The sequence below is a fragment of the Crinia signifera genome, chromosome 5 (assembly GCF_055691185.1).
Source record: "Crinia signifera chromosome 5, ASM5569118v1, whole genome shotgun sequence".
Classification (NCBI taxonomy): Eukaryota; Metazoa; Chordata; class Amphibia; order Anura; family Myobatrachidae; genus Crinia; species Crinia signifera.
The window spans coordinates 223,094,545-223,164,057 of record NC_139221.1 but is presented as its reverse complement, the minus strand read 5'-3'; the positions used below and the strand labels follow the sequence as shown (position 1 = coordinate 223,164,057).

At 34.3% G+C, this 69,513-nt stretch overlaps 15 pseudogenes; all 15 read left to right on the top strand.

Moving 5' to 3' along the window:
* The first annotated feature begins 1,069 nt into the window (after positions 1-1,069).
* LOC146006167 (U2 spliceosomal RNA) lies at positions 1,070-1,205 on the top strand (annotated as a pseudogene).
* An 8,237-nt stretch (positions 1,206-9,442) lies between these two features.
* LOC146006190 (U2 spliceosomal RNA) lies at positions 9,443-9,578 on the top strand (annotated as a pseudogene).
* Positions 9,579-12,920: 3,342 nt separating this feature from the next.
* On the top strand, positions 12,921-13,056 carry LOC146006165 (U2 spliceosomal RNA; annotated as a pseudogene).
* Positions 13,057-17,281: 4,225 nt separating this feature from the next.
* LOC146006164 (U2 spliceosomal RNA) lies at positions 17,282-17,417 on the top strand (annotated as a pseudogene).
* A 3,120-nt stretch (positions 17,418-20,537) lies between these two features.
* LOC146006193 (U2 spliceosomal RNA) lies at positions 20,538-20,673 on the top strand (annotated as a pseudogene).
* Positions 20,674-24,898: 4,225 nt separating this feature from the next.
* Positions 24,899-25,034, top strand: LOC146005879 (U2 spliceosomal RNA; annotated as a pseudogene).
* Positions 25,035-31,415: 6,381 nt separating this feature from the next.
* On the top strand, positions 31,416-31,551 carry LOC146006138 (U2 spliceosomal RNA; annotated as a pseudogene).
* Positions 31,552-34,671: 3,120 nt separating this feature from the next.
* Positions 34,672-34,807, top strand: LOC146006192 (U2 spliceosomal RNA; annotated as a pseudogene).
* Positions 34,808-39,022: 4,215 nt separating this feature from the next.
* On the top strand, positions 39,023-39,158 carry LOC146005878 (U2 spliceosomal RNA; annotated as a pseudogene).
* Positions 39,159-45,539: 6,381 nt separating this feature from the next.
* On the top strand, positions 45,540-45,675 carry LOC146006137 (U2 spliceosomal RNA; annotated as a pseudogene).
* Positions 45,676-48,775: 3,100 nt separating this feature from the next.
* Positions 48,776-48,911, top strand: LOC146006163 (U2 spliceosomal RNA; annotated as a pseudogene).
* A 3,315-nt stretch (positions 48,912-52,226) lies between these two features.
* On the top strand, positions 52,227-52,362 carry LOC146006162 (U2 spliceosomal RNA; annotated as a pseudogene).
* Positions 52,363-57,418: 5,056 nt separating this feature from the next.
* LOC146006161 (U2 spliceosomal RNA) lies at positions 57,419-57,554 on the top strand (annotated as a pseudogene).
* Positions 57,555-60,674: 3,120 nt separating this feature from the next.
* Positions 60,675-60,810, top strand: LOC146006160 (U2 spliceosomal RNA; annotated as a pseudogene).
* A 5,968-nt stretch (positions 60,811-66,778) lies between these two features.
* LOC146006191 (U2 spliceosomal RNA) lies at positions 66,779-66,914 on the top strand (annotated as a pseudogene).
* Positions 66,915-69,513: the final 2,599 nt, after the last annotated feature.

Genomic DNA, 69,513 nt, shown 5'->3' with positions numbered 1-69,513 from the left:
TATGTTATTTTGTGTTGCTTTATGTATTTTTATGCAGTTTATGTAGTTTTATGTTGCTTATGTGACTTTATGTGGTGTTATTTAGGTCATTTTGCTTTCATTGAAATTACTATAATTTATGTTCATTTATGTTAATTTATGATAATTTATGATAATTTATGCGGTTAAAGACTTTTATGTTGTTTATGTTGTGTTATGGTTTTTGTGTTGATTTATGTTTTTTATGCAGGTTATGTATTTTTTTGTTGCTAATGTTGTTTTATTTTGCTTTATGTGGTGTTATGTTGGTCCTTTTGCTTTCATTAAACTTCCTACAATTTATGTTAATTTATGTTAATGTATGTTAATTTATGTAAATTTACGATAATTTATGTGGTTTCAGATTTTTATGTTGTTTGTGTTGCTTTATGTTATTTTGTGTTGCTTTATGTATTTTTATGCAGTTTATGTAGTTTTATGTTGCTTATGTGACTTTATGTGGTGTTATTTAGGTCATTTTGCTTTCATTGAAATTACTATAATTTATGTTAATTTATGATCATTTATGATAATTTATGATAATTTATGCGGTTGCATATTTTTATGTGGTTTATGTTGTGTTATGGTTTTTGTGTTGCTTTATGTTTTTTATGCAGGTTATGTAGTTTTATGTTGCTAATGTTGTTTTATGTTGCTTTATGTGGTGTTATGTTGCTCCTTTTGCTTTCATTAAACTTACTACAATTTATGTTAATTTATGTTAATTTATGTTAATGTATGTTCATTTATGTTAATTTCTGACAATTTATGATAATTTATTATAATTTATGCGGTTTCAGATTTTTATGTTGTTTGTGTTACTGTATGTTTTTTTGGCCCTTATTCAGATCTGATCACAGTACAAATTTGTTCTCAAAATGGGAAAAACCATGTGCACAGCAGGTGGGGCAGATGTAACTTGTAAAGAGAGAGTTAGATTTGTGTGAGTTATTTTGTTTCTGTGCAGGATAAATACTGGCTGCATTATGTTTACACTGCAATTTAGATTTCAGTTTCAACACACCCCACCCAAATGTAACTCTCTCTGCACATGTTATCTCAGCCTTTTGGCTAAGATCAAGTGTAGTATCTGTTCTAATCAGTGGGTATGGACTGGCCTCTGGCAGAGAATAGAGAAAGGCTGGACTGAGTAGCTGCTCTGATGGGCGGAGGGTGTGGGACCCCTCTTTTTTGCCTGGGAGTGGTGAAAAGTCTGGCTGAGTACCTTCACCTCTGCCTTTGGTAGGAGGTGTTGTTTCCTTAAATCCACTGGTAAGAGGGGGGAGAAACACTAAGCCTAGTAGTTTGACTCTCTTGACGGGGTTCGTAGCCCCGGAAGGATGAGCTAGCGAAAGGCTCAGTCTAGTATCCATTCCCAAGGAGCGGAGAAAGGCTGGGACTGAGTAGATGGCTCCTGTTCTAGAGGTTCGTAGCCTCTGATGGGGAGACCGCGAAAGGCCCAGCTTGGGATCGGAGAAACACTGAGACTGAGTAGATTGCTCTTCTGAGGGGGGTGCAGCCCCTAAGGGAGTCTTTCGAAAAGCCCAGTGGAGTACCCATTCCCATGCCAGGGGCTGGAAAGTGCCCTATGATGGGAGCAGAGAAAGACTTGGTCGGACGCTGATCGGTCGGCTGCTTGGAGTCCGAGGCTGCACTGTGCCCCCTGGGAAACTCGGGGGTGCCGAACATGCACGGGTGATCCCAAAATCACCATGCACTAGTATGGCACTAGCACTGCGAACTTCCCTCTAGGTTAGTGCTTCACGTCCTTACCTCGTCATTTTGGATGGGGTAGGACAATTTTTCACACCCCCACCCCGGCCTTCTGGCTGGGGTCCTCTTTATTATTTATTTCTCTTCTTCTCACGTTCATGCACTTTTCACATTTTCTGTTTTCTGTAGTTTGTTACGTTTTTTTGGGTTGTGTGGTCGACCCTTACGGGCCTTCCATTTCCCCAACGTGCCAAAGCTCTCACCTTTTGGGGAGAGCTGCGGTCCCCCCGAGGCCGACCCTGAGCCGCAAGGTGGAAGGAAGTCCACTGAGGGTCTCTCCAAACCTTCGGGTGCGGAGGACCCACCGTCCTAACCCTTCCGGGGGTTGAGGAAAGAGGTTCTCTCTAAGCTTCGGTGAAGAGGACCCACCGTTCCCTATTTTCCCCTCTTCGGCCTTATGGTTGAGAGGGGTTAAGGAAAAAACGGGGCCCGTCTCCTTCGGGAGATAAGCCCATTCGATAGCACGGCCCCCTTTGCACATGTTTAGGCACAGCACTGGTGGTAGGGAGCACACCTCGGTCTCCTGAGTTTCTTCAAACTCATCTGCCCCACATGCAGTGCATATGGTTTTGCCTATTTTGAGAACAAATTTGTACTGCGATAATATCTGAATAAGGGCCTTTGTGTTGCTTTATGTTTTTTATGCAGGTTATGTATTTTTATGTTGCTAATGTTGTTTTATGTTGCTTTCTGTGGTGTTATTTTGGTCATTTTGCTTTCATTGAAGTTACTATTATGTATGTTAATTTATGATAATATATGTTAATTTATGATAATTTATGCGGTTTCAGATTTTTATGTTGTTTGTTTTGCTTTATGTTATTTTGTGTTGCTTCAAGTTTTTTTATGCAGTTTATGTAGTTTTAGGTTGTTTATGTTGCTTATGTTGCTTTATGTGGTGTTATGTTGGTCCTTTTGCTTTCAGAAAAATTACTACAATTTATGTTAATGTATGTTAATTTGTGTTAATTTATGTAAATTTATGATCATCTATGCGGTTTCCGATTTTTATGTTGTTTGTGTTGCTTTATGTTATTTTGTGTAGCTTCATGTGTTTTTATGCAGTTTATGTAGTTTTATGTTGCTTATGTGGCTTTATGTGGTGTTATTTAGGTCCTTTTGCTTTCAGAAAACTAGTACAATCTATGTTAATCTATGTTAATCTATGTTAATGTATGTAAATTTATGTAAATTTATGTAAAATTATGTAAATTTGTGATAATTAATGCGGTTTCAGATTTTTATGTTGTTTGTGTTGCTTTATGTTATTTTGTGTTGCTTCATGTATTTTTATGCAGTTTACGTAGTTTTATGTTGCTTATGTGACTTTATGTGGTGTTATTTAGGTCATTTTGCTTTAATTGAAATTACTATAATTTATGTTAATTTATGTTAATTTATGTTAATTTATGATAATTTGTGATAATTTATTCGGTTGCAGATTTTTATGTTGTTTATGTTGTGTTATGGTTTTTGTGTTGATTTATGTTTTTTTATGCAGGTTATGTAGTTTTATGTTGCTAATGTTGTTTTATTTTGCTTTATGTGGTGTTATGTTGGTCCTTTTGCTTTCATTAAACTTCCTACAATTTTTGTTAATTTATGTTAATGTATGTTAATTTACGTAAATTTATGATAATTTATGTGGTTTCAGATTTTTATGTTGTTTGTGTTGCTTTATGTTATTTTGTGTTGCTTCATGTATTTTTATGCAGTTTACGTAGTTTTATGTTGCTTATGTGACTTTATGTGGTGTTATTTAGGTCATTTTGCTTTAATTGAAATTACTATAATTTATGTTAATTTATGTTAATTTATGTTAATTTATGTTAATTTATGATAATTTGTGATAATTTATTCGGTAACAGATTTTTATGTTGTTTATGTTGTGTTATGGTTTTTGTGTTGATTTATGTTTTTTTTATGCAGGTTATGTAGTTTTATGTTGCTAATGTTGTTTTATTTTGCTTTATGTGGTGTTATGTTGGTCCTTTTGCTTTCATTAAACTTCCTACAATTTTTGTTAATTTATGTTAATGTATGTTAATTTACGTAAATTTATGATAATTTATGTGGTTTCAGATTTTTATGTTGTTTGTGTTGCTTTATGTTATTTTGTGTTGCTTCATGTATTTTTATACAGTTTACGTAGTTTTATGTTGCTTATGTGACTTTATGTGGTGTTATTTAGGTCATTTTGCTTTCATTGAAATTACTATAATTTATGTTAATTTATGTTAATTTATGATAATTTATGATAATTTATGCGGTTGCAGATTTTTATGTTGTTTATGTTTTGTTATGGTTTTTGTGTTGATTTATGTTTTTTTATGCAGGTTATGTAGTTTTATGTTGCTAATGTTGTTTTATTTTGCTTTATGTGGTGTTATGTTGGTCCTTTGGCTTTCATTAAACTTCCTACAATTTATGTTAATTTATGTTAATGTATGTTAATTTATGTAAATTTATGATAATTTATGTGGTTTCAGATTTTTATGTTGTTTGTGTTGCTTTATGTTATTTTGTGTTGCTTTATGTATTTTTATGCAGTTTATGTAGTTTTATGTTGCTTATGTGACTTTATGTGGTGTTATTTAGGTCATTTTGCTTTTATTGAAATTACTATAATTTATGTTCATTTATGTTAATTTATGATAATTTATGATAATTTATGCGGTTAAAGACTTTTATGTTGTTTATGTTGTGTTATGGTTTTTGTGTTGATTTATGTTTTTTTTATGCAGGTTATGTAGTTTTATGTTGCTAATGTTGTTTTATTTTGCTTTATGTGGTGTTATGTTGGTCCTTTTGCTTTCATTAAACTTCCTACAATTTTTGTTAATTTATGTTAATGTATGTTAATTTACGTAAATTTATGATAATGTATGTGGTTTCAGATTTTTATGTTGTTTGTGTTGCTTTATGTTATTTTGTGTTGCTTCATGTATTTTTATACAGTTTATGTAGTTTTATGTTGCTTATGTGACTTTATGTGGTGTTATTTAGGTCATTTTGCTTTCATTGAAATTACTATAATTTATGTTAATTTATGTTAATTTATGATAATTTATGATAATTTATGCGGTTGCAAATTTTTATGTTGTTTATGTTTTGTTATGGTTTTTGTGTTGATTTATGTTTTTTTTATGCAGGTTATGTAGTTTTATGTTGCTAATGTTGTTTTATTTTGCTTTATGTGGTGTTATGTTGGTCCTTTGGCTTTCATTAAACTTCCTACAATTTATGTTAATTTATGTTAATGTATGTTAATTTATGTAAATTTATGATAATTTATGTGGTTTCATATTTTTATGTTGTTTGTGTTGCTTTATGTTATTTTGTGTTGCTTTATGTATTTTTATGCAGTTTATGTAGTTTTATGTTGCTTATGTGACTTTATGTGGTGTTATTTAGGTCATTTTGCTTTCATTGAAATTACTATAATTTATGTTCATTTATGTTAATTTATGATAATTTATGATAATTTATGCGGTTAAAGACTTTTATGTTGTTTATGTTGTGTTATGGTTTTTGTGTTGATTTATGTTTTTTATGCAGGTTATGTATTTTTTTGTTGCTAATGTTGTTTTATTTTGCTTTATGTGGTGTTATGTTGGTCCTTTTGCTTTCATTAAACTTCCTACGATTTATGTTAATGTATGTTAATTTATGTAAATTTATGTTAATTTATGTTAATTTATGATAATTTATGTGGTTTCAGATTTTTATGTTGTTTGTGTTGCTTTATGTTATTTTGTGTTGTTTCATGTATTTTTATACAGTTTACGTAGTTTTATGTTGCTTATGTGACTTTATGTGGTGTTATTTAGGTCATTTTGCTTTCATTGAAATTACTATAATTTATGTTAATTTATGTTAATGTATGATAATTTATGATAATTTATGCGGTTGCAGATTTTTATGTTGTTTATGTTTTGTTATGGTTTTTGTGTTGATTTATGTTTTTTTATGCAGGTTATGTAGTTTTGTGTTGCTAATGTTGTTTTATTTTGCTTTATGTGGTGTTATGTTGGTCCTTTGGCTTTCATTAAACTTCCTACAATTTATGTTAATTTATGTTAATGTATGTTAATTTATGTAAATTTATGATAATTTATGTGGTTTCAGATTTTTATGTTGTTTGTGTTGCTTTATGTTATTTTGTGTTGCTTTATGTATTTTTATGCAGTTTATGTAGTTTTATGTTGCTTATGTGACTTTATGTGGTGTTATTAAGGTCATTTTGCTTTCATTGAAATTACTATGCACGTGTTTAGGCACAGCACTGGTGGTAGGGAGCACACCTCAGGCTCCTGAGTTTCTTCAAACTCATCTGCCCCACATGCAGTGCATATGGTTTTGCCTATTTTGAGAACAAATTTGTACTGCGATAATATCCGAATAAGGGCCTTTGTGTTGCTTTATGTTTTTTTATGCAGGTTATGTAGTTTTATGTTGCTAATGTTGTTTTATTTTGCTTTATGTGGTGTTATGTTGGTCCTTTTGCTTTCATTAAACTTCCTACAATTTCTGTTAATTTATGTTAATGTATGTTAATTTATGTAAATTTATGCTAATTTATGCGGTTTCAGATTTTTATGTTGTTTGTGTTGCTTTATGTTATTTTGTGTTGCTTCATGTATTTTTATGCAGTTTATGTAGTTTTATGTTGCTTATGTGACTTTATGTGGTGTTATTAAGGTCATTTTGCTTTCATTGAAATTACTATGCACGTGTTTAGGCACAGCACTGGTGGTAGGGAGCACACCTTGGGCTCCTGAGTTTCTTCAAACTCATCTGCCCCACATGCAGTGCATATGGTTTTGCCTATTTTGAGAACAAATTTGTACTGCGATAATATCCGAATAAGGGCCTTTGTGTTGCTTTATGTTTTTTTATGCAGGTTATGTAGTTTTATGTTGCTAATGTTGTTTTATTTTGCTTTATGTGGTGTTATGTTGGTCCTTTTGCTTTCATTAAACTTCCTACAATTTCTGTTAATTTATGTTAATGTATGTTAATTTATGTAAATTTATGATAATGTATGTGGTTTCAGATTTTTATGTTGTTTGTGTTGCTTTATGTTATTTTGTGTTGCTTTATATATTTGTATGCAGTTTATGTAGTTTTATGTTGCTTATGTGACTTTATGTGGTGTTATTTAGGTCATTTTGCTTTCATTGAAATTACTATAATTTATGTTAATTTATGTTAATGTATGATAATTTATGATAATTTATGCGGTTGCAGATTTTTATGTTGTTTATGTTTTGTTATGGTTTTTGTGTTGATTTATGTTTTTTTATGCAGGTTATGTAGTTTTATGTTGCTAATGTTGTTTTATTTTGCTTTATGTGGTGTTATGTTGGTTCTTTTGCTTTCATTAAACTTCCTACAATTTATGTTAATTTATGTTAATGTATGTTAATTTATGTAAATTTATGCTAATTTATGTGGTTTCAGATTTTTATGTTGTTTGTGTTGCTTTATGTTATTTTGTGTTGCTTCATGTATTTGTATGCAGTTTATGTAGTTTTATGTTGCTTATGTGACTTTATGTGGTGTTATTAAGGTCATTTTGCTTTCATTGAAATTACTATGCACGTGTTTAGGCACAGCACTGGTGGTAGGGAGCACACCTCGGGCTCCTGAGTTTCTTCAAACTCATCTGCCCCACATGCAGTGCATATGGTTTTGCCTATTTTGAGAACAAATTTGTACTGCGATAATATCCGAATAAGGGCCTTTGTGTTGCTTTATGTTTTTTTATGCAGGTTATGTAGTTTTATGTTGCTAATGTTGTTTTATTTTGCTTTATGTGGTGTTATGTTGGTCCTTTTGCTTTCATTAAACTTCCTACAATTTATGTTCATTTATGTTAATGTATGTTAATTTATGTAAATTTATGATAATTTATGTGGTTTCAGATTTTTATGTTGTTTGTGTTGCTTTATGTTATTTTGTGTTGCTTTATGTATTTGTATGCAGTTTATGTAGTTTTATGTTGCTTATGTGACTTTATGTGGTATTATTTAGGTCATTTTGCATTCATTGAAATTACTATAATTTATGTTCATTTATGTTAATTTATGATAATTTATGATAATTTATGCGGTTGCAGATTTTTATGTTGTTTATGTTTTGTTATGGTTTTTGTGTTGATTTATGTTTTTTTTATGCAGGTTATGTAGTTTTATGTTGCTAATGTTGTTTTATTTTGCTTTATGTGGTGTTATGTTGGTTCTTTTGCTTTCATTAAACTTCCTACAATTTATGTTAATTTATGTTAATGTATGTTAATTTATGTAAATTTATGCTAATTTATGTGGTTTCAAATTTTTATGTTGTTTGTGTTGCTTTATGTTATTTTGTGTTGCTTCATGTATTTGTATGCAGTTTATGTAGTTTTATGTTGCTTATGTGACTTTATGTGGTGTTATTAAGGTCATTTTGCTTTCATTGAAATTACTATGCACGTGTTTAGGCACAGCACTGGTGGTAGGGAGCACACCTCGGGCTCCTGAGTTTCTTCAAACTCATCTGCCCCACATGCAGTGCATATGGTTTTGCCTATTTTGAGAACAAATTTGTACTGCGATAATATCCGAATAAGGGCCTTTGTGTTGCTTTATGTTTTTTTATGCAGGTTATGTAGTTTTATGTTGCTAATGTTGTTTTATTTTGCTTTATGTGGTGTTATGTTGGTCCTTTTGCTTTCATTAAACTTCCTACAATTTCTGTTAATTTATGTTAATGTATGTTAATTTATGTAAATTTATGATAATGTATGTGGTTTCAGATTTTTATGTTGCTTATGTGGCTTTATGTGGTGTTATTTAGGTCCTTTTGCTTTCAGAAAACTACTACAATCTATGTTAATCTATGTTAATCTATGTTAATGTATGTAAATTTATGTAAATTTATGTAAAATTATGTAAATTTGTGATAATTAATGCGGTTTCAGATTTTTATGTTGTTTGTGTTGCTTTATGTTATTTTGTGTTGCTTTATATATTTTTATGCAGTTTATGTAGTTTTATGTTGCTTATGTGACTTTATGTGGTGTTATTTAGGTCATTTTGCTTTCATTGAAATTACTATAATTTATGTTAATTTATGATAATTTATGATAATTTATGATAATTTATGATAATTTATGCGGTTGCATATTTTTATGTAGTTTATGTTGTGTTATGGTTTTTGTGTTGCTTTATGTTTTTTATGCAGGTTATGTAGTTTTATGTTACTAATGTTGTTTTATGTTGCTTTATGTGGTGTTATGTTGGTCCTTTTGCTTTCATTAAACTTACTACAATTTATGTTAATTTATGTTAATGTATGTTCATTTATGTTAATTTATGACAATTTATGATAATTTATTATAATTTATGCGGTTTCATATTTTTATGTTGTTTGTGTTACTGTATGTTTTTTTGGCCCTTATTCAGATCTGATCACAGTACAAATTTGTTCTCAAAATGGGAAAAACCATGTGCACAGCAGGTGGGGCAGATGTAACTTGTAAAGAGAGAGTTAGATTTGTGTGAGTTATTTTGTTTCTGTGCAGGATAAATACTGGCTGCATTATGTTTACACTGCAATTTAGATTTCAGTTTCAACACACCCCACCCAAATGTAACTCTCTCTGCACATGTTATCTTAGCCTTTTGGCTAAGATCAAGTGTAGTATCTGTTCTAATCAGTGGGTATGGACTGGCCTCTGGCAGAGAATAGAGAAAGGCTGGACTGAGTAGCTGCTCTGATGGGCGGAGGGTGTGGGACCCCTCTTTTTTGCCTGGGAGTGGTGAAAAGTCTGGCTGAGTACCTTCACCTCTGCCTTTGGTAGGAGGTGTTGTTTCCTTAAATCCACTGGTAAGAGGGGGGAGAAACACTAAGCCTAGTAGTTTGACTCTCTTGACGGGGTTCGTAGCCCCGGAAGGATGAGCCAGCGAAAGGCTCAGTCTAGTATCCATTCCCAAGGAGCGGAGAAAGGCTGGGACTGAGTAGATGGCTCCTGTTCTAGAGGTTCGTAGCCTCTGATGGGGAGACCGCGAAAGGCCCAGCTTGGGATCGGAGAAACACTGAGACTGACTAGATTGCTCTTCTGAGGGGGGTGCAGCCCCTAAGGGAGTCTTTCGAAAAGCCCAGTGGAGTACCCATTCCCATGCCAGGGGCTGGAAAGTGCCCTATGATGGGAGCAGAGAAAGACTTGGTCGGACGCTGATCGGACGGCTGCTTGGAGTCCGAGGCTGCACTGTGCCCCCTGGGAAACTCGGGGGTGCCGAACATGCACGGGTGATCCCAAAATCACCATGCACTAGTATGGCACTAGCACTGCGCACTTCCCTCTAGGTTAGTGCTTCACGTCCTTACCTCGTCATTTTGGATGGGGTAGGACAATTTTTCATACCCCCACCCCGGCCCTCTGGCTGGGGTCCTCTTTATTATTTATTTCTCTTCTTCTCACGTTCATGCACTTTTCACGTTTTCTGTTTTCTGTAGTTTGTTACGTTTTTTTGGGTTGTGTGGTCGACCCTTACGGGCCTTCCATTTCCCCAACGTGCCAAAGCTCTCGCCTTTTGGGGAGAGCTGCGGTCCCCCCGAGGCCGACCCTGAGCCGCAAGGTGGAAGGAAGTCCACTGAGGGTCTCTCCAAACCTTCGGGTGCGGAGGACCCACCGTCCTAACCCTTCCGGGGGTTGAGGAAAGAGGTTCTCTCTAAGCTTCGGTAAAGAGGACCCACTGTTCCCTATTTTCCCCTCTTCGGCCTTATGGTTGAGAGGGGTTAAGGGAAAAACGGGGCCCGTCTCCTTCGGGAGATAAGCCCATTCGATAGCATGGCCCCCTTTGCACATGTTTAGGCACAGCACTGGTGGTAGGGAGCACACCTCGGTCTCCTGAGTTTCTTCAAACTCATCTGCCCCACATGCAGTGCATATGGTTTTGCCTATTTTGAGAACAAATTTGTACTGCGATAATATCTGAATAAGGGCCTTTGTGTTGCTTTATGTTTTTTATGCAGGTTATGTATTTTTATGTTGCTAATGTTGTTTTATGTTGCTTTCTGTGGTGTTATTTTGGTCATTTTGCTTTCATTGAAGTTACTATTATGTATGTTAATTTATGATAATATATGTTAATTTATGATAATTTATGCGGTTTCAGATTTTTATGTTGTTTGTTTTGCTTTATGTTATTTTGTGTTGCTTCAAGTTTTTTTATGCAGTTTATGTAGTTTTAGGTTGTTTATGTTGCTTATGTTGCTTTATGTGGTGTTATGTTGGTCCTTTTGCTTTCAGAAAAATGACTACAATTTATGTTAATGTATGTTAATTTGTGTTAATTTATGTAAATTTATGATCATCTATGCGGTTTCCGATTTTTATGTTGTTTGTGTTGCTTTATGTTATTTTGTGTAGCTTCATGTGTTTTTATGCAGTTTATGTAGTTTTATGTTGCTTATGTGGCTTTATGTGGTGTTATTTAGGTCCTTTTGCTTTCAGAAAACTACTACAATCTATGTTAATCTATGTTAATCTATGTTAATGTATGTAAATTTATGTAAATTTATGTAAAATTATGTAAATTTGTGATAATTAATGCGGTTTCAGATTTTTATGTTGTTTGTGTTGCTTTATGTTATTTTGTGTTGCTTCATGTATTTTTATGCAGTTTACGTAGTTTTATGTTGCTTATGTGACTTTATGTGGTGTTATTTAGGTCATTTTGCTTTAATCGAAATTACTATAATTTATGTTAATTTATGTTAATTTATGTTAATTTATGTTAATTTATGATAATTTGTTATAATTAATTCGGTTGCAGATTTTTATGTTGTTTATGTTGTGTTATGGTTTTTGTGTTGATTTATGTTTTTTATGCAGGTTATGTAGTTTTATGTTGCTAATGTTGTTTTATTTTGCTTTATGTGGTGTTATGTTGGTCCTTTTGCTTTCATTAAACTTCCTACAATTTTTGTTAATTTATGTTAATGTATGTTAATTTACGTAAATTTATGATAATTTATGTGGTTTCAGATTTTTATGTTGTTTGTGTTGCTTTATGTTATTTTGTGTTGCTTCATGTATTTTTATACAGTTTACGTAGTTTTATGTTGCTTATGTGACTTTATGTGGTGTTATTTAGGTCATTTTGCTTTCATTGAAATTACTATAATTTATGTTAATTTATGTTAATTTATGTTAATTTATGTTAATTTATGATAATTTATGATAATTTATGCGGTTGCAGATTTTTATGTTGTTTATGTTTTGTTATGGTTTTTGTGTTGATTTATGTTTTTTTTATGCAGGTTATGTAGTTTTATGTTGCTAATGTTGTTTTATTTTGCTTTATGTGGTGTTATGTTGGTCCTTTGGCTTTCATTAAACTTCCTTCAATTTATGTTAATTTATGTTAATGTATGTTAATTTATGTAAATTTATGATAATTTATGTGGTTTCAGATTTTTATGTTGTTTGTGTTGCTTTATGTTATTTTGTGTTGCTTTATGTATTTTTATGCAGTTTATGTAGTTTTATGTTGCTTATGTGACTTTATGTGGTGTTATTTAGGTCATTTTGCTTTCATTGAAATTACTATAATTTATGTTAATTTATGATAATTTATGATAATTTATGATAATTTATGCGGTTGCATATTTTTATGTGGTTTATGTTGTGTTATGGTTTTTGTGTTGCTTTATGTTTTTTATGCAGGTTATGTAGATTTATGTTGCTAATGTTGTTTTATGTTGCTTTATGTGGTGTTATGTTGGTCCTTTTGCTTTCATTAAACAAACTACAATGTATGTTAATTTATGTTAATTTATGTTAATTTATGTTAATTTATGACAATTTATTATAATTTATGCGGTTTCAGATTTTTATGTTGTTTGTGTTACTGTATTTTTTTTGGCCCTTATTCAGATCTGATCACAGTACAAATTTGTTCTCAAAATGGGAAAACCATGTGCACAGCAGGTGGGGCAGATGTAACTTGTAAAGAGAGAGTTAGATTTGTGTGAGTTATTTTGTTTCTGTGCAGGATAAATACTGGCTGCATTATGTGTACACTGCAATTTAGATTTCAGTTTCAACACACCCCACCCAAATGTAACTCTCTCTGCACATGTTATCTCAGCCTTTTGGCTAAGATCAAGTGTAGTATCTGTTCTAATCAGTGGGTATGGACTGGCCTCTGGCAGAGAATAGAGAAAGGCTGGACTGAGTAGCTGCTCTGATGGGCGGAGGGTGTGGGACCCCTCTTTTTTGCCTGGGAGTGGTGAAAAGTCTGGCTGAGTACCTTCACCTCTGCCTTTGGTAGGAGGTGTTGTTTCCTTAAATCCACTGGTAAGAGGGGGGAGAAACACTAAGCCTAGTAGTTTGACTCTCTTGACGGGGTTCGTAGCCCCGGAAGGATGAGCCAGCGAAAGGCTCAGTCTAGTATCCATTCCCAAGGAGCGGAGAAAGGCTGGGACTGAGTAGATGGCTCCTGTTCTAGAGGTTCGTAGCCTCTGATGGGGAGACCGCGAAAGGCCCAGCTTGGGATCGGAGAAACACTGAGACTGACTAGATTGCTCTTCTGAGGGGGGTGCAGCCCCTAAGGGAGTCTTTCGAAAAGCCCAGTGGAGTACCCATTCCCATGCCAGGGGCTGGAAAGTGCCCTATGATGGGAGCAGAGAAAGACTTGGTCGGACCTTGATCGGTCGGCTGCTTGGAGTCCGAGGCTGCACTGTGCCCCCTGGGAAACTCGGGGGTGCCGAACATGCACGGGTGATCCCAAAATCACCATGCACTAGTATGGCACTAGCACTGCGCACTTCCCTCTAGGTTAGTGCTTCACGTCCTTACCTCGTCATTTTGGATGGGGTAGGACAATTTTTCACACCCCCACCCCGGCCCTCTGGCTGGGGTCCTCTTTATTATTTATTTCTCTTCTTCTCACGTTCATGCACTTTTCACGTTTTCTGTTTTCTGTAGTTTGTTACGTTTTTTTGGGTTGTGTGGTCGACCCTTACGGGCCTTCCATTTCCCCAACGTGCCAAAGCTCTCGCCTTTTGGGGAGAGCTGCGGTCCCCCCGAGGCCGACCCTGAGCCGCAAGGTGGAAGGAAGTCCACTGAGGGTCTCTCCAAACCTTCGGGTGCGGAGGACCCACCGTCCTAACCCTTCCGGGGGTTGAGGAAAGAGGTTCTCTCTAAGCTTCGGTGAAGAGGACCCACCGTTCCCTATTTTCCCCTCTTCGGCCTTATGGTTGAGAGGGGTTAAGGGAAAAACGGGGCCCGTCTCCTTCGGGAGATAAGCCCATTCGATAGCACGGCCCCCTTTGCACATGTTTAGGCACAACACTGGTGGTAGGGAGCACACCTCGGTCTCCTGAGTTTCTTCAAACTCATCTGCCCCACATGCAGTGCATATGGTTTTGCCTATTTTGAGAACAAATTTGTACTGCGATAATATCTGAATAAGGGCCTTTGTGTTGCTTTATGTTTTTTATGCAGGTTATGTATTTTTATGTTGCTAATGTTGTTTTATGTTGCTTTCTGTGGTGTTATTTTGGTCATTTTGCTTTCATTGAAGTTACTATTATGTATGTTAATTTATGATAATATATGTTAATTTATGATAATTTATGCGGTTTCAGATTTTTATGTTGTTTGTTTTGCTTTATGTTATTTTGTGTTGCTTCAAGTTTTTTTATGCAGTTTATGTAGTTTTAGGTTGTTTATGTTGCTTATGTTGCTTTATGTGGTGTTATGTTGGTCCTTTTGCTTTCAGAAAAATGACTACAATTTATGTTAATGTATGTTAATTTGTGTTAATTTATGTAAATTTATGATCATCTATGCGGTTTCCGATTTTTATGTTGTTTGTGTTGCTTTATGTTATTTTGTGTAGCTTCATGTGTTTTTATGCAGTTTATGTAGTTTTATGTTGCTTATGTGGCTTTATGTGGTGTTATTTAGGTCCTTTTGCTTTCAGAAAACTACTACAATCTATGTTAATCTATGTTAATCTATGTTAATGTATGTAAATTTATGTAAATTTATGTAAAATTATGTAAATTTGTGATAATTAATGCGGTTTCAGATTTTTATGTTGTTTGTGTTGCTTTATGTTATTTTGTGTTGCTTCATGTATTTTTATGCAGTTTACGTAGTTTTATGTTGCTTATGTGACTTTATGTGGTGTTATTTAGGTCATTTTGCTTTAATCGAAATTACTATAATTTATGTTAATTTATGTTAATTTATGTTAATTTATGTTAATTTATGATAATTTGTGATAATTAATTCGGTTGCAGATTTTTATGTTGTTTATGTTGTGTTATGGTTTTTGTGTTGATTTATGTTTTTTATGCAGGTTATGTAGTTTTATGTTGCTAATGTTGTTTTATTTTGCTTTATGTGGTGTTATGTTGGTCCTTTTGCTTTCATTAAACTTCCTACAATTTTTGTTAATTTATGTTAATGTATGTTAATTTACGTAAATTTATGATAATTTATGTGGTTTCAGATTTTTATGTTGTTTGTGTTGCTTTATGTTATTTTGTGTTGCTTCATGTATTTTTATACAGTTTACGTAGTTTTATGTTGCTTATGTGACTTTATGTGGTGTTATTTAGGTCATTTTGCTTTCATTGAAATTACTATAATTTATGTTAATTTATGTTAATTTATGATAATTTATGATAATTTATGCGGTTGCAGATTTTTATGTTGTTTATGTTTTGTTATGGTTTTTGTGTTGATTTATGTTTTTTTATGCAGGTTATGTAGTTTTATGTTGCTAATGTTGTTTTATTTTGCTTTATGTGGTGTTATGTTGGTCCTTTGGCTTTCATTAAACTTCCTTCAATTTATGTTAATTTATGTTAATGTATGTTAATTTATGTAAATTTATGATAATTTATGTGGTTTCAGATTTTTATGTTGTTTGTGTTGCTTTATGTTATTTTGTGTTGCTTTATATATTTTTATGCAGTTTATGTAGTTTTATGTTGCTTATGTGACTTTATTTGGTGTTATTTAGGTCATTTTGCTTTCATTGAAATTACTATAATTTATGTTCATGTATGTTAATTTATGATAATTTATGATAATTTATGCGGTTGCAGATTTTTATGTTGTTTATGTTTTGTTATGGTTTTTGTGTTGATTTATGTTTTTTTTATGCAGGTTATGTAGTTTTATGTTGCTAATGTTGTTTTATTTTGCTTTATGTGGTGTTATGTTGGTCCTTTTGCTTTCATTAAACTTCCTACAATTTCTGTTAATTTATGTTAATGTATGTTAATTTATGTAAATTTATGCTAATTTATGCGGTTTCAGATTTTTATGTTGTTTGTGTTGCTTTATGTTATTTTGTGTTGCTTTATGTATTTTTATGCAGTTTATGTAGTTTTATGTTGCTTATGTGACTTTATGTGGTGTTATTAAGGTCATTTTGCTTTCATTGAAATTACTATGCACGTGTTTAGGCACAGCACTGGTGGTAGGGAGCACACCTCGGGCTCCTGAGTTTCTTCAAACTCATCTGCCCCACATGCAGTGCATATGGTTTTGCCTATTTTGAGAACAAATTTGTACTGCGATAATATCCGAATAAGGGCCTTTGTGTTGCTTTATGTTTTTTTATGCAGGTTATGTAGTTTTATGTTGCTAATGTTGTTTTATTTTGCTTTATGTGGTGTTATGTTGGTCCTTTTGCTTTCATTAAACTTCCTACAATTTCTGTTAATTTATGTTAATGTATGTTAATTTATGTAAATTTATGATAATGTATGTGGTTTCAGATTTTTATGTTGTTTGTGTTGCTTTATGTTATTTTGTGTTGCTTCATGTATTTTTATACAGTTTATGTAGTTTTATGTTGCTTATGTGACTTTATGTGGTGTTATTTAGGTCATTTTGCTTTCATTGAAATTACTATAATTTATGTTAATTTATGATAATTTATGATAATTTATGATAATTTATGATAATTTATGCGGTTGCATATTTTTATGTGGTTTATGTTGTGTTATGGTTTTTGTGTTGCTTTATGTTTTTTATGCAGGTTATGTAGTTTTATGTTGCTAATGTTGTTTTATGTTGCTTTATGTGGTGTTATGTTGCTCCTTTTGCTTTCATTAAACTTACTACAATTTATGTTAATTTATGTTAATTTATGTTAATGTATGTTCATTTATGTTAATTTCTGACAATTTATGATAATTTATTATAATTTATGCGGTTTCAGATTTTTATGTTGTTTGTGTTACTGTATGTTTTTTTGGCCCTTATTCAGATCTGATCACAGTACAAATTTGTTCTCAAAATGGGAAAAACCATGTGCACAGCAGGTGGGGCAGATGTAACTTGTAAAGAGAGAGTTAGATTTGTGTGAGTTATTTTGTTTCTGTGCAGGATAAATACTGGCTGCATTATGTGTACACTGCAATTTAGATTTCAGTTTCAACACACCCCACCCAAATGTAACTCTCTCTGCACATGTTATCTCAGCCTTTTGGCTAAGATCAAGTGTAGTATCTGTTCTAATCAGTGGGTATGGACTGGCCTCTGGCAGAGAATAGAGAAAGGCTGGACTGAGTAGCTGCTCTGATGGGCGGAGGGTGTGGGACCCCTCTTTTTTGCCTGGGAGTGGTGAAAAGTCTGGCTGAGTACCTTCACCTCTGCCTTTGGTAGGAGGTGTTGTTTCCTTAAATCCACTGGTAAGAGGGGGGAGAAACACTAAGCCTAGTAGTTTGACTCTCTTGACGGGGTTCGTAGCCCCGGAAGGATGAGCCAGCGAAAGGCTCAGTCTAGTATCCATTCCCAAGGAGCGGAGAAAGGCTGGGACTGAGTAGATGGCTCCTGTTCTAGAGGTTCGTAGCCTCTGATGGGGAGACCGCGAAAGGCCCAGCTTGGGATCGGAGAAACACTGAGACTGACTAGATTGCTCTTCTGAGGGGGGTGCAGCCCCTAAGGGAGTCTTTCGAAAAGCCCAGTGGAGTACCCATTCCCATGCCAGGGGCTGGAAAGTGCCCTATGATGGGAGCAGAGAAAGACTTGGTCGGACGCTGATCGGTCGGCTGCTTGGAGTCCGAGGCTGCACTGTGCCCCCTGGGAAACTCGGGGGTGCCGAACATGCACGGGTGATCCCAAAATCACCATGCACTAGTATGGCACTAGCACTGCGCACTTCCCTCTAGGTTAGTGCTTCACGTCCTTACCTCGTCATTTTGGATGGGGTAGGACAATTTTTCACACCCCCACCCCGGCCCTCTGGCTGGGGTCCTCTTTATTATTTATTTCTCTTCTTCTCACGTTCATGCACTTTTCACGTTTTCTGTTTTCTGTAGTTTGTTACGTTTTTTTGGGTTGTGTGGTCGACCCTTACGGGCCTTCCATTTCCCCAACGTGCCAAAGCTCTCGCCTTTTGGGGAGAGCTGCGGTCCCCCCGAGGCCGACCCTGAGCCGCAAGGTGGAAGGAAGTCCACTGAGGGTCTCTCCAAACCTTCGGGTGCGGAGGACCCACCGTCCTAACCCTTCCGGGGGTTGAGGAAAGAGGTTCTCTCTAAGCTTCGGTGAAGAGGACCCACCGTTCCCTATTTTCCCCTCTTCGGCCTTATGGTTGAGAGGGGTTAAGGGAAAAACGGGGCCCGTCTCCTTCGGGAGATAAGCCCATTCGATAGCACGGCCCCCTTTGCACATGTTTAGGCACAACACTGGTGGTAGGGAGCACACCTCGGTCTCCTGAGTTTCTTCAAACTCATCTGCCCCACATGCAGTGCATATGGTTTTGCCTATTTTGAGAACAAATTTGTACTGCGATAATATCTGAATAAGGGCCTTTGTGTTGCTTTATGTTTTTTATGCAGGTTATGTATTTTTATGTTGCTAATGTTGTTTTATGTTGCTTTCTGTGGTGTTATTTTGGTCATTTTGCTTTCATTGAAGTTACTATTATGTATGTTAATTTATGATAATATATGTTAATTTATGATAATTTATGCGGTTTCAGATTTTTATGTTGTTTGGGTTGCTTTATGTTATTTTGTGTTGCTTCAAGTTTTTTTATGCAGTTTATGTAGTTTTAGGTTGTTTATGTTGCTTATGTTGCTTTATGTGGTGTTATGTTGGTCCTTTTGCTTTCAGAAAAATTACTACAATTTATGTTAATGTATGTTAATTTGTGTTAATTTATGTAAATTTATGATCATCTATGTGGTTTCCGATTTTTATGTTGTTTGTGTTGCTTTATGTTATTTTGTGTAGCTTCATGTGTTTTTATGCAGTTTATGTAGTTTTATGTTGCTTATGTGGCTTTATGTGGTGTTATTTAGGTCCTTTTGCTTTCAGAAAACTACTACAATCTATGTTAATCTATGTTAATCTATGTTAATGTGTGTAAATTTATGTAAATTTATGTAAAATTATGTAAATTTGTGATAATTAATGCGGTTTCAGATTTTTATGTTGTTTGTGTTGCTTTATGTTATTTTGTGTTGCTTCATGTATTTGTATGCAGTTTACGTAGTTTTATGTTGCTTATGTGACTTTATGTGGTGTTATTTAGGTCATTTTGCTTTCATTGAAATTACTATAATTTATGTTAATTTATGTTAATTTATGAAAATGTATGATAATTTATGATAATTTATGCAGTTAAAGACTTTTATGTTGTTTATGTTGTGTTATGGTTTTTGTGTTGATTTATGTTTTTTATGCAGGTTATGTAGTTTTATGTTGCTAATGTTGTTTTATTTTGCTTTATGTGGTGTTATGTTGGTCCTTTTGCTTTCATTAAACTTCCTACAATTTATGTTAATGTATGTTAATTTATGTAAATTTATGATACTTTATGTGGTTTCAGATTTTTATGTTGTTTGTGTTGCTTTATGTTATTTTGTGTTGCTTTATGTATTTTTATGCAGTTTATGTAGTTTTATGTTGCTTATGTGACTTTATGTGGTGTTATTTAGGTCATTTTGCTTTCATTGAAATTACTATAATTTATGTTAATTTATGGTAATTTATGATAATTTATGATAATTTATGATAATTTATGTGGTTTCAGATTTTTATGTTGTTTGTGTTGCTTTATGTTATTTTGTGTTGCTTCATGTATTTTTATACAGTTTACGTAGTTTTATGTTGCTTATGTGACTTTATGTGGTGTTATTTAGGTCATTTTGCTTTCATTGAAATTACTATAATTTATGTTAATTTATGATAATTTATGATAATTTATGATAATTTATGCGGTTGCAGATTTTTATGTGGTTTATGTTGTGTTATGGTTTTTGTGTTGCTTTATGTTTTTTATGCAGGTTATGTAGTTTTATGTTGCTAATGTTGTTTTATGTTGCTTTATGTGGTGTTATGTTGGTCCTTTTGCTTTCATTAAACTTACTACAATTTATGTTAATTTATGTTAATTTATGTTAATGTATGTTCATTTATGTTAATTTATGACAATTTATGATAATTTATTATAATTTATGCGGTTTCAGATTTTTATGTTGTTTGTGTTACTGTATGTTTTTTTGGCCCTTATTCAGATCTGATCACAGTACAAATTTGTTCTCAAAATGGGAAAAACCATGTGCACAGCAGGTGGGGCAGATGTAACTTGTAAAGAGAGAGTTAGATTTGTGTGAGTTATTTTGTTTCTGTGCAGGATAAATACTGGCTGCATTATGTTTACACTGCAATTTAGATTTCAGTTTCAACACACCCCACCCAAATGTAACTCTCTCTGCACATGTTATCTTAGCCTTTTGGCTAAGATCAAGTGTAGTATCTGTTCTAATCAGTGGGTATGGACTGGCCTCTGGCAGAGAATAGAGAAAGGCTGGACTGAGTAGCTGCTCTGATGGGCGGAGGGTGTGGGACCCCTCTTTTTTGCCTGGGAGTGGTGAAAAGTCTGGCTGAGTACCTTCACCTCTGCCTTTGGTAGGAGGTGTTGTTTCCTTAAATCCACTGGTAAGAGGGGGGAGAAACACTAAGCCTAGTAGTTTGACTCTCTTGACGGGGTTCGTAGCCCCGGAAGGATGAGCCAGCGAAAGGCTCAGTCTAGTATCCATTCCCAAGGAGCGGAGAAAGGCTGGGACTGAGTAGATGGCTCCTGTTCTAGAGGTTCGTAGCCTCTGATGGGGAGACCGCAAAAGGCCCAGCTTGGGATCGGAGAAACACTGAGACTGACTAGATTGCTCTTCTGAGGGGGGTGCAGCCCCTAAGGGAGTCTTTCGAAAAGCCCAGTGGAGTACCCATTCCCATGCCAGGGGCTGGAAAGTGCCCTATGATGGGAGCAGAGAAAGACTTGGTCGGACGCTGATCGGTCGGCTGCTTGGAGTCCGAGGCTGCACTGTGCCCCCTGGGAAACTCGGGGGTGCCGAACATGCACGGGTGATCCCAAAATCACCATGCACTAGTATGGCACTAGCACTGCGCACTTCCCTCTAGGTTAGTGCTTCACGTCCTTACCTCGTCATTTTGGATGGGGTAGGACAATTTTTCACACCCCCACCCCGGCCCTCTGGCTGGGGTCCTCTTTATTATTTATTTCTCTTCTTCTCACGTTCATGCACTTTTCACGTTTTCTGTTTTCTGTAGTTTGTTACGTTTTTTTGGGTTGTGTGGTCGACCCTTACGGGCCTTCCATTTCCCCAACGTGCCAAAGCTCTCGCCTTTTGGGGAGAGCTGCGGTCCCCCCGAGGCCGACCCTGAGCCGCAAGGTGGAAGGAAGTCCACTGAGGGTCTCTCCAAACCTTCGGGTGCGGAGGACCCACCGTCCTAACCCTTCCGGGGGTTGAGGAAAGAGGTTCTCTCTAAGCTTCGGTGAAGAGGACCCACCGTTCCCTATTTTCCCCTCTTCGGCCTTATGGTTGAGAGGGGTTAAGGGAAAAACGGGGCCCGTCTCCTTCGGGAGATAAGCCCATTCGATAGCACGGCCCCCTTTGCACATGTTTAGGCACAACACTGGTGGTAGGGAGCACACCTCGGTCTCCTGAGTTTCTTCAAACTCATCTGCCCCACATGCAGTGCATATGGTTTTGCCTATTTTGAGAACAAATTTGTACTGCGATAATATCTGAATAAGGGCCTTTGTGTTGCTTTATGTTTTTTATGCAGGTTATGTATTTTTATGTTGCTAATGTTGTTTTATGTTGCTTTCTGTGGTGTTATTTTGGTCATTTTGCTTTCATTGAAGTTACTATTATGTATGTTAATTTATGATAATATATGTTAATTTATGATAATTTATGCGGTTTCAGATTTTTATGTTGTTTGTTTTGCTTTATGTTATTTTGTGTTGCTTCAAGTTTTTTTATGCAGTTTATGTAGTTTTAGGTTGTTTATGTTGCTTATGTTGCTTTATGTGGTGTTATGTTGGTCCTTTTGCTTTCAGAAAAATGACTACAATTTATGTTAATGTATGTTAATTTGTGTTAATTTATGTAAATTTATGATCATCTATGCGGTTTCCGATTTTTATGTTGTTTGTGTTGCTTTATGTTATTTTGTGTAGCTTCATGTGTTTTTATGCAGTTTATGTAGTTTTATGTTGCTTATGTGGCTTTATGTGGTGTTATTTAGGTCCTTTTGCTTTCAGAAAACTACTACAATCTATGTTAATCTATGTTAATCTATGTTAATGTATGTAAATTTATGTAAATTTATGTAAAATTATGTAAATTTGTGATAATTAATGCGGTTTCAGATTTTTATGTTGTTTGTGTTGCTTTATGTTATTTTGTGTTGCTTCATGTATTTTTATGCAGTTTACGTAGTTTTATGTTGCTTATGTGACTTTATGTGGTGTTATTTAGGTCATTTTGCTTTAATCGAAATTACTATAATTTATGTTAATTTATGTTAATTTATGTTAATTTATGTTAATTTATGATAATTTGTGATAATTAATTCGGTTGCAGATTTTTATGTTGTTTATGTTGTGTTATGGTTTTTGTGTTGATTTATGTTTTTTATGCAGGTTATGTAGTTTTATGTTGCTAATGTTGTTTTATTTTGCTTTATGTGGTGTTATGTTGGTCCTTTTGCTTTCATTAAACTTCCTACAATTTTTGTTAATTTATGTTAATGTATGTTAATTTACGTAAATTTATGATAATTTATGTGGTTTCAGATTTTTATGTTGTTTGTGTTGCTTTATGTTATTTTGTGTTGCTTCATGTATTTTTATACAGTTTACGTAGTTTTATGTTGCTTATGTGACTTTATGTGGTGTTATTTAGGTCATTTTGCTTTCATTGAAATTACTATAATTTATGTTAATTTATGTTAATTTATGTTAATTTATGATAATTTATGATAATTTATGCGGTTGCAGATTTTTATGTTGTTTATGTTTTGTTATGGTTTTTGTGTTGATTTATGTTTTTTTATGCAGGTTATGTAGTTTTATGTTGCTAATGTTGTTTTATTTTGCTTTATGTGGTGTTATGTTGGTCCTTTGGCTTTCATTAAACTTCCTTCAATTTATGTTAATTTATGTTAATGTATGTTAATTTATGTAAATTTATGATAATTTATGTGGTTTCAGATTTTTATGTTGTTTGTGTTGCTTTATGTTATTTTGTGTTGCTTTATATATTTTTATGCAGTTTATGTAGTTTTATGTTGCTTATGTGACTTTATGTGGTGTTATTTAGGTCATTTTGCTTTCATTGAAATTACTATAATTTATGTTCATGTATGTTAATTTATGATAATTTATGATAATTTATGCGGTTGCAGATTTTTATGTTGTTTATGTTTTGTTATGGTTTTTGTGTTGATTTATGTTTTTTTTATGCAGGTTATGTAGTTTTATGTTGCTAATGTTGTTTTATTTTGCTTTATGTGGTGTTATGTTGGTCCTTTTGCTTTCATTAAACTTCCTACAATTTCTGTTAATTTATGTTAATGTATGTTAATTTATGTAAATTTATGCTAATTTATGCGGTTTCAGATTTTTATGTTGTTTGTGTTGCTTTATGTTATTTTGTGTTGCTTCATGTATTTTTATGCAGTTTATGTAGTTTTATGTTGCTTATGTGACTTTATGTGGTGTTATTAAGGTCATTTTGCTTTCATTGAAATTACTATGCACGTGTTTAGGCACAGCACTGGTGGTAGGGAGCACACCTCGGGCTCCTGAGTTTCTTCAAACTCATCTGCCCCACATGCAGTGCATATGGTTTTGCCTATTTTGAGAACAAATTTGTACTGCGATAATATCCGAATAAGGGCCTTTGTGTTGCTTTATGTTTTTTTATGCAGGTTATGTAGTTTTATGTTGCTAATGTTGTTTTATTTTGCTTTATGTGGTGTTATGTTGGTCCTTTTGCTTTCATTAAACTTCCTACAATTTCTGTTAATTTATGTTAATGTATGTTAATTTATGTAAATTTATGATAATGTATGTGGTTTCAGATTTTTATGTTGTTTGTGTTGCTTTATGTTATTTTGTGTTGCTTCATGTATTTTTATACAGTTTATGTAGTTTTATGTTGCTTATGTGACTTTATGTGGTGTTATTTAGGTCATTTTGCTTTCATTGAAATTACTATAATTTATGTTAATTTATGATAATTTATGATAATTTATGATAATTTATGCGGTTGCATATTTTTATGTGGTTTATGTTGTGTTATGGTTTTTGTGTTGCTTTATGTTTTTTATGCAGGTTATGTAGTTTTATGTTGCTAATGTTGTTTTATGTTGCTTTATGTGGTGTTATGTTGCTCCTTTTGCTTTCATTAAACTTACTACAATTTATGTTAATTTATGTTAATTTATGTTAATGTATGTTCATTTATGTTAATTTCTGACAATTTATGATAATTTATTATAATTTATGCGGTTTCAGATTTTTATGTTGTTTGTGTTACTGTATGTTTTTTTGGCCCTTATTCAGATCTGATCACAGTACAAATTTGTTCTCAAAATGGGAAAAACCATGTGCACAGCAGGTGGGGCAGATGTAACTTGTAAAGAGAGAGTTAGATTTGTGTGAGTTATTTTGTTTCTGTGCAGGATAAATACTGGCTGCATTATGTTTACACTGCAATTTAGATTTCAGTTTCAACACACCCCACCCAAATGTAACTCTCTCTGCACATGTTATCTCAGCCTTTTGGCTAAGATCAAGTGTAGTATCTGTTATAATCAGTGGGTATGGACTGGCCTCTGGCAGAGAATAGAGAAAGGCTGGACTGAGTAGCTGCTCTGATGGGCGGAGGGTGTGGGACCCCTCTTTTTTGCCTGGGAGTGGTGAAAAGTCTGGCTGAGTACCTTCACCTCTGCCTTTGGTAGGAGGTGTTGTTTCCTTAAATCCACTGGTAAGAGGGGGGAGAAACACTAAGCCTAGTAGTTTGACTCTCTTGACGGGGTTCGTAGCCCCGGAAGGATGAGCTAGCGAAAGGCTCAGTCTAGTATCCATTCCCAAGGAGCGGAGAAAGGCTGGGACTGAGTAGATGGCTCCTGTTCTAGAGGTTCGTAGCCTCTGATGGGGAGACCGCGAAAGGCCCAGCTTGGGATCGGAGAAACACTGAGACTGAGTAGATTGCTCTTCTGAGGGGGGTGCAGCCCCTAAGGGAGTCTTTCGAAAAGCCCAGTGGAGTACCCATTCCCATGCCAGGGGCTGGAAAGTGCCCTATGATGGGAGCAGAGAAAGACTTGGTCGGACGCTGATCGGTCGGCTGCTTGGAGTCCGAGGCTGCACTGTGCCCCCTGGGAAACTCGGGGGTGCCGAACATGCACGGGTGATCCCAAAATCACCATGCACTAGTATGGCACTAGCACTGCGCACTTCCCTCTAGGTTAGTGCTTCACGTCCTTACCTCGTCATTTTGGATGGGGTAGGACAATTTTTCACACCCCCACCCCGGCCCTCTGGCTGGGGTCCTCTTTATTATTTATTTCTCTTCTTCTCACGTTCATGCACTTTTCACGTTTTCTGTTTTCTGTAGTTTGTTACGTTTTTTTGGGTTGTGTGGTCGACCCTTACGGGCCTTCCATTTCCCCAACGTGCCAAAGCTCTCACCTTTTGGGGAGAGCTGCGGTCCCCCCGAGGCCGACCCTGAGCCGCAAGGTGGAAGGAAGTCCACTGAGGGTCTCTCCAAACCTTCGGGTGCGGAGGACCCACCGTCCTAACCCTTCCGGGGGTTGAGGAAAGAGGTTCTCTCTAAGCTTCGGTGAAGAGGACCCACCGTTCCCTATTTTCCCCTCTTCGGCCTTATGGTTGAGAGGGGTTAAGGAAAAAACGGGGCCCGTCTCCTTCGGGAGATAAGCCCATTCGATAGCACGGCCCCCTTTGCACATGTTTAGGCACAGCACTGGTGGTAGGGAGCACACCTCGGTCTCCTGAGTTTCTTCAAACTCATCTGCCCCACATGCAGTGCATATGGTTTTGCCTATTTTGAGAACAAATTTGTACTGCGATAATATCTGAATAAGGGCCTTTGTGTTGCTTTATGTTTTTTATGCAGGTTATGTATTTTTATGTTGCTAATGTTGTTTTATGTTGCTTTCTGTGGTGTTATTTTGGTCATTTTGCTTTCATTGAAGTTACTATTATGTATGTTAATTTATGATAATATATGTTAATTTATGATAATTTATGCGGTTTCAGATTTTTATGTTGTTTGTTTTGCTTTATGTTATTTTGTGTTGCTTCAAGTTTTTTTATGCAGTTTATGTAGTTTTAGGTTGTTTATGTTGCTTATGTTGCTTTATGTGGTGTTATGTTGGTCCTTTTGCTTTCAGAAAAATTACTACAATTTATGTTAATGTATGTTAATTTGTGTTAATTTATGTAAATTTATGATCATCTATGCGGTTTCCGATTTTTATGTTGTTTGTGTTGCTTTATGTTATTTTGTGTAGCTTCATGTGTTTTTATGCAGTTTATGTAGTTTTATGTTGCTTATGTGGCTTTATGTGGTGTTATTTAGGTCCTTTTGCTTTCAGAAAACTACTACAATCTATGTTAATCTATGTTAATCTATGTTAATGTATGTAAATTTATGTAAATTTATGTAAAATTATGTAAATTTGTGATAATTAATGCGGTTTCAGATTTTTATGTTGTTTGTGTTGCTTTATGTTATTTTGTGTTGCTTCATGTATTTTTATGCAGTTTACGTAGTTTTATGTTGCTTATGTGACTTTATGTGGTGTTATTTAGGTCATTTTGCTTTAATTGAAATTACTATAATTTATGTTAATTTATGTTAATTTATGTTAATTTATGATAATTTGTGATAATTTATTCGGTTGCAGATTTTTATGTTGTTTATGTTGTGTTATGGTTTTTGTGTTGATTTATGTTTTTTTATGCAGGTTATGTAGTTTTATGTTGCTAATGTTGTTTTATTTTGCTTTATGTGGTGTTATGTTGGTCCTTTTGCTTTCATTAAACTTCCTACAATTTTTGTTAATTTATGTTAATGTATGTTAATTTACGTAAATTTATGATAATTTATGTGGTTTCAGATTTTTATGTTGTTTGTGTTGCTTTATGTTATTTTGTGTTGCTTCATGTATTTTTATACAGTTTACGTAGTTTTATGTTGCTTATGTGACTTTATGTGGTGTTATTTAGGTCATTTTGCTTTCATTGAAATTACTATAATTTATGTTAATTTATGTTAATTTATGATAATTTATGATAATTTATGATAATTTATGCGGTTGCAGATTTTTATGTTGTTTATGTTTTGTTATGGTTTTTGTGTTGATTTATGTTTTTTTATGCAGGTTATGTAGTTTTATGTTGCTAATGTTGTTTTATTTTGCTTTATGTGGTGTTATGTTGGTCCTTTGGCTTTCATTAAACTTCCTACAATTTATGTTAATTTATGTTAATGTATGTTAATTTATGTAAATTTATGATAATTTATGTGGTTTCAGATTTTTATGTTGTTTGTGTTGCTTTATGTTATTTTGTGTTGCTTTATGTATTTTTATGCAGTTTATGTAGTTTTATGTTGCTTATGTGACTTTATGTGGTGTTATTTAGGTCATTTTGCTTTCATTGAAATTACTATAATTTATGTTCATTTATGTTAATTTATGATAATTTATGATAATTTATGCGGTTAAAGACTTTTATGTTGTTTATGTTGTGTTATGGTTTTTGTGTTGATTTATGTTTTTTATGCAGGTTATGTAGTTTTATGTTGCTAATGTTGTTTTATTTTGCTTTATGTGGTGTTATGTTGGTCCTTTTGCTTTCATTAAACTTCCTACAATTTATGTTAATGTATGTTAATTTATGTAAATTTATGTTAATTTATGATAATTTATGTGGTTTCAGATTTTTATGTTGTTTGTGTTGCTTTATGTTATTTTGTGTTGCTTCAAGTTTTTTTATGCAGTTTATGTAGTTTTAGGTTGTTTATGTTGCTTATGTTGCTTTATGTGGTGTTATGTTGGTCCTTTTGCTTTCAGAAAAATTACTACAATTTATGTTAATGTATGTTAATTTGTGTTAATTTATGTAAATTTATGATCATCTATGCGGTTTCCGATTTTTATGTTGTTTGTGTTGCTTTATGTTATTTTGTGTAGCTTCATGTGTTTTTATGCAGTTTATGTAGTTTTATGTTGCTTATGTGGCTTTATGTGGTGTTATTTAGGTCCTTTTGCTTTCAGAAAACTACTACAATCTATGTTAATCTATGTTAATCTATGTTAATGTATGTAAATTTATGTAAATTTATGTAAAATTATGTAAATTTGTGATAATTAATGCGGTTTCAGATTTTTATGTTGTTTGTGTTGCTTTATGTTATTTTGTGTTGCTTCATGTATTTTTATGCAGTTTACGTAGTTTTATGTTGCTTATGTGACTTTATGTGGTGTTATTTAGGTCATTTTGCTTTCATTGAAATTACTATAATTTATGTTACTTTATGTTAATTTATGTTAATTTATGAAAATTTATGATAATTTATGATAATTTATGCGGTTAAAGACTTTTATGTTGTTTATGTTGTGTTATGGTTTTTGTGTTGATTTATGTTTTTTATGCAGGTTATGTAGTTTTATGTTGCTAATGTTGTTTTATTTTGCTTCATGTGGTGTTATGTTGGTCCTTTTGCTTTCATTAAACTTCCTACAATTTATGTTAATGTATGTTAATTTATGTAAATTTATGATACTTTATGTGGTTTCAGATTTTTATGTTGTTTGTGTTGCTTTATGTTATTTTGTGTTGCTTCATGTATTTTTATACAGTTTACGTAGTTTTATGTTGCTTATGTGACTTTATGTGGTGTTATTTAGGTCATTTTGCTTTCATTGAAATTACTATAATTTATGTTAATTTATGTTAATTTATGTTAATTTATGATAATTTATGATAATTTATGCGGTTGCAGATTTTTATGTGGTTTATGTTGTGTTATGGTTTTTGTGTTGCTTTATGTTTTTTATGCAGGTTATGTAGTTTTATGTTGCTAATGTTGTTTTATTTTGCTTTATGTGGTGTTATGTTGGTCCTTTTGCTTTCATTAAACTTCCTACAATTTCTGTTAATTTATGTTAATATATGTTAATTTATGTAAATGTATGCTAATTTATGCGGTTTCAGATTTTTATGTTGTTTGTGTTGCTTTATGTTATTTTGTGTTGCTTCATGTATTTTTATGCAGTTTATGTAGTTTTATGTTGCTTATGTGACTTTATGTGGTGTTATTAAGGTCATTTTGCTTTCATTGAAATTACTATGCACGTGTTTAGGCACAGCACTGGTGGTAGGGAGCACACCTTGGGCTCCTGAGTTTCTTCAAACTCATCTGCCCCACATGCAGTGCATATGGTTTTGCCTATTTTGAGAACAAATTTGTACTGCGATAATATCCGAATAAGGGCCTTTGTGTTGCTTTATGTTTTTTTATGCAGGTTATGTAGTTTTATGTTGCTAATGTTGTTTTATTTTGCTTTATGTGGTGTTATGTTGGTCCTTTTGCTTTCATTAAACTTCCTACAATTTCTGTTAATTTATGTTAATGTATGTTAATTTATGTAAATTTATGATAATGTATGTGGTTTCAGATTTTTATGTTGTTTGTGTTGCTTTATGTTATTTTGTGTTGCTTTATGTATTTTTATGCAGTTTATGTAGTTTTATGTTGCTTATGTGACTTTATGTGGTGTTATTTAGGTCATTTTGCTTTCATTGAAATTACTATAATTTATGTTCATTTATGTTAATTTATGATAATTTATGATAATTTATGCGGTTGCAGATTTTTATGTTGTTTATGTTTTGTTATGGTTTTTGTGTTGATTTATGTTTTTTTATGCAGGTTATGTAGTTTTATGTTGCTAATGTTGTTTTATTTTGCTTTATGTGGTGTTATGTTGGTCCTTTTGCTTTCATTAAACTTCCTACAATTTCTGTTAATTTATGTTAATATATGTTAATTTATGTTAATATATGTTAATTTATGTAAATGTATGCTAATTTATGCGGTTTCAGATTTTTATGTTGTTTGTGTTGCTTTATGTTATTTTGTGTTGCTTCATGTATTTTTATGCAGTTTATGTAGTTTTATGTTGCTTATGTGACTTTATGTGGTGTTATTAAGGTCATTTTGCTTTCATTGAAATTACTATGCACGTGTTTAGGCACAGCACTGGTGGTAGGGAGCACACCTCGGGCTCCTGAGTTTCTTCAAACTCATCTGCCCCACATGCAGTGCATATGGTTTTGCCTATTTTGAGAACAAATTTGTACTGCGATAATATCCGAATAAGGGCCTTTGTGTTGCTTTATGTTTTTTTATGCAGGTTATGTAGTTTTATGTTGCTAATGTTGTTTTATTTTGCTTTATGTGGTGTTATGTTGGTCCTTTTGCTTTCATTAAACTTCCTACAATTTCTGTTAATTTATGTTAATGTATGTTAATTTATGTAAATTTATGATAATGTATGTGGTTTCAGATTTTTATGTTGTTTGTGTTGCTTTATGTTATTTTGTGTTGCTTTATATATTTGTATGCAGTTTATGTAGTTTTATGTTGCTTATGTGACTTTATGTGGTGTTATTTAGGTCATTTTGCTTTCATTGAAATTACTATAATTTATGTTAATTTATGATAATTTATGATAATTTATGATAATTTATGATAATTTATGCGGTTGCATATTTTTATGTGGTTTATGTTGTGTTATGGTTTTTGTGTTGCTTTATGTTTTTTATGCAGGTTATGTAGATTTATGTTGCTAATGTTGTTTTATGTTGCTTTATGTGGTGTTATGTTGGTCCTTTTGCTTTCATTAAACTTACTACAATTTATGTTAATTTGTGTTAATTTATGTTAATTTATGTTAATTTATGACAATTTATGACAATTTATGACAATTTATGCGGTTTCAGATTTTTATGTTGTTTGTGTTACTGTATTTTTTTTGGCCCTTATTCAGATCTGATCACAGTACAAATTTGTTCTCAAAATGGGAAAACCATGTGCACAGCAGGTGGGGCAGATGTAACTTGTAAAGAGAGAGTTAGATTTGTGTGAGTTATTTTGTTTCTGTGCAGGATAAATACTGGCTGCATTATGTGTACACTGCAATTTAGATTTCAGTTTCAACACACCCCACCCAAATGTAACTCTCTCTGCACATGTTATCTCAGCCTTTTGGCTAAGATCAAGTGTAGTATCTGTTCTAATCAGTGGGTATGGACTGGCCTCTGGCAGAGAATAGAGAAAGGCTGGACTGAGTAGCTGCTCTGATGGGCGGAGGGTGTGGGACCCCTCTTTTTTGCCTGGGAGTGGTGAAAAGTCTGGCTGAGTACCTTCACCTCTGCCTTTGGTAGGAGGTGTTGTTTCCTTAAATCCACTGGTAAGAGGGGGGAGAAACACTAAGCCTAGTAGTTTGACTCTCTTGACGGGGTTCGTAGCCCCGGAAGGATGAGCCAGCGAAAGGCTCAGTCTAGTATCCATTCCCAAGGAGCGGAGAAAGGCTGGGACTGAGTAGATGGCTCCTGTTCTAGAGGTTCGTAGCCTCTGATGGGGAGACCGCGAAAGGCCCAGCTTGGGATCGGAGAAACACTGAGACTGACTAGATTGCTCTTCTGAGGGGGGTGCAGCCCCTAAGGGAGTCTTTCGAAAAGCCCAGTGGAGTACCCATTCCCATGCCAGGGGCTGGAAAGTGCCCTATGATGGGAGCAGAGAAAGACTTGGTCGGACGCTGATCGGTCGGCTGCTTGGAGTCCAAGGCTGCACTGTGCCCCCTGGGAAACTCGGGGGTGCCGAACATGCACGGGTGATCCCAAAATCACCATGCACTAGTATGGCACTAGCACTGCGCACTTCCCTCTAGGTTAGTGCTTCACGTCCTTACCTCGTCATTTTGGATGGGGTAGGACAATTTTTCACACCCCCACCCCGGCCCTCTGGCTGGGGTCCTCTTTATTATTTATTTCTCTTCTTCTCACGTTCATGCACTTTTCACGTTTTCTGTTTTCTGTAGTTTGTTACGTTTTTTTGGGTTGTGTGGTCGACCCTTACGGGCCTTCCATTTCCCCAATGTGCCAAAGCTCTCGCCTTTTGGGGAGAGCTGCGGTCCCCCCGAGGCCGACCCTGAGCCGCAAGGTGGAAGGAAGTCCACTGAGGGTCTCTCCAAACCTTCGGGTGCGGAGGACCCACCGTCCTAACTCTTCCGGGGGTTGAGGAAAGAGGTTCTCTCTAAGCTTCGGTGAAGAGGACCCACCGTTCCCTATTTTCCCCTCTTCGGCCTTATGGTTGAGAGGGGTTAAGGGAAAAACGGGGCCCGTCTCCTTCGGGAGATAAGCCCATTCGATAGCACGGCCCCCTTTGCACATGTTTAGGCACAACACTGGTGGTAGGGAGCACACCTCGGTCTCCTGAGTTTCTTCAAACTCATCTGCCCCACATGCAGTGCATATGGTTTTGCCTATTTTGAGAACAAATTTGTACTGCGATAATATCTGAATAAGGGCCTTTGTGTTGCTTTATGTTTTTTATGCAGGTTATGTATTTTTATGTTGCTAATGTTGTTTTATGTTGCTTTCTGTGGTGTTATTTTGGTCATTTTGCTTTCATTGAAGTTACTATTATGTATGTTAATTTATGATAATATATGTTAATTTATGATAATTTATGCGGTTTCAGATTTTTATGTTGTTTGGGTTGCTTTATGTTATTTTGTGTTGCTTCAAGTTTTTTTATGCAGTTTATGTAGTTTTAGGTTGTTTATGTTGCTTATGTTGCTTTATGTGGTGTTATGTTGGTCCTTTTGCTTTCAGAAAAATTACTACAATTTATGTTAATGTATGTTAATTTGTGTTAATTTATGTAAATTTATGATCATCTATGTGGTTTCCGATTTTTATGTTGTTTGTGTTGCTTTATGTTATTTTGTGTAGCTTCATGTGTTTTTATGCAGTTTATGTAGTTTTATGTTGCTTATGTGGCTTTATGTGGTGTTATTTAGGTCCTTTTGCTTTCAGAAAACTACTACAATCTATGTTAATCTATGTTAATCTATGTTAATGTGTGTAAATTTATGTAAATTTATGTAAAATTATGTAAATTTGTGATAATTAATGCGGTTTCAGATTTTTATGTTGTTTGTGTTGCTTTATGTTATTTTGTGTTGCTTCATGTATTTTTATGCAGTTTACGTAGTTTTATGTTGCTTATGTGACTTTATGTGGTGTTATTTAGGTCATTTTGCTTTCATTGAAATTACTATAATTTATGTTAATTTATGTTAATTTATGAAAATGTATGATAATTTATGATAATTTATGCAGTTAAAGACTTTTATGTTGTTTATGTTGTGTTATGGTTTTTGTGTTGATTTATGTTTTTTATGCAGGTTATGTAGTTTTATGTTGCTAATGTTGTTTTATTTTGCTTTATGTGGTGTTATGTTGGTCCTTTTGCTTTCATTAAACTTCCTACAATTTATGTTAATGTATGTTAATTTATGTAAATTTATGATACTTTATGTGGTTTCAGATTTTTATGTTGTTTGTGTTGCTTTATGTTATTTTGTGTTGCTTTATGTATTTTTATGCAGTTTATGTAGTTTTATGTTGCTTATGTGACTTTATGTGGTGTTATTTAGGTCATTTTGCTTTCATTGAAATTACTATAATTTATGTTAATTTATGGTAATTTATGATAATTTATGATAATTTATGATAATTTATGTGGTTTCAGATTTTTATGTTGTTTGTGTTGCTTTATGTTATTTTGTGTTGCTTCATGTATTTTTATACAGTTTACGTAGTTTTATGTTGCTTATGTGACTTTATGTGGTGTTATTTAGGTCATTTTGCTTTCATTGAAATTACTATAATTTATGTTAATTTATGATAATTTATGATAATTTATGATAATTTATGCGGTTGCAGATTTTTATGTGGTTTATGTTGTGTTATGGTTTTTGTGTTGCTTTATGTTTTTTATGCAGGTTATGTAGTTTTATGTTGCTAATGTTGTTTTATGTTGCTTTATGTGGTGTTATGTTGGTCCTTTTGCTTTCATTAAACTTACTACAATTTATGTTAATTTATGTTAATTTATGTTAATGTATGTTCATTTATGTTAATTTATGACAATTTATGATAATTTATTATAATTTATGCGGTTTCAGATTTTTATGTTGTTTGTGTTACTGTATGTTTTTTTGGCCCTTATTCAGATCTGATCACAGTACAAATTTGTTCTCAAAATGGGAAAAACCATGTGCACAGCAGGTGGGGCAGATGTAACTTGTAAAGAGAGAGTTAGATTTGTGTGAGTTATTTTGTTTCTGTGCAGGATAAATACTGGCTGCATTATGTTTACACTGCAATTTAGATTTCAGTTTCAACACACCCCACCCAAATGTAACTCTCTCTGCACATGTTATCTTAGCCTTTTGGCTAAGATCAAGTGTAGTATCTGTTCTAATCAGTGGGTATGGACTGGCCTCTGGCAGAGAATAGAGAAAGGCTGGACTGAGTAGCTGCTCTGATGGGCGGAGGGTGTGGGACCCCTCTTTTTTGCCTGGGAGTGGTGAAAAGTCTGGCTGAGTACCTTCACCTCTGCCTTTGGTAGGAGGTGTTGTTTCCTTAAATCCACTGGTAAGAGGGGGGAGAAACACTAAGCCTAGTAGTTTGACTCTCTTGACGGGGTTCGTAGCCCCGGAAGGATGAGCCAGCGAAAGGCTCAGTCTAGTATCCATTCCCAAGGAGCGGAGAAAGGCTGGGACTGAGTAGATGGCTCCTGTTCTAGAGGTTCGTAGCCTCTGATGGGGAGACCGCAAAAGGCCCAGCTTGGGATCGGAGAAACACTGAGACTGACTAGATTGCTCTTCTGAGGGGGGTGCAGCCCCTAAGGGAGTCTTTCGAAAAGCCCAGTGGAGTACCCATTCCCATGCCAGGGGCTGGAAAGTGCCCTATGATGGGAGCAGAGAAAGACTTGGTCGGACGCTGATCGGTCGGCTGCTTGGAGTCCGAGGCTGCACTGTGCCCCCTGGGAAACTCGGGGGTGCCGAACATGCACGGGTGATCCCAAAATCACCATGCACTAGTATGGCACTAGCACTGCGCACTTCCCTCTAGGTTAGTGCTTCACGTCCTTACCTCGTCATTTTGGATGGGGTAGGACAATTTTTCACACCCCCACCCCGGCCCTCTGGCTGGGGTCCTCTTTATTATTTATTTCTCTTCTTCTCACGTTCATGCACTTTTCACGTTTTCTGTTTTCTGTAGTTTGTTACGTTTTTTTGGGTTGTGTGGTCGACCCTTACGGGCCTTCCATTTCCCCAACGTGCCAAAGCTCTCGCCTTTTGGGGAGAGCTGCGGTCCCCCCGAGGCCGACCCTGAGCCGCAAGGTGGAAGGAAGTCCACTGAGGGTCTCTCCAAACCTTCGGGTGCGGAGGACCCACCGTCCTAACCCTTCCGGGGGTTGAGGAAAGAGGTTCTCTCTAAGCTTCGGTGAAGAGGACCCACCGTTCCCTATTTTCCCCTCTTCGGCCTTATGGTTGAGAGGGGTTAAGGGAAAAACGGGGCCCGTCTCCTTCGGGAGATAAGCCCATTCGATAGCACGGCCCCCTTTGCACATGTTTAGGCACAACACTGGTGGTAGGGAGCACACCTCGGTCTCCTGAGTTTCTTCAAACTCATCTGCCCCACATGCAGTGCATATGGTTTTGCCTATTTTGAGAACAAATTTGTACTGCGATAATATCTGAATAAGGGCCTTTGTGTTGCTTTATGTTTTTTATGCAGGTTATGTATTTTTATGTTGCTAATGTTGTTTTATGTTGCTTTCTGTGGTGTTATTTTGGTCATTTTGCTTTCATTGAAGTTACTATTATGTATGTTAATTTATGATAATATATGTTAATTTATGATAATTTATGCGGTTTCAGATTTTTATGTTGTTTGTTTTGCTTTATGTTATTTTGTGTTGCTTCAAGTTTTTTTATGCAGTTTATGTAGTTTTAGGTTGTTTATGTTGCTTATGTTGCTTTATGTGGTGTTATGTTGGTCCTTTTGCTTTCAGAAAAATGACTACAATTTATGTTAATGTATGTTAATTTGTGTTAATTTATGTAAATTTATGATCATCTATGCGGTTTCCGATTTTTATGTTGTTTGTGTTGCTTTATGTTATTTTGTGTAGCTTCATGTGTTTTTATGCAGTTTATGTAGTTTTATGTTGCTTATGTGGCTTTATGTGGTGTTATTTAGGTCCTTTTGCTTTCAGAAAACTACTACAATCTATGTTAATCTATGTTAATCTATGTTAATGTATGTAAATTTATGTAAATTTATGTAAAATTATGTAAATTTGTGATAATTAATGCGGTTTCAGATTTTTATGTTGTTTGTGTTGCTTTATGTTATTTTGTGTTGCTTCATGTATTTTTATGCAGTTTACGTAGTTTTATGTTGCTTATGTGACTTTATGTGGTGTTATTTAGGTCATTTTGCTTTAATCGAAATTACTATAATTTATGTTAATTTATGTTAATTTATGTTAATTTATGTTAATTTATGATAATTTGTGATAATTAATTCGGTTGCAGATTTTTATGTTGTTTATGTTGTGTTATGGTTTTTGTGTTGATTTATGTTTTTTATGCAGGTTATGTAGTTTTATGTTGCTAATGTTGTTTTATTTTGCTTTATGTGGTGTTATGTTGGTCCTTTTGCTTTCATTAAACTTCCTACAATTTTTGTTAATTTATGTTAATGTATGTTAATTTACGTAAATTTATGATAATTTATGTGGTTTCAGATTTTTATGTTGTTTGTGTTGCTTTATGTTATTTTGTGTTGCTTCATGTATTTTTATACAGTTTACGTAGTTTTATGTTGCTTATGTGACTTTATGTGGTGTTATTTAGGTCATTTTGCTTTCATTGAAATTACTATAATTTATGTTAATTTATGTTAATTTATGATAATTTATGATAATTTATGCGGTTGCAGATTTTTATGTTGTTTATGTTTTGTTATGGTTTTTGTGTTGATTTATGTTTTTTTATGCAGGTTATGTAGTTTTATGTTGCTAATGTTGTTTTATTTTGCTTTATGTGGTGTTATGTTGGTCCTTTGGCTTTCATTAAACTTCCTTCAATTTATGTTAATTTATGTTAATGTATGTTAATTTATGTAAATTTATGATAATTTATGTGGTTTCAGATTTTTATGTTGTTTGTGTTGCTTTATGTTATTTTGTGTTGCTTTATATATTTTTATGCAGTTTATGTAGTTTTATGTTGCTTATGTGACTTTATGTGGTGTTATTTAGGTCATTTTGCTTTCATTGAAATTACTATAATTTATGTTCATGTATGTTAATTTATGATAATTTATGATAATTTATGCGGTTGCAGATTTTTATGTTGTTTATGTTTTGTTATGGTTTTTGTGTTGATTTATGTTTTTTTTATGCAGGTTATGTAGTTTTATGTTGCTAATGTTGTTTTATTTTGCTTTATGTGGTGTTATGTTGGTCCTTTTGCTTTCATTAAACTTCCTACAATTTCTGTTAATTTATGTTAATGTATGTTAATTTATGTAAATTTATGCTAATTTATGCGGTTTCAGATTTTTATGTTGTTTGTGTTGCTTTATGTTATTTTGTGTTGCTTCATGTATTTTTATGCAGTTTATGTAGTTTTATGTTGCTTATGTGACTTTATGTGGTGTTATTAAGGTCATTTTGCTTTCATTGAAATTACTATGCACGTGTTTAGGCACAGCACTGGTGGTAGGGAGCACACCTCGGGCTCCTGAGTTTCTTCAAACTCATCTGCCCCACATGCAGTGCATATGGTTTTGCCTATTTTGAGAACAAATTTGTACTGCGATAATATCCGAATAAGGGCCTTTGTGTTGCTTTATGTTTTTTTATGCAGGTTATGTAGTTTTATGTTGCTAATGTTGTTTTATTTTGCTTTATGTGGTGTTATGTTGGTCCTTTTGCTTTCATTAAACTTCCTACAATTTCTGTTAATTTATGTTAATGTATGTTAATTTATGTAAATTTATGATAATGTATGTGGTTTCAGATTTTTATGTTGTTTGTGTTGCTTTATGTTATTTTGTGTTGCTTCATGTATTTTTATACAGTTTATGTAGTTTTATGTTGCTTATGTGACTTTATGTGGTGTTATTTAGGTCATTTTGCTTTCATTGAAATTACTATAATTTATGTTAATTTATGATAATTTATGATAATTTATGATAATTTATGCGGTTGCATATTTTTATGTGGTTTATGTTGTGTTATGGTTTTTGTGTTGCTTTATGTTTTTTATGCAGGTTATGTAGTTTTATGTTGCTAATGTTGTTTTATGTTGCTTTATGTGGTGTTATGTTGCTCCTTTTGCTTTCATTAAACTTACTACAATTTATGTTAATTTATGTTAATTTATGTTAATGTATGTTCATTTATGTTAATTTCTGACAATTTATGATAATTTATTATAATTTATGCGGTTTCAGATTTTTATGTTGTTTGTGTTACTGTATGTTTTTTTGGCCCTTATTCAGATCTGATCACAGTACAAATTTGTTCTCAAAATGGGAAAAACCATGTGCACAGCAGGTGGGGCAGATGTAACTTGTAAAGAGAGAGTTAGATTTGTGTGAGTTATTTTGTTTCTGTGCAGGATAAATACTGGCTGCATTATGTTTACACTGCAATTTAGATTTCAGTTTCAACACACCCCACCCAAATGTAACTCTCTCTGCACATGTTATCTCAGCCTTTTGGCTAAGATCAAGTGTAGTATCTGTTATAATCAGTGGGTATGGACTGGCCTCTGGCAGAGAATAGAGAAAGGCTGGACTGAGTAGCTGCTCTGATGGGCGGAGGGTGTGGGACCCCTCTTTTTTGCCTGGGAGTGGTGAAAAGTCTGGCTGAGTACCTTCACCTCTGCCTTTGGTAGGAGGTGTTGTTTCCTTAAATCCACTGGTAAGAGGGGGGAGAAACACTAAGCCTAGTAGTTTGACTCTCTTGACGGGGTTCGTAGCCCCGGAAGGATGAGCTAGCGAAAGGCTCAGTCTAGTATCCATTCCCAAGGAGCGGAGAAAGGCTGGGACTGAGTAGATGGCTCCTGTTCTAGAGGTTCGTAGCCTCTGATGGGGAGACCGCGAAAGGCCCAGCTTGGGATCGGAGAAACACTGAGACTGAGTAGATTGCTCTTCTGAGGGGGGTGCAGCCCCTAAGGGAGTCTTTCGAAAAGCCCAGTGGAGTACCCATTCCCATGCCAGGGGCTGGAAAGTGCCCTATGATGGGAGCAGAGAAAGACTTGGTCGGACGCTGATCGGTCGGCTGCTTGGAGTCCGAGGCTGCACTGTGCCCCCTGGGAAACTCGGGGGTGCCGAACATGCACGGGTGATCCCAAAATCACCATGCACTAGTATGGCACTAGCACTGCGCACTTCCCTCTAGGTTAGTGCTTCACGTCCTTACCTCGTCATTTTGGATGGGGTAGGACAATTTTTCACACCCCCACCCCGGCCCTCTGGCTGGGGTCCTCTTTATTATTTATTTCTCTTCTTCTCACGTTCATGCACTTTTCACGTTTTCTGTTTTCTGTAGTTTGTTACGTTTTTTTGGGTTGTGTGGTCGACCCTTACGGGCCTTCCATTTCCCCAACGTGCCAAAGCTCTCACCTTTTGGGGAGAGCTGCGGTCCCCCCGAGGCCGACCCTGAGCCGCAAGGTGGAAGGAAGTCCACTGAGGGTCTCTCCAAACCTTCGGGTGCGGAGGACCCACCGTCCTAACCCTTCCGGGGGTTGAGGAAAGAGGTTCTCTCTAAGCTTCGGTGAAGAGGACCCACCGTTCCCTATTTTCCCCTCTTCGGCCTTATGGTTGAGAGGGGTTAAGGAAAAAACGGGGCCCGTCTCCTTCGGGAGATAAGCCCATTCGATAGCACGGCCCCCTTTGCACATGTTTAGGCACAGCACTGGTGGTAGGGAGCACACCTCGGTCTCCTGAGTTTCTTCAAACTCATCTGCCCCACATGCAGTGCATATGGTTTTGCCTATTTTGAGAACAAATTTGTACTGCGATAATATCTGAATAAGGGCCTTTGTGTTGCTTTATGTTTTTTATGCAGGTTATGTATTTTTATGTTGCTAATGTTGTTTTATGTTGCTTTCTGTGGTGTTATTTTGGTCATTTTGCTTTCATTGAAGTTACTATTATGTATGTTAATTTATGATAATATATGTTAATTTATGATAATTTATGCGGTTTCAGATTTTTATGTTGTTTGTTTTGCTTTATGTTATTTTGTGTTGCTTCAAGTTTTTTTATGCAGTTTATGTAGTTTTAGGTTGTTTATGTTGCTTATGTTGCTTTATGTGGTGTTATGTTGGTCCTTTTGCTTTCAGAAAAATTACTACAATTTATGTTAATGTATGTTAATTTGTGTTAATTTATGTAAATTTATGATCATCTATGCGGTTTCCGATTTTTATGTTGTTTGTGTTGCTTTATGTTATTTTGTGTAGCTTCATGTGTTTTTATGCAGTTTATGTAGTTTTATGTTGCTTATGTGGCTTTATGTGGTGTTATTTAGGTCCTTTTGCTTTCAGAAAACTACTACAATCTATGTTAATCTATGTTAATCTATGTTAATGTATGTAAATTTATGTAAATTTATGTAAAATTATGTAAATTTGTGATAATTAATGCGGTTTCAGATTTTTATGTTGTTTGTGTTGCTTTATGTTATTTTGTGTTGCTTCATGTATTTTTATGCAGTTTACGTAGTTTTATGTTGCTTATGTGACTTTATGTGGTGTTATTTAGGTCATTTTGCTTTAATTGAAATTACTATAATTTATGTTAATTTATGTTAATTTATGTTAATTTATGATAATTTGTGATAATTTATTCGGTTGCAGATTTTTATGTTGTTTATGTTGTGTTATGGTTTTTGTGTTGATTTATGTTTTTTTATGCAGGTTATGTAGTTTTATGTTGCTAATGTTGTTTTATTTTGCTTTATGTGGTGTTATGTTGGTCCTTTTGCTTTCATTAAACTTCCTACAATTTTTGTTAATTTATGTTAATGTATGTTAATTTACGTAAATTTATGATAATTTATGTGGTTTCAGATTTTTATGTTGTTTGTGTTGCTTTATGTTATTTTGTGTTGCTTCATGTATTTTTATACAGTTTACGTAGTTTTATGTTGCTTATGTGACTTTATGTGGTGTTATTTAGGTCATTTTGCTTTCATTGAAATTACTATAATTTATGTTAATTTATGTTAATTTATGATAATTTATGATAATTTATGATAATTTATGCGGTTGCAGATTTTTATGTTGTTTATGTTTTGTTATGGTTTTTGTGTTGATTTATGTTTTTTTATGCAGGTTATGTAGTTTTATGTTGCTAATGTTGTTTTATTTTGCTTTATGTGGTGTTATGTTGGTCCTTTGGCTTTCATTAAACTTCCTACAATTTATGTTAATTTATGTTAATGTATGTTAATTTATGTAAATTTATGATAATTTATGTGGTTTCAGATTTTTATGTTGTTTGTGTTGCTTTATGTTATTTTGTGTTGCTTTATGTATTTTTATGCAGTTTATGTAGTTTTATGTTGCTTATGTGACTTTATGTGGTGTTATTTAGGTCATTTTGCTTTCATTGAAATTACTATAATTTATGTTCATTTATGTTAATTTATGATAATTTATGATAATTTATGCGGTTAAAGACTTTTATGTTGTTTATGTTGTGTTATGGTTTTTGTGTTGATTTATGTTTTTTATGCAGGTTATGTAGTTTTATGTTGCTAATGTTGTTTTATTTTGCTTTATGTGGTGTTATGTTGGTCCTTTTGCTTTCATTAAACTTCCTACAATTTATGTTAATGTATGTTAATTTATGTAAATTTATGTTAATTTATGATAATTTATGTGGTTTCAGATTTTTATGTTGTTTGTGTTGCTTTATGTTATTTTGTGTTGCTTCAAGTTTTTTTATGCAGTTTATGTAGTTTTAGGTTGTTTATGTTGCTTATGTTGCTTTATGTGGTGTTATGTTGGTCCTTTTGCTTTCAGAAAAATTACTACAATTTATGTTAATGTATGTTAATTTGTGTTAATTTATGTAAATTTATGATCATCTATGCGGTTTCCGATTTTTATGTTGTTTGTGTTGCTTTATGTTATTTTGTGTAGCTTCATGTGTTTTTATGCAGTTTATGTAGTTTTATGTTGCTTATGTGGCTTTATGTGGTGTTATTTAGGTCCTTTTGCTTTCAGAAAACTACTACAATCTATGTTAATCTATGTTAATCTATGTTAATGTATGTAAATTTATGTAAATTTATGTAAAATTATGTAAATTTGTGATAATTAATGCGGTTTCAGATTTTTATGTTGTTTGTGTTGCTTTATGTTATTTTGTGTTGCTTCATGTATTTTTATGCAGTTTACGTAGTTTTATGTTGCTTATGTGACTTTATGTGGTGTTATTTAGGTCATTTTGCTTTCATTGAAATTACTATAATTTATGTTACTTTATGTTAATTTATGTTAATTTATGAAAATTTATGATAATTTATGATAATTTATGCGGTTAAAGACTTTTATGTTGTTTATGTTGTGTTATGGTTTTTGTGTTGATTTATGTTTTTTATGCAGGTTATGTAGTTTTATGTTGCTAATGTTGTTTTATTTTGCTTCATGTGGTGTTATGTTGGTCCTTTTGCTTTCATTAAACTTCCTACAATTTATGTTAATGTATGTTAATTTATGTAAATTTATGATACTTTATGTGGTTTCAGATTTTTATGTTGTTTGTGTTGCTTTATGTTATTTTGTGTTGCTTCATGTATTTTTATACAGTTTACGTAGTTTTATGTTGCTTATGTGACTTTATGTGGTGTTATTTAGGTCATTTTGCTTTCATTGAAATTACTATAATTTATGTTAATTTATGTTAATTTATGTTAATTTATGATAATTTATGATAATTTATGCGGTTGCAGATTTTTATGTGGTTTATGTTGTGTTATGGTTTTTGTGTTGCTTTATGTTTTTTATGCAGGTTATGTAGTTTTATGTTGCTAATGTTGTTTTATTTTGCTTTATGTGGTGTTATGTTGGTCCTTTTGCTTTCATTAAACTTCCTACAATTTCTGTTAATTTATGTTAATATATGTTAATTTATGTAAATGTATGCTAATTTATGCGGTTTCAGATTTTTATGTTGTTTGTGTTGCTTTATGTTATTTTGTGTTGCTTCATGTATTTTTATGCAGTTTATGTAGTTTTATGTTGCTTATGTGACTTTATGTGGTGTTATTAAGGTCATTTTGCTTTCATTGAAATTACTATGCACGTGTTTAGGCACAGCACTGGTGGTAGGGAGCACACCTTGGGCTCCTGAGTTTCTTCAAACTCATCTGCCCCACATGCAGTGCATATGGTTTTGCCTATTTTGAGAACAAATTTGTACTGCGATAATATCCGAATAAGGGCCTTTGTGTTGCTTTATGTTTTTTTATGCAGGTTATGTAGTTTTATGTTGCTAATGTTGTTTTATTTTGCTTTATGTGGTGTTATGTTGGTCCTTTTGCTTTCATTAAACTTCCTACAATTTCTGTTAATTTATGTTAATGTATGTTAATTTATGTAAATTTATGATAATGTATGTGGTTTCAGATTTTTATGTTGTTTGTGTTGCTTTATGTTATTTTGTGTTGCTTTATGTATTTTTATGCAGTTTATGTAGTTTTATGTTGCTTATGTGACTTTATGTGGTGTTATTTAGGTCATTTTGCTTTCATTGAAATTACTATAATTTATGTTCATTTATGTTAATTTATGATAATTTATGATAATTTATGCGGTTGCAGATTTTTATGTTGTTTATGTTTTGTTATGGTTTTTGTGTTGATTTATGTTTTTTTATGCAGGTTATGTAGTTTTATGTTGCTAATGTTGTTTTATTTTGCTTTATGTGGTGTTATGTTGGTCCTTTTGCTTTCATTAAACTTCCTACAATTTCTGTTAATTTATGTTAATATATGTTAATTTATGTTAATATATGTTAATTTATGTAAATGTATGCTAATTTATGCGGTTTCAGATTTTTATGTTGTTTGTGTTGCTTTATGTTATTTTGTGTTGCTTCATGTATTTTTATGCAGTTTATGTAGTTTTATGTTGCTTATGTGACTTTATGTGGTGTTATTAAGGTCATTTTGCTTTCATTGAAATTACTATGCACGTGTTTAGGCACAGCACTGGTGGTAGGGAGCACACCTCGGGCTCCTGAGTTTCTTCAAACTCATCTGCCCCACATGCAGTGCATATGGTTTTGCCTATTTTGAGAACAAATTTGTACTGCGATAATATCCGAATAAGGGCCTTTGTGTTGCTTTATGTTTTTTTATGCAGGTTATGTAGTTTTATGTTGCTAATGTTGTTTTATTTTGCTTTATGTGGTGTTATGTTGGTCCTTTTGCTTTCATTAAACTTCCTACAATTTCTGTTAATTTATGTTAATGTATGTTAATTTATGTAAATTTATGATAATGTATGTGGTTTCAGATTTTTATGTTGTTTGTGTTGCTTTATGTTATTTTGTGTTGCTTTATATATTTGTATGCAGTTTATGTAGTTTTATGTTGCTTATGTGACTTTATGTGGTGTTATTTAGGTCATTTTGCTTTCATTGAAATTACTATAATTTATGTTAATTTATGATAATTTATGATAATTTATGATAATTTATGATAATTTATGCGGTTGCATATTTTTATGTGGTTTATGTTGTGTTATGGTTTTTGTGTTGCTTTATGTTTTTTATGCAGGTTATGTAGATTTATGTTGCTAATGTTGTTTTATGTTGCTTTATGTGGTGTTATGTTGGTCCTTTTGCTTTCATTAAACTTACTACAATTTATGTTAATTTGTGTTAATTTATGTTAATTTATGTTAATTTATGACAATTTATGACAATTTATGACAATTTATGCGGTTTCAGATTTTTATGTTGTTTGTGTTACTGTATTTTTTTTGGCCCTTATTCAGATCTGATCACAGTACAAATTTGTTCTCAAAATGGGAAAACCATGTGCACAGCAGGTGGGGCAGATGTAACTTGTAAAGAGAGAGTTAGATTTGTGTGAGTTATTTTGTTTCTGTGCAGGATAAATACTGGCTGCATTATGTGTACACTGCAATTTAGATTTCAGTTTCAACACACCCCACCCAAATGTAACTCTCTCTGCACATGTTATCTCAGCCTTTTGGCTAAGATCAAGTGTAGTATCTGTTCTAATCAGTGGGTATGGACTGGCCTCTGGCAGAGAATAGAGAAAGGCTGGACTGAGTAGCTGCTCTGATGGGCGGAGGGTGTGGGACCCCTCTTTTTTGCCTGGGAGTGGTGAAAAGTCTGGCTGAGTACCTTCACCTCTGCCTTTGGTAGGAGGTGTTGTTTCCTTAAATCCACTGGTAAGAGGGGGGAGAAACACTAAGCCTAGTAGTTTGACTCTCTTGACGGGGTTCGTAGCCCCGGAAGGATGAGCCAGCGAAAGGCTCAGTCTAGTATCCATTCCCAAGGAGCGGAGAAAGGCTGGGACTGAGTAGATGGCTCCTGTTCTAGAGGTTCGTAGCCTCTGATGGGGAGACCGCGAAAGGCCCAGCTTGGGATCGGAGAAACACTGAGACTGACTAGATTGCTCTTCTGAGGGGGGTGCAGCCCCTAAGGGAGTCTTTCGAAAAGCCCAGTGGAGTACCCATTCCCATGCCAGGGGCTGGAAAGTGCCCTATGATGGGAGCAGAGAAAGACTTGGTCGGACGCTGATCGGTCGGCTGCTTGGAGTCCAAGGCTGCACTGTGCCCCCTGGGAAACTCGGGGGTGCCGAACATGCACGGGTGATCCCAAAATCACCATGCACTAGTATGGCACTAGCACTGCGCACTTCCCTCTAGGTTAGTGCTTCACGTCCTTACCTCGTCATTTTGGATGGGGTAGGACAATTTTTCACACCCCCACCCCGGCCCTCTGGCTGGGGTCCTCTTTATTATTTATTTCTCTTCTTCTCACGTTCATGCACTTTTCACGTTTTCTGTTTTCTGTAGTTTGTTACGTTTTTTTGGGTTGTGTGGTCGACCCTTACGGGCCTTCCATTTCCCCAATGTGCCAAAGCTCTCGCCTTTTGGGGAGAGCTGCGGTCCCCCCGAGGCCGACCCTGAGCCGCAAGGTGGAAGGAAGTCCACTGAGGGTCTCTCCAAACCTTCGGGTGCGGAGGACCCACCGTCCTAACTCTTCCGGGGGTTGAGGAAAGAGGTTCTCTCTAAGCTTCGGTGAAGAGGACCCACCGTTCCCTATTTTCCCCTCTTCGGCCTTATGGTTGAGAGGGGTTAAGGGAAAAACGGGGCCCGTCTCCTTCGGGAGATAAGCCCATTCGATAGCACGGCCCCCTTTGCACATGTTTAGGCACAACACTGGTGGTAGGGAGCACACCTCGGTCTCCTGAGTTTCTTCAAACTCATCTGCCCCACATGCAGTGCATATGGTTTTGCCTATTTTGAGAACAAATTTGTACTGCGATAATATCTGAATAAGGGCCTTTGTGTTGCTTTATGTTTTTTATGCAGGTTATGTATTTTTATGTTGCTAATGTTGTTTTATGTTGCTTTCTGTGGTGTTATTTTGGTCATTTTGCTTTCATTGAAGTTACTATTATGTATGTTAATTTATGATAATATATGTTAATTTATGATAATTTATGCGGTTTCAGATTTTTATGTTGTTTGGGTTGCTTTATGTTATTTTGTGTTGCTTCAAGTTTTTTTATGCAGTTTATGTAGTTTTAGGTTGTTTATGTTGCTTATGTTGCTTTATGTGGTGTTATGTTGGTCCTTTTGCTTTCAGAAAAATTACTACAATTTATGTTAATGTATGTTAATTTGTGTTAATTTATGTAAATTTATGATCATCTATGTGGTTTCCGATTTTTATGTTGTTTGTGTTGCTTTATGTTATTTTGTGTAGCTTCATGTGTTTTTATGCAGTTTATGTAGTTTTATGTTGCTTATGTGGCTTTATGTGGTGTTATTTAGGTCCTTTTGCTTTCAGAAAACTACTACAATCTATGTTAATCTATGTTAATCTATGTTAATGTGTGTAAATTTATGTAAATTTATGTAAAATTATGTAAATTTGTGATAATTAATGCGGTTTCAGATTTTTATGTTGTTTGTGTTGCTTTATGTTATTTTGTGTTGCTTCATGTATTTTTATGCAGTTTACGTAGTTTTATGTTGCTTATGTGACTTTATGTGGTGTTATTTAGGTCATTTTGCTTTCATTGAAATTACTATAATTTATGTTAATTTATGTTAATTTATGAAAATGTATGATAATTTATGATAATTTATGCAGTTAAAGACTTTTATGTTGTTTATGTTGTGTTATGGTTTTTGTGTTGATTTATGTTTTTTATGCAGGTTATGTAGTTTTATGTTGCTAATGTTGTTTTATTTTGCTTTATGTGGTGTTATGTTGGTCCTTTTGCTTTCATTAAACTTCCTACAATTTATGTTAATGTATGTTAATTTATGTAAATTTATGATACTTTATGTGGTTTCAGATTTTTATGTTGTTTGTGTTGCTTTATGTTATTTTGTGTTGCTTTATGTATTTTTATGCAGTTTATGTAGTTTTATGTTGCTTATGTGACTTTATGTGGTGTTATTTAGGTCATTTTGCTTTCATTGAAATTACTATAATTTATGTTAATTTATGGTAATTTATGATAATTTATGATAATTTATGATAATTTATGTGGTTTCAGATTTTTATGTTGTTTGTGTTGCTTTATGTTATTTTGTGTTGCTTCATGTATTTTTATACAGTTTACGTAGTTTTATGTTGCTTATGTGACTTTATGTGGTGTTATTTAGGTCATTTTGCTTTCATTGAAATTACTATAATTTATGTTAATTTATGATAATTTATGATAATTTATGCGGTTGCAGATTTTTATGTGGTTTATGTTGTGTTATGGTTTTTGTGTTGCTTTATGTTTTTTATGCAGGTTATGTAGTTTTATGTTGCTAATGTTGTTTTATGTTGCTTTATGTGGTGTTATGTTGGTCCTTTTGCTTTCATTAAACTTACTACAATTTATGTTAATTTATGTTAATGTATGTTCATTTATGTTAATTTATGACAATTTATGATAATTTATTATAATTTATGCGGTTTCAGATTTTTATGTTGTTTGTGTTACTGTATGTTTTTTTGGCCCTTATTCAGATCTGATCACAGTACAAATTTGTTCTCAAAATGGGAAAAACCATGTGCACAGCAGGTGGGGCAGATGTAACTTGTAAAGAGAGAGTTAGATTTGTGTGAGTTATTTTGTTTCTGTGCAGGATAAATACTGGCTGCATTATGTTTACACTGCAATTTAGATTTCAGTTTCAACACACCCCACCCAAATGTAACTCTCTCTGCACATGTTATCTCAGCCTTTTGGCTAAGATCAAGTGTAGTATCTGTTCTAATCAGTGGGTATGGACTGGCCTCTGGCAGAGAATAGAGAAAGGCTGGACTGAGTAGCTGCTCTGATGGGCGGAGGGTGTGGGACCCCTCTTTTTTGCCTGGGAGTGGTGAAAAGTCTGGCTGAGTACCTTCACCTCTGCCTTTGGTAGGAGGTGTTGTTTCCTTAAATCCACTGGTAAGAGGGGGGAGAAACACTAAGCCTAGTAGTTTGACTCTCTTGACGGTGTTCGTAGCCCCGGAAGGATGAGCTAGCGAAAGGCTCAGTCTAGTATCCATTCCCAAGGAGCGGAGAAAGGCTGGGACTGAGTAGATGGCTCCTGTTCTAGAGGTTCGTAGCCTCTGATGGGGAGACCGTGAAAGGCCCAGCTTGGGATCGGAGAAACACTGAGACTGAGTAGATTGCTCTTCTGAGGGGGGTGCAGCCCCTAAGGGAGTCTTTCGAAAAGCCCAGTGGAGTACCCATTCCCATGCCAGGGGCTGGAAAGTGCCCTATGATGGGAGCAGAGAAAGACTTGGTCGGACGCTGATCGGTCGGCTGCTTGGAGTCCGAGGCTGCACTGTGCCCCCTGGGAAACTCGGGGGTGCCGAACATGCACGGGTGATCCCAAAATCACCATGCACTAGTATGGCACTAGCACTGCGCACTTCCCTCTAGGTTAGTGCTTCACGTCCTTACCTCGTCATTTTGGATGGGGTAGGACAATTTTTCACACCCCCACCCCGGCCCTCTGGCTGGGGTCCTCTTTATTATTTATTTCTCTTCTTCTCACGTTCATGCACTTTTCACGTTTTCTGTTTTCTGTAGTTTGTTACGTTTTTTTGGGTTGTGTGGTCGACCCTTACGGGCCTTCCATTTCCCCAACGTGCCAAAGCTCTCACCTTTTGGGGAGAGCTGCGGTCCCCCCGAGGTCGACCCTGAGCCGCAAGGTGGAAGGAAGTCCACTGAGGGTCTCTCCAAACCTTCGGGTGCGGAGGACCCACCGTCCTAACCCTTCCGGGGGTTGAGGAAAGAGGTTCTCTCTAAGCTTCGGTGAAGAGGACCCACCGTTCCCTATTTTCCCCTCTTCGGCCTTATGGTTGAGAGGGGTTAAGGAAAAAACGGGGCCCGTCTCCTTCGGGAGATAAGCCCATTCGATAGCACGGCCCCCTTTGCACATGTTTAGGCACAGCACTGGTGGTAGGGAGCACACCTCGGTCTCCTGAGTTTCTTCAAACTCATCTGCCCCACATGCAGTGCATATGGTTTTGCCTATTTTGAGAACAAATTTGTACTGCGATAATATCTGAATAAGGGCCTTTGTGTTGCTTTATGTTTTTTATGCAGGTTATGTATTTTTATGTTGCTAATGTTGTTTTATGTTGCTTTCTGTGGTGTTATTTTGGTCATTTTGCTTTCATTGAAGTTACTATTATGTATGTTAATTTATGATAATATATGTTAATTTATGATAATTTATGCGGTTTCAGATTTTTATGTTGTTTGTTTTGCTTTATGTTATTTTGTGTTGCTTCAAGTTTTTTTATGCAGTTTATGTAGTTTTAGGTTGTTTATGTTGCTTATGTTGCTTTATGTGGTGTTATGTTGGTCCTTTTGCTTTCAGAAAAATTACTACAATTTATGTTAATGTATGTTAATTTGTGTTAATTTATGTAAATTTATGATCATCTATGCGGTTTCCGATTTTTATGTTGTTTGTGTTGCTTTATGTTATTTTGTGTAGGTTCATGTGTTTTTATGCAGTTTATGTAGTTTTATGTTGCTTATGTGGCTTTATGTGGTGTTATTTAGGTCCTTTTGCTTTCAGAAAACTACTACAATCTATGTTAATCTATGTTAATCTATGTTAATGTATGTAAATTTATGTAAATTTATGTAAAATTATGTAAATTTGTGATAATTAATGCGGTTTCAGATTTTTATGTTGTTTGTGTTGCTTTATGTTATTTTGTGTTGCTTCATGTATTTTTATGCAGTTTACGTAGTTTTATGTTGCTTATGTGACTTTATGTGGTGTTATTTAGGTCATTTTGCTTTAATTGAAATTACTATAATTTATGTTAATTTATGTTAATTTATGATAATTTGTGATAATTTATTCGGTTGCAGATTTTTATGTTGTTTATGTTGTGTTATGGTTTTTGTGTTGATTTATGTTTTTTTATGCAGGTTATGTAGTTTTATGTTGCTAATGTTGTTTTATTTTGCTTTATGTGGTGTTATGTTGGTCCTTTTGCTTTCATTAAAATTCCTACAATTTTTGTTAATTTATGTTAATGTATGTTAATTTACGTAAATTTATGATAATTTATGTGGTTTCAGATTTTTATGTTGTTTGTGTTGCTTTATGTTATTTTGTGTTGCTTCATGTATTTTTATACAGTTTACGTAGTTTTATGTTGCTTATGTGACTTTATGTGGTGTTATTTAGGTCATTTTGCTTTCATTGAAATTACTATAATTTATGTTAATTTATGTTAATTTATGATAATTTATGATAATTTATGCGGTTGCAGATTTTTATGTTGTTTATGTTTTGTTATGGTTTTTGTGTTGATTTATGTTTTTTTTATGCAGGTTATGTAGTTTTATGTTGCTAATGTTGTTTTATTTTGCTTTATGTGGTGTTATGTTGGTCCTTTGGCTTTCATTAAACTTCCTACAATTTATGTTAATTTATGTTAATGTATGTTAATTTATGTAAATTTATGATAATTTATGTGGTTTCAGATTTTTATGTTGTTTGTGTTGCTTTATGTTATTTTGTGTTGCTTTATGTATTTTTATGCAGTTTATGTAGTTTTATGTTGCTTATGTGACTTTATGTGGTGTTATTTAGGTCATTTTGCTTTCATTGAAATTACTATAATTTATGTTCATTTATGTTAATTTATGATAATTTATGATAATTTATGCGGTTGCAGATTTTTATGTGGTTTATGTTGTGTTATGGTTTTTGTGTTGCTTTATGTTTTTTATGCAGGTTATGTAGTTTTATGTTGCTAATGTTGTTTTATGTTGCTTTATGTGGTGTTATGTTGGTCCTTTTGCTTTCATTAAACTTACTACAATTTATGTTAATTTATGTTAATGTATGTTCATTTATGTTAATTTATGACAATTTATGATAATTTATTATAATTTATGCGGTTTCAGATTTTTATGTTGTTTGTGTTACTGTATGTTTTTTTGGCCCTTATTCAGATCTGATCACAGTACAAATTTGTTCTCAAAATGGGAAAAACCATGTGCACAGCAGGTGGGGCAGATGTAACTTGTAAAGAGAGAGTTAGATTTGTGTGAGTTATTTTGTTTCTGTGCAGGATAAATACTGGCTGCATTATGTTTACACTGCAATTTAGATTTCAGTTTCAACACACCCCACCCAAATGTAACTCTCTCTGCACATGTTATCTCAGCCTTTTGGCTAAGATCAAGTGTAGTATCTGTTCTAATCAGTGGGTATGGACTGGCCTCTGGCAGAGAATAGAGAAAGGCTGGACTGAGTAGCTGCTCTGATGGGCGGAGGGTGTGGGACCCCTCTTTTTTGCCTGGGAGTGGTGAAAAGTCTGGCTGAGTACCTTCACCTCTGCCTTTGGTAGGAGGTGTTGTTTCCTTAAATCCACTGGTAAGAGGGGGGAGAAACACTAAGCCTAGTAGTTTGACTCTCTTGACGGTGTTCGTAGCCCCGGAAGGATGAGCTAGCGAAAGGCTCAGTCTAGTATCCATTCCCAAGGAGCGGAGAAAGGCTGGGACTGAGTAGATGGCTCCTGTTCTAGAGGTTCGTAGCCTCTGATGGGGAGACCGTGAAAGGCCCAGCTTGGGATCGGAGAAACACTGAGACTGAGTAGATTGCTCTTCTGAGGGGGGTGCAGCCCCTAAGGGAGTCTTTCGAAAAGCCCAGTGGAGTACCCATTCCCATGCCAGGGGCTGGATAGTGCCCTATGATGGGAGCAGAGAAAGACTTGGTCGGACGCTGATCGGTCGGCTGCTTGGAGTCCGAGGCTGCACTGTGCCCCCTGGGAAACTCGGGGGTGCCGAACATGCACGGGTGATCCCAAAATCACCATGCACTAGTATGGCACTAGCACTGCGCACTTCCCTCTAGGTTAGTGCTTCACGTCCTTACCTCGTCATTTTGGATGGGGTAGGACAATTTTTCACACCCCCACCCCGGCCCTCTGGCTGGGGTCCTCTTTATTATTTATTTCTCTTCTTCTCACGTTCATGCACTTTTCACGTTTTCTGTTTTCTGTAGTTTGTTACGTTTTTTTGGGTTGTGTGGTCGACCCTTACGGGCCTTCCATTTCCCCAACGTGCCAAAGCTCTCACCTTTTGGGGAGAGCTGCGGTCCCCCCGAGGCCGACCCTGAGCCGCAAGGTGGAAGGAAGTCCACTGAGGGTCTCTCCAAACCTTCGGGTGCGGAGGACCCACCGTCCTAACCCTTCCGGGGGTTGAGGAAAGAGGTTCTCTCTAAGCTTCGGTGAAGAGGACCCACCATTCCCTATTTTCCCCTCTTCGGCCTTATGGTTGAGAGGGGTTAAGGAAAAAACGGGGCCCGTCTCCTTCGGGAGATAAGCCCATTCGATAGCACGGCCCCCTTTGCACATGTTTAGGCACAGCACTGGTGGTAGGGAGCACACCTCGGTCTCCTGAGTTTCTTCAAACTCATCTGCCCCACATGCAGTGCATATGGTTTTGCCTATTTTGAGAACAAATTTGTACTGCGATAATATCTGAATAAGGGCCTTTGTGTTGCTTTATGTTTTTTATGCAGGTTATGTATTTTTATGTTGCTAATGTTGTTTTATGTTGCTTTCTGTGGTGTTATTTTGGTCATTTTGCTTTCATTGAAGTTACTATTATGTATGTTAATTTATGATAATATATGTTAATTTATGATAATTTATGCGGTTTCAGATTTTTATGTTGTTTGTTTTGCTTTATGTTATTTTGTGTTGCTTCAAGTTTTTTTATGCAGTTTATGTAGTTTTAGGTTGTTTATGTTGCTTATGTTGCTTTATGTGGTGTTATGTTGGTCCTTTTGCTTTCAGAAAAATTACTACAATTTATGTTAATGTATGTTAATTTGTGTTAATTTATGTAAATTTATGATCATCTATGCGGTTTCCGATTTTTATGTTGTTTGTGTTGCTTTATGTTATTTTGTGTAGGTTCATGTGTTTTTATGCAGTTTATGTAGTTTTATGTTGCTTATGTGGCTTTATGTGGTGTTATTTAGGTCCTTTTGCTTTCAGAAAACTACTACAATCTATGTTAATCTATGTTAATCTATGTTAATGTATGTAAATTTATGTAAATTTATGTAAAATTATGTAAATTTGTGATAATTAATGCGGTTTCAGATTTTTATGTTGTTTGTGTTGCTTTATGTTATTTTGTGTTGCTTCATGTATTTTTATACAGTTTACGTAGTTTTATGTTGCTTATGTGACTTTATGTGGTGTTATTTAGGTCATTTTGCTTTCATTGAAATTACTATAATTTATGTTAATTTATGTTAATTTATGATAATTTATGATAATTTATGCGGTTGCAGATTTTTATGTTGTTTATGTTTTGTTATGGTTTTTGTGTTGATTTATGTTTTTTTTATGCAGGTTATGTAGTTTTATGTTGCTAATGTTGTTTTATTTTGCTTTATGTGGTGTTATGTTGGTCCTTTGGCTTTCATTAAACTTCCTACAATTTATGTTAATTTATGTTAATGTATGTTAATTTATGTAAATTTATGATAATTTATGTGGTTTCAGATTTTTATGTTGTTTGTGTTGCTTTATGTTATTTTGTGTTGCTTTATGTATTTTTATGCAGTTTATGTAGTTTTATGTTGCTTATGTGACTTTATGTGGTGTTATTTAGGTCATTTTGCTTTCATTGAAATTACTATAATTTATGTTCATTTATGTTAATTTATGATAATTTATGATAATTTATGCGGTTAAAGACTTTTATGTTGTTTATGTTGTGTTATGGTTTTTGTGTTGATTTATGTTTTTTATGCAGGTTATGTAGTTTTATGTTGCTAATGTTGTTTTATTTTGCTTTATGTGGTGTTATGTTGGTCCTTTTGCTTTCATTAAACTTCCTACAATTTATGTTAATGTATGTTAATTTATGTAAATTTATGTTAATTTATGATAATTTATGTGGTTTCAGATTTTTATGTTGTTTGTGTTGCTTTATGTTATTTTGTGTTGCTTCAAGTTTTTTTATGCAGTTTATGTAGTTTTAGGTTGTTTATGTTGCTTATGTTGCTTTATGTGGTGTTATGTTGGTCCTTTTGCTTTCAGAAAAATTACTACAATTTATGTTAATGTATGTTAATTTGTGTTAATTTATGTAAATTTATGATCATCTATGCGGTTTCCGATTTTTATGTTGTTTGTGTTGCTTTATGTTATTTTGTGTAGCTTCATGTGTTTTTATGCAGTTTATGTAGTTTTATGTTGCTTATGTGGCTTTATGTGGTGTTATTTAGGTCCTTTTGCTTTCAGAAAACTACTACAATCTATGTTAATCTATGTTAATCTATGTTAATGTATGTAAATTTATGTAAATTTATGTAAAATTATGTAAATTTGTGATAATTAATGCGGTTTCAGATTTTTATGTTGTTTGTGTTGCTTTATGTTATTTTGTGTTGCTTCATGTATTTTTATGCAGTTTACGTAGTTTTATGTTGCTTATGTGACTTTATGTGGTGTTATTTAGGTCATTTTGCTTTCATTGAAATTACTATAATTTATGTTACTTTATGTTAATTTATGTTAATTTATGAAAATTTATGATAATTTATGATAATTTATGCGGTTAAAGACTTTTATGTTGTTTATGTTGTGTTATGGTTTTTGTGTTGATTTATGTTTTTTATGCAGGTTATGTAGTTTTATGTTGCTAATGTTGTTTTATTTTGCTTCATGTGGTGTTATGTTGGTCCTTTTGCTTTCATTAAACTTCCTACAATTTATGTTAATGTATGTTAATTTATGTAAATTTATGATAATTTATGTGGTTTCAGATTTTTATGTTGTTTGTGTTGCTTTATGTTATTTTGTGTTGCTTTATGTATTTTTATGCAGTTTATGTAGTTTTATGTTGCTTATGTGACTTTATGTGGTGTTATTTAGGTCATTTTGCTTTCATTGAAATTACTATAATTTATGTTCATTTATGTTAATTTATGATAATTTATGATAATTTATGCGGTTGCAGATTTTTATGTTGTTTATGTTTTGTTATGGTTTTTGTGTTGATTTATGTTTTTTTTATGCAGGTTATGTAGTTTTATGTTGCTAATGTTGTTTTATTTTGCTTTATGTGGTGTTATGTTGGTCCTTTTGCTTTCATTAAACTTCCTACAATTTCTGTTAATTTATGTTAATATATGTTAATTTATGTAAATGTATGCTAATTTATGCGGTTTCAGATTTTTATGTTGTTTGTGTTGCTTTATGTTATTTTGTGTTGCTTCATGTATTTTTATGCAGTTTATGTAGTTTTATGTTGCTTATGTGACTTTATGTGGTGTTATTAAGGTCATTTTGCTTTCATTGAAATTACTATGCACGTGTTTAGGCACAGCACTGGTGGTAGGGAGCACACCTCGGGCTCCTGAGTTTCTTCAAACTCATCTGCCCCACATGCAGTGCATATGGTTTTGCCTATTTTGAGAACAAATTTGTACTGCGATAATATCCGAATAAGGGCCTTTGTGTTGCTTTATGTTTTTTTATGCAGGTTATGTAGTTTTATGTTGCTAATGTTGTTTTATTTTGCTTTATGTGGTGTTATGTTGGTCCTTTTGCTTTCATTAAACTTCCTACAATTTCTGTTAATTTATGTTAATGTATGTTAATTTATGTAAATTTATGATAATGTATGTGGTTTCAGATTTTTATGTTGTTTGTGTTGCTTTATGTTATTTTGTGTTGCTTTATATATTTGTAAGCAGTTTATGTAGTTTTATGTTGCTTATGTGACTTTATGTGGTGTTATTTAGGTCATTTTGCTTTCATTGAAATTACTATAATTTATGTTAATTTATGATAATTTATGATAATTTATGATAATTTATGATAATTTATGCGGTTGCATATTTTTATGTGGTTTATGTTGTGTTATGGTTTTTGTGTTGCTTTATGTTTTTTATGCAGGTTATGTAGATTTATGTTGCTAATGTTGTTTTATGTTGCTTTATGTGGTGTTATGTTGGTCCTTTTGCTTTCATTAAACTTACTACAATTTATGTTAATTTGTGTTAATTTATGTTAATTTATGTTAATTTATGACAATTTATGACAATTTATTATAATTTATGCGGTTTCAGATTTTTATGTTGTTTGTGTTACTGTATTTTTTTTGGCCCTTATTCAGATCTGATCACAGTACAAATTTGTTCTCAAAATGGGAAAACCATGTGCACAGCAGGTGGGGCAGATGTAACTTGTAAAGAGAGAGTTAGATTTGTGTGAGTTATTTTGTTTCTGTGCAGGATAAATACTGGCTGCATTATGTGTACACTGCAATTTAGATTTCAGTTTCAACACACCCCACCCAAATGTAACTCTCTCTGCACATGTTATCTCAGCCTTTTGGCTAAGATCAAGTGTAGTATCTGTTCTAATCAGTGGGTATGGACTGGCCTCTGGCAGAGAATAGAGAAAGGCTGGACTGAGTAGCTGCTCTGATGGGCGGAGGGTGTGGGACCCCTCTTTTTTGCCTGGGAGTGGTGAAAAGTCTGGCTGAGTACCTTCACCTCTGCCTTTGGTAGGAGGTGTTGTTTCCTTAAATCCACTGGTAAGAGGGGGGAGAAACACTAAGCCTAGTAGTTTGACTCTCTTGACGGGGTTCGTAGCCCCGGAAGGATGAGCCAGCGAAAGGCTCAGTCTAGTATCCATTCCCAAGGAGCGGAGAAAGGCTGGGACTGAGTAGATGGCTCCTGTTCTAGAGGTTCGTAGCCTCTGATGGGGAGACCGCGAAAGGCCCAGCTTGGGATCGGAGAAACACTGAGACTGACTAGATTGCTCTTCTGAGGGGGGTGCAGCCCCTAAGGGAGTCTTTCGAAAAGCCCAGTGGAGTACCCATTCCCATGCCAGGGGCTGGAAAGTGCCCTATGATGGGAGCAGAGAAAGACTTGGTCGGACGCTGATCGGTCGGCTGCTTGGAGTCCGAGGCTGCACTGTGCCCCCTGGGAAACTCGGGGGTGCCGAACATGCACGGGTGATCCCAAAATCACCATGCACTAGTATGGCACTAGCACTGCGCACTTCCCTCTAGGTTAGTGCTTCACGTCCTTACCTCGTCATTTTGGATGGGGTAGGACAATTTTTCACACCCCCACCCCGGCCCTCTGGCTGGGGTCCTCTTTATTATTTATTTCTCTTCTTCTCACGTTCATGCACTTTTCACGTTTTCTGTTTTCTGTAGTTTGTTACGTTTTTTTGGGTTGTGTGGTCGACCCTTACGGGCCTTCCATTTCCCCAATGTGCCAAAGCTCTCGCCTTTTGGGGAGAGCTGCGGTCCCCCCGAGGCCGACCCTGAGCCGCAAGGTGGAAGGAAGTCCACTGAGGGTCTCTCCAAACCTTCGGGTGCGGAGGACCCACCGTCCTAACCCTTCCGGGGGTTGAGGAAAGAGGTTCTCTCTAAGCTTCGGTGAAGAGGACCCACCGTTCCCTATTTTCCCCTCTTCGGCCTTATGGTTGAGAGGGGTTAAGGGAAAAACGGGGCCCGTCTCCTTCGGGAGATAAGCCCATTCGATAGCACGGCCCCCTTTGCACATGTTTAGGCACAACACTGGTGGTAGGGAGCACACCTCGGTCTCCTGAGTTTCTTCAAACTCATCTGCCCCACATGCAGTGCATATGGTTTTGCCTATTTTGAGAACAAATTTGTACTGCGATAATATCTGAATAAGGGCCTTTGTGTTGCTTTATGTTTTTTATGCAGGTTATGTATTTTTATGTTGCTAATGTTGTTTTATGTTGCTTTCTGTGGTGTTATTTTGGTCATTTTGCTTTCATTGAAGTTACTATTATGTATGTTAATTTATGATAATATATGTTAATTTATGATAATTTATGCGGTTTCAGATTTTTATGTTGTTTGGGTTGCTTTATGTTATTTTGTGTTGCTTCAAGTTTTTTTATGCAGTTTATGTAGTTTTAGGTTGTTTATGTTGCTTATGTTGCTTTATGTGGTGTTATGTTGGTCCTTTTGCTTTCAGAAAAATTACTACAATTTATGTTAATGTATGTTAATTTGTGTTAATTTATGTAAATTTATGATCATCTATGTGGTTTCCGATTTTTATGTTGTTTGTGTTGCTTTATGTTATTTTGTGTAGCTTCATGTGTTTTTATGCAGTTTATGTAGTTTTATGTTGCTTATGTGGCTTTATGTGGTGTTATTTAGGTCCTTTTGCTTTCAGAAAACTACTACAATCTATGTTAATCTATGTTAATCTATGTTAATGTGTGTAAATTTATGTAAATTTATGTAAAATTATGTAAATTTGTGATAATTAATGCGGTTTCAGATTTTTATGTTGTTTGTGTTGCTTTATGTTATTTTGTGTTGCTTCATGTATTTGTATGCAGTTTACGTAGTTTTATGTTGCTTATGTGACTTTATGTGGTGTTATTTAGGTCATTTTGCTTTCATTGAAATTACTATAATTTATGTTAATTTATGTTAATTTATGAAAATGTATGATAATTTATGATAATTTATGCAGTTAAAGACTTTTATGTTGTTTATGTTGTGTTATGGTTTTTGTGTTGATTTATGTTTTTTATGCAGGTTATGTAGTTTTATGTTGCTAATGTTGTTTTATTTTGCTTTATGTGGTGTTATGTTGGTCCTTTTGCTTTCATTAAACTTCCTACAATTTATGTTAATGTATGTTAATTTATGTAAATTTATGATACTTTATGTGGTTTCAGATTTTTATGTTGTTTGTGTTGCTTTATGTTATTTTGTGTTGCTTTATGTATTTTTATGCAGTTTATGTAGTTTTATGTTGCTTATGTGACTTTATGTGGTGTTATTTAGGTCATTTTGCTTTCATTGAAATTACTATAATTTATGTTAATTTATGGTAATTTATGATAATTTATGATAATTTATGATAATTTATGTGGTTTCAGATTTTTATGTTGTTTGTGTTGCTTTATGTTATTTTGTGTTGCTTCATGTATTTTTATACAGTTTACGTAGTTTTATGTTGCTTATGTGACTTTATGTGGTGTTATTTAGGTCATTTTGCTTTCATTGAAATTACTATAATTTATGTTAATTTATGATAATTTATGATAATTTATGATAATTTATGCGGTTGCAGATTTTTATGTGGTTTATGTTGTGTTATGGTTTTTGTGTTGCTTTATGTTTTTTATGCAGGTTATGTAGTTTTATGTTGCTAATGTTGTTTTATGTTGCTTTATGTGGTGTTATGTTGGTCCTTTTGCTTTCATTAAACTTACTACAATTTATGTTAATTTATGTTAATTTATGTTAATGTATGTTCATTTATGTTAATTTATGACAATTTATGATAATTTATTATAATTTATGCGGTTTCAGATTTTTATGTTGTTTGTGTTACTGTATGTTTTTTTGGCCCTTATTCAGATCTGATCACAGTACAAATTTGTTCTCAAAATGGGAAAAACCATGTGCACAGCAGGTGGGGCAGATGTAACTTGTAAAGAGAGAGTTAGATTTGTGTGAGTTATTTTGTTTCTGTGCAGGATAAATACTGGCTGCATTATGTTTACACTGCAATTTAGATTTCAGTTTCAACACACCCCACCCAAATGTAACTCTCTCTGCACATGTTATCTCAGCCTTTTGGCTAAGATCAAGTGTAGTATCTGTTCTAATCAGTGGGTATGGACTGGCCTCTGGCAGAGAATAGAGAAAGGCTGGACTGAGTAGCTGCTCTGATGGGCGGAGGGTGTGGGACCCCTCTTTTTTGCCTGGGAGTGGTGAAAAGTCTGGCTGAGTACCTTCACCTCTGCCTTTGGTAGGAGGTGTTGTTTCCTTAAATCCACTGGTAAGAGGGGGGAGAAACACTAAGCCTAGTAGTTTGACTCTCTTGACGGTGTTCGTAGCCCCGGAAGGATGAGCTAGCGAAAGGCTCAGTCTAGTATCCATTCCCAAGGAGCGGAGAAAGGCTGGGACTGAGTAGATGGCTCCTGTTCTAGAGGTTCGTAGCCTCTGATGGGGAGACCGCGAAAGGCCCAGCTTGGGATCGGAGAAACACTGAGACTGAGTAGATTGCTCTTCTGAGGGGGGTGCAGCCCCTAAGGGAGTCTTTCGAAAAGCCCAGTGGAGTACCCATTCCCATGCCAGGGGCTGGAAAGTGCCCTATGATGGGAGCAGAGAAAGACTTGGTCGGACGCTGATCGGTCGGCTGCTTGGAGTCCGAGGCTGCACTGTGCCCCCTGGGAAACTCGGGGGTGCCGAACATGCACGGGTGATCCCAAAATCACCATGCACTAGTATGGCACTAGCACTGCGCACTTCCCTCTAGGTTAGTGCTTCACGTCCTTACCTCGTCATTTCGGATGGGGTAGGACAATTTTTCACACCCCCACCCCGGCCATCTGGCTGGGGTCCTCTTTATTATTTATTTCTCTTCTTCTCACATTCATGCACTTTTCACGTTTTCTGTTTTCTGTAGTTTGTTACGTTTTTTTGGGTTGTGTGGTCGACCCTTACGGGCCTTCCATTTCCCCAACGTGCCAAAGCTCTCGCCTTTTGGGGAGAGCTGCGGTCCCCCCGAGGCCGACCCTGAGCCGCAAGGTGGAAGGAAGTCCACTGAGGGTCTCTCCAAACCTTCGGGTGCGGAGGACCCACCGTCCTAACCCTTCCGGGGGTTGAGGAAAGAGGTTCTCTCTAAGCTTCGGTGAAGAGGACCCACCGTTCCCTATTTTCCCCTCTTCGGCCTTATGGTTGAGAGGGGTTAAGGAAAAAACGGGGCCCGTCTCCTTCGGGAGATAAGCCCATTCGATAGCACGGCCCCCTTTGCACATGTTTCGGCACAGCACTGGTGGTAGGGAGCACACCTCGGTCTCCTGAGTTTCTTCAAACTCATCTGCCCCACATGCAGTGCATATGGTTTTGCCTATTTTGAGAACAAATTTGTACTGCGATAATATCTGAATAAGGGCCTTTGTGTTGCTTTATGTTTTTTATGCAGGTTATGTATTTTTATGTTGCTAATGTTGTTTTATGTTGCTTTCTGTGGTGTTATTTTGGTCATTTTGCTTTCATTGAAGTTACTATTATGTATGTTAATTTATGATAATATATGTTAATTTATGATAATTTATGCGGTTTCAGATTTTTATGTTGTTTGTTTTGCTTTATGTTATTTTGTGTTGCTTCAAGTTTTTTTATGCAGTTTATGTAGTTTTAGGTTGTTTATGTTGCTTATGTTGCTTTATGTGGTGTTATGTTGGTCCTTTTGCTTTCAGAAAAATTACTACAATTTATGTTAATGTATGTTAATTTGTGTTAATTTATGTAAATTTATGATCATCTATGCGGTTTCCGATTTTTATGTTGTTTGTGTTGCTTTATGTTATTTTGTGTAGCTTCATGTGTTTTTATGCAGTTTATGTAGTTTTATGTTGCTTATGTGGCTTTATGTGGTGTTATTTAGGTCCTTTTGCTTTCAGAAAACTACTACAATCTATGTTAATCTATGTTAATCTATGTTAATTTATGTAAATTTATGTAAATTTATGTTAAATTATGTAAATTTGTGATAATTAATGCGGTTTCAGATTTTTATGTTGTTTGTGTTGCTTTATGTTATTTTGTGTTGCTTCATGTATTTTTATGCAGTTTACGTAGTTTTATGTTGCTTATGTGACTTTATGTGGTGTTATTTAGGTCATTTTGCTTTAATTGAAATTACTATAATTTATGTTAATTTATGTTAATTTATGTTAATTTATGATAATTTGTGATAATTTATTTGGTTGCAGATTTTTATGTTGTTTATGTTGTGTTATGGTTTTTGTGTTGATTTATGTTTTTTTATGCAGGTTATGTAGTTTTATGTTGCTAATGTTGTTTTATTTTGCTTTATGTGGTGTTATGTTGGTCCTTTTGCTTTCATTAAACTTCCTACAATTTTTGTTAATTTATGTTAATGTATGTTAATTTACGTAAATTTATGATAATTTATGTGGTTTCAGATTTTTATGTTGTTTGTGTTGCTTTATGTTATTTTGTGTTGCTTCATGTATTTTTATACAGTTTATGTAATTTTATGTTGCTTATGTGACTTTATGTGGTGTTATTTAGGTCATTTTGCTTTCATTGAAATTACTATAATTTATGTTAATTTATGTTAATTTATGTTAATTTATGTTAATTTATGATAATTTATGATAATTTATGCGGTTGCAGATTTTTATGTTGTTTATGTTTTGTTATGGTTTTTGTGTTGATTTATGTTTTTTTTATGCAGGTTATGTAGTTTTATGTTGCTAATGTTGTTTTATTTTGCTTTATGTGGTGTTATGTTGGTCCTTTGGCTTTCATTAAACTTCCTACAATTTATGTTAATTTATGTTAATGTATGTTAATTTATGTAAATTTATGATAATTTATGTGGTTTCATATTTTTATGTTGTTTGTGTTGCTTTATGTTATTTTGTGTTGCTTTATGTATTTTTATGCAGTTTATGTAGTTTTATGTTGCTTATGTGACTTTATGTGGTGTTATTTAGGTCATTTTGCTTTCATTGAAATTACTATAATTTATGTTCATTTATGTTAATTTATGATAATTTATGATAATTTATGCGGTTAAAGACTTTTATGTTGTTTATGTTGTGTTATGGTTTTTGTGTTGATTTATGTTTTTTATGCAGGTTATGTAGTTTTATGTTGCTAATGTTGTTTTATTTTGCTTTATGTGGTGTTATGTTGGTCCTTTTGCTTTCATTAAACTTCCTACGATTTATGTTAATGTATGTTAATTTATGTTAATTTATGTTAATTTATGATAATTTATGTGGTTTCAGATTTTTATGTTGTTTGTGTTGCTTTATGTTATTTTGTGTTGTTTCATGTATTTTTATACAGTTTACGTAGTTTTATGTTGCTTATGTGACTTTATGTGGTGTTATTTAGGTCATTTTGCTTTCATTGAAATTACTATAATTTATGTTAATTTGTGTTAATGTATGATAATTTATGATAATTTATGCGGTTGCAGATTTTTATGTTGTTTATGTTTTGTTATGGTTTTTGTGTTGATTTATGTTTTTTTATGCAGGTTATGTAGTTTTGTGTTGCTAATGTTGTTTTATTTTGCTTTATGTGGTGTTATGTTGGTCCTTTGGCTTTCATTAAACTTCCTACAATTTATGTTAATTTATGTTAATGTATGTTAATTTATGTAAATTTATGATAATTTATGTGGTTTCAGATTTTTATGTTGTTTGTGTTGCTTTATGTTATTTTGTGTTGCTTTATGTATTTTTATGCAGTTTATGTAGTTTTATGTTGCTTATGTGACTTTATGTGGTGTTATTAAGGTCATTTTGCTTTCATTGAAATTACTATGCACGTGTTTAGGCACAGCACTGGTGGTAGGGAGCACACCTCAGGCTCCTGAGTTTCTTCAAACTCATCTGCCCCACATGCAGTGCATATGGTTTTGCCTATTTTGAGAACAAATTTGTACTGCGATAATATCCGAATAAGGGCCTTTGTGTTGCTTTATGTTTTTTTATGCAGGTTATGTAGTTTTATGTTGCTAATGTTGTTTTATTTTGCTTTATGTGGTGTTATGTTGGTCCTTTTGCTTTCATTAAACTTCCTACAATTTCTGTTAATGTATGTTAATGTATGTTAATTTATGTAAATTTATACTAATTTATGCGGTTTCAGATTTTTATGTTGTTTGTGTTGCTTTATGTTATTTTGTGTTGCTTCATGTATTTTTATGCAGTTTATGTAGTTTTATGTTGCTTATGTGACTTTATGTGGTGTTATTAAGGTCATTTTGCTTTCATTGAAATTACTATGCACGTGTTTAGGCACAGCACTGGTGGTAGGGAGCACACCTTGGGCTCCTGAGTTTCTTCAAACTCATCTGCCCCACATGCAGTGCATATGGTTTTGCCTATTTTGAGAACAAATTTGTACTGCGATAATATCCGAATAAGGGCCTTTGTGTTGCTTTATGTTTTTTTATGCAGGTTATGTAGTTTTATGTTGCTAATGTTGTTTTATTTTGCTTTATGTGGTGTTATGTTGGTCCTTTTGCTTTCATTAAACTTCCTACAATTTCTGTTAATTTATGTTAATGTATGTTAATTTATGTAAATTTATGATAATGTATGTGGTTTCAGATTTTTATGTTGTTTGTGTTGCTTTATGTTATTTTGTGTTGCTTTATATATTTTTATGCAGTTTATGTAGTTTTATGTTGCTTATGTGACTTTATGTGGTGTTATTTAGGTAATTTTGCTTTCATTGAAATTACTATAATTTATGTTAATTTATGTTAATGTATGATAATTTATGATAATTTATGCGGTTGCAGATTTTTATGTTGTTTATGTTTTGTTATGGTTTCTGTGTTGATTTATGTTTTTTTTATGCAGGTTATGTAGTTTTATGTTGCTAATGTTGTTTTATTTTGCTTTATGTGGTGTTATGTTGGTTCTTTTGCTTTCATTAAACTTCCTACAATTTATGTTAATTTATGTTAATGTATGTTAATTTATGTAAATTTATGCTAATTTATGTGGTTTCAGATTTTTATGTTGTTTGTGTTGCTTTATGTTATTTTGTGTTGCTTCATGTATTTGTATGCAGTTTATGTAGTTTTATGTTGCTTATGTGACTTTATGTGGTGTTATTAAGGTCATTTTGCTTTCATTGAAATTACTATGCACGTGTTTAGGCACAGCACTGGTGGTAGGGAGCACACCTCGGGCTCCTGAGTTTCTTCAAACTCATCTGCCCCACATGCAGTGCATATGGTTTTGCCTATTTTGAGAACAAATTTGTACTGCGATAATATCCGAATAAGGGCCTTTGTGTTGCTTTATGTTTTTTTATGCAGGTTATGTAGTTTTATGTTGCTAATGTTGTTTTATTTTGCTTTATGTGGTGTTATGTTGGTCCTTTTGCTTTCATTAAACTTCCTACAATTTCTGTTAATTTATGTTAATGTATGTTAATTTATGTAAATTTATGATAATGTATGTGGTTTCAGATTTTTATGTTGTTTGTGTTGCTTTATGTTATTTTGTGTTGCTTTATATATTTTTATGCAGTTTATGTAGTTTTATGTTGCTTATGTGACTTTATGTGGTGTTATTTAGGTCATTTTGCTTTCATTGAAATTACTATAATTTATGGTAATTTATGATAATTTATGATAATTTATGATAATTTATGATAATTTATGCGGTTGCATATTTTTATGTAGTTTATGTTGTGTTATGGTTTTTGTGTTGCTTTATGTTTTTTATGCAGGTTATGTAGTTTTATGTTACTAATGTTGTTTTATGTTGCTTTATGTGGTGTTATGTTGGTCCTTTTGCTTTCATTAAACTTACTACAATTTATGTTAATTTATGTTAATGTATGTTCATTTATGTTAATTTATGACAATTTATGATAATTTATTATAATTTATGCGGTTTCATATTTTTATGTTGTTTGTGTTACTGTATGTTTTTTTGGCCCTTATTCAGATCTGATCACAGTACAAATTTGTTCTCAAAATGGGAAAAACCATGTGCACAGCAGGTGGGGCAGATGTAACTTGTAAAGAGAGAGTTAGATTTGTGTGAGTTATTTTGTTTCTGTGCAGGATAAATACTGGCTGCATTATGTTTACACTGCAATTTAGATTTCAGTTTCAACACACCCCACCCAAATGTAACTCTCTCTGCACATGTTATCTTAGCCTTTTGGCTAAGATCAAGTGTAGTATCTGTTCTAATCAGTGGGTATGGACTGGCCTCTGGCAGAGAATAGAGAAAGGCTGGACTGAGTAGCTGCTCTGATGGGCGGAGGGTGTGGGACCCCTCTTTTTTGCCTGGGAGTGGTGAAAAGTCTGGCTGAGTACCTTCACCTCTGCCTTTGGTAGGAGGTGTTGTTTCCTTAAATCCACTGGTAAGAGGGGGGAGAAACACTAAGCCTAGTAGTTTGACTCTCTTGACGGGGTTCGTAGCCCCGGAAGGATGAGCCAGCGAAAGGCTCAGTCTAGTATCCATTCCCAAGGAGCGGAGAAAGGCTGGGACTGAGTAGATGGCTCCTGTTCTAGAGGTTCGTAGCCTCTGATGGGGAGACCGCGAAAGGCCCAGCTTGGGATCGGAGAAACACTGAGACTGACTAGATTGCTCTTCTGAGGGGGGTGCAGCCCCTAAGGGAGTCTTTCGAAAAGCCCAGTGGAGTACCCATTCCCATGCCAGGGGCTGGAAAGTGCCCTATGATGGGAGCAGAGAAAGACTTGGTCGGACGCTGATCGGTCGGCTGCTTGGAGTCCGAGGCTGCACTGTGCCCCCTGGGAAACTCGGGGGTGCCGAACATGCACGGGTGATCCCAAAATCACCATGCACTAGTATGGCACTAGCACTGCGCACTTCCCTCTAGGTTAGTGCTTCACGTCCTTACCTCGTCATTTTGGATGGGGTAGGACAATTTTTCATACCCCCACCCCGGCCCTCTGGCTGGGGTCCTCTTTATTATTTATTTCTCTTCTTCTCACGTTCATGCACTTTTCACGTTTTCTGTTTTCTGTAGTTTGTTACCTTTTTTTGGGTTGTGTGGTCGACCCTTACGGGCCTTCCATTTCCCCAACGTGCCAAAGCTCTCGCCTTTTGGGGAGAGCTGCGGTCCCCCCGAGGCCGACCCTGAGCCGCAAGGTGGAAGGAAGTCCACTGAGGGTCTCTCCAAACCTTCGGGTGCGGAGGACCCACCGTCCTAACCCTTCCGGGGGTTGAGGAAAGAGGTTCTCTCTAAGCTTCGGTAAAGAGGACCCACTGTTCCCTATTTTCCCCTCTTCGGCCTTATGGTTGAGAGGGGTTAAGGGAAAAACGGGGCCCGTCTCCTTCGGGAGATAAGCCCATTCGATAGCACGGCCCCCTTTGCACATGTTTAGGCACAGCACTGGTGGTAGGGAGCACACCTCAGTCTCCTGAGTTTCTTCAAACTCATCTGCCCCACATGCAGTGCATATGGTTTTGCCTATTTTGAGAACAAATTTGTACTGCGATAATATCTGAATAAGGGCCTTTGTGTTGCTTTATGTTTTTTATGCAGGTTATGTATTTTTATGTTGCTAATGTTGTTTTATGTTGCTTTCTGTGGTGTTATTTTGGTCATTTTGCTTTCATTGAAGTTACTATTATGTATGTTAATTTATGATAATATATGTTAATTTATGATAATTTATGCGGTTTCAGATTTTTATGTTGTTTGTTTTGCTTTATGTTATTTTGTGTTGCTTCAAGTTTTTTTATGCAGTTTATGTAGTTTTAGGTTGTTTATGTTGCTTATGTTGCTTTATGTGGTGTTATGTTGGTCCTTTTGCTTTCAGAAAAATGACTACAATTTATGTTAATGTATGTTAATTTGTGTTAATTTATGTAAATTTATGATCATCTATGCGGTTTCCGATTTTTATGTTGTTTGTGTTGCTTTATGTTATTTTGTGTAGCTTCATGTGTTTTTATGCAGTTTATGTAGTTTTATGTTGCTTATGTGGCTTTATGTGGTGTTATTTAGGTCCTTTTGCTTTCAGAAAACTACTACAATCTATGTTAATCTATGTTAATCTATGTTAATGTATGTAAATTTATGTAAATTTATGTAAAATTATGTAAATTTGTGATAATTAATGCGGTTTCAGATTTTTATGTTGTTTGTGTTGCTTTATGTTATTTTGTGTTGCTTCATGTATTTTTATGCAGTTTACGTAGTTTTATGTTGCTTATGTGACTTTATGTGGTGTTATTTAGGTCATTTTGCTTTAATCGAAATTACTATAATTTATGTTAATTTATGTTAATTTATGTTAATTTATGTTAATTTATGATAATTTGTGATAATTAATTCGGTTGCAGATTTTTATGTTGTTTATGTTGTGTTATTGTTTTTGTGTTGATTTATGTTTTTTATGCAGGTTATGTAGTTTTATGTTGCTAATGTTGTTTTATTTTGCTTTATGTGGTGTTATGTTGGTCCTTTTGCTTTCATTAAACTTCCTACAATTTTTGTTAATTTATGTTAATGTATGTTAATTTACGTAAATTTATGATAATTTATGTGGTTTCAGATTTTTATGTTGTTTGTGTTGCTTTATGTTATTTTGTGTTGCTTTATGTATTTTTATACAGTTTACGTAGTTTTATGTTGCTTATGTGACTTTATGTGGTGTTATTTAGGTCATTTTGCTTTCATTGAAATTACTATAATTTATGTTAATTTATGTTAATTTATGATAATTTATGATAATTTATGCGGTTGCAGATTTTTATGTTGTTTATGTTTTGTTATGGTTTTTGTGTTGATTTATGTTTTTTTTATGCAGGTTATGTAGTTTTATGTTGCTAATGTTGTTTTATTTTGCTTTATGTGGTGTTATGTTGGTCATTTGGCTTTCATTAAACTTCCTTTAATTTATGT